Consider the following 69,496-nt stretch of genomic DNA (forward strand, 5'->3'; position numbering starts at 1 on the left):
CCAGTGGATGATCCTGGAGCTGGGGATATGGCTCACGCCTACCTGCTCACGGATGCACTTGCCCAGTTCAGAAGGCAGCTACTGCAAGAGAGACACTTGAAGCGTTTGCAGACACCTGGCAAGAAGGGGCTCATGAGACGGTGCCCTTGCTCTGGATGCAGCTGCTGCTGGAAAGACCTGCCATCTTTAGGGGAGGAGCCGTGGCTCAGTGGCAGAGCATCCACTTGACACGCAGAAGGTCCCGGGTTCAATCCCTGGCATCTCCAGTTTAAAAGGACCAGGCAGAAGGTAATGGGAAACACCTCGGCCTGAGACCCCGCAGAACTGCTCCTAGTCTGAGCAGATAATCACGACCTGGATGGACCGATGTTCTCATTCCGTATGAGGCAGCTTCACGTGTTCTGAGTCCCTTGGGATGCCTGCAGGCCCCACTCCTTGCTCAGCCGGCATCATGGTGAATAAACAGAGCTGACAAAAGCATCCTTGCTGTTTCCTCATCTCTTCACACAAGGGATCTGACCCATCTGGGCCTGCTCTGTTAGTAGGGTTGCCAGGTCTGGGCTGGAACAGCTAGATTTGAGTCCCGCAGTGCTTTAGAGGGCAACAAGGTTTTGTGGGGGTGGGGGTGGGGTATGAGCTTTTGAGTGTGAAAGTTCCCTTCGTCAGATACTCCAGACAATCTGGTCGGAGAAAACTGTGACTGGCCCGAGGTCACCCAGCAGGCTTCATGTGGAGGAGTGGGGAAACCAACCCAGTTCACCAGATTAGAGTCTGCCACTCCTAACCACTACGTCACGCTTGCTCTCTGAGCAAAGTTCCTCCCTCTAAAGGCACAAGATCAGCAGCTGCCTGTCCCCACACATTCTCGGTGGTGGCCCCCACCTTGTGGAACGGCCTGCCCGAGGAGGACAGGATGGCACCCACAGCCACAACTTTCCACAAAATGTGCAGAACAGAAATGTTCAGAAGGTCATTTTTGTAGTGGGGTCAGAACTGTGTTCAGATGGAACCATCTAGAACAGGGTTGCCAGCTCTGGGTTGAGAAATTCCTGGAGATTTGGGGGTGGAGCCTAGGAACAGCAGAGTTTTGGGAGGGGAGTGACCTCCGCAGGGTATGACATAGAGTCCAAAGCAGCCATTTTTTCCAGGGGAATGATCTCTAAAGTCTGGCCATCAGTTGTCCTCTGGGAGATCTCCAGGCTCCAACTAGAGGTTGGCAACCCTAGTCCACCATGACACTTGCCTTTGGGAGCAGGTCTGTAGCCCACTGCAATGATTATTTTTGTTACAATCTATTATTGTCCCAGGTGTATCAGTTGGCTTTGACTGCATCATCTTATGCTTTGTGGCTCCACACACTCCTTTGCTCACACAATACCTTGCCTTTGCCTGTTCTCATGGTTGCTCATGTTGTCTTTCAATTTTTGCACTCCTAGTCCTATTGCATTGTTCATTTGTTGTCTTAGGTTGTATGGTTTTTCTCTTTCTTCACCCTGTAATCTGCCTTGAATTTCAGTGAGAAAGGCAGGCTATAAAATAAGCTAAATAAATCAATCAATCCCATTAGCTCCGCTAGGCACCTGTTCAGGACTTCCACAACCGTTCCTGTAGACATTAAACAGCACGGGGGACAAGACGGTTCCTCGTGGGAACCCTCAGCATAAACGCCACGGGGCCAAGCAGCAGCCCTCTTGCACCACCTTGTGGAAATGGCCAGTCAAGTAAGCGTGGAACCTCAAAAGGCATAGTGGACCCAACCCAACCATTCTCTCCAGGAAGACACTATGGAAAACGTTATTGGAAAATGCCAGCATCCAGGAGACTCAACAGGGATGTGCTACATTGGTCATTCTCCTGATCAGGGTCATCACTCATGGTGACCAAGGCTGTGGCTCAGTGGTAGAGCATCTGCTTGGCATGCAGAAGGTCCCATGTTCAACCCCCGGCATCTCCAGTTAAAGGGACTAGGCAAGGTGATGTGAAAGACCTCCGCCTGAGACCCTGGAGAGCCGCTGCTGGTCTGTGTAGACAATACTGACTTTGATGGACCAGTATAAGGCAGCTTTATGTGTTCATGTGTTCATGTGTTTGAGTTGAAGTGGGTCTAGAAGGATGATTCATCTCCTCCAAGACTGCCTGAAGCTGTGTAGCCATCATCCACTGAGGCACGTTGCACTAAAAGGGAATTGTGTCCACTGGGTCGTAGTCATTTAAGTCTTTGGGATCTAAGGACACCTTCCCCAGGAGGGGTCTTACGGCCACTTCTGTCAAAGTGGTCAACAATACACTCTTCTTCAGGAGGCATTTATAATCTCCTGGGCACACTTGGCCAGCCCAATCTGGCTCAATACAATTACCCATGAATGGCAAGGGTCAAGCATAGATGTGGTGGGCCACACACTTCTAAAAGGGTGGTCCCTTTCCTCTGGCCCCATCCCCTAAAAGTAATCTATGCAACTAGGATGAGACTTAGGGCTGTGCATATCAATAAACCAGAACCGAAAATAAGCTGGGGGAAAAAAGCCATTTTCCATTAGCCTTTCCGCTACATAGAATCAATCCTGCGAAAGTTGGCTAATGGAAAATTTCCATAATAGAAAACAAAGGGGATTTTCTGCAAAGCTCCTATGGGGGCATTTTTGGGGGTAGAGGTCCCAGATTTTCAGGGTAGCTTTCAGGGACTCTCCTTGCATGAACCCCAAAGTTTGGTGAAGATTGGGTCAGGGGGTCCAGTGTTATGGGCTCTGGAGAGGTCGTCTCTTCCCTCCTCCATAGACAAGCATTAGCAAATTAGTGAACAGAGAATCTCTTACCTTCCAATGCTTCTGTATGGAGGCAGGAGGGGGCAACCTCTTCCAGACCGTATAACTTCAGACCCCCTGTCCCAATCTTCGCCAAACTTGGGGGTTCTTGCAAGGAGAGTAACTGCAAGCTACCCTGCAAGTTTGGAGGCTCTACCTCAAAAAATGCTCCCCCCTCCCGGTTGATTTTTTTTGGGAAACCCGAAAATAAACCGAATTCCCATATTTACCTGTATGAGAATTCCGCTTATTTTGGGTTTCCTGAAAAAAAATCAGGCCCAATAACCCGAACCTGAATTTGGCCTTTTTTTTTTTTTTTTGCACACCCCTAATGAGACTGGGGCACTGCAGTGCAAGCTCTGCTCACGTCCTGAGTTCAATCCCGATGGGAGTCAGTTTCAGGTAGCCGGCTCAAGGTTGACTCAGCCTTCCATCCTTCTGAGGTCGGTGAAATGAGTACCCAGCTTGCTGGGGGTAAAGGGAAGATGACTGGGGAAGGCAATGACAAACCACCCCGTAAAAACAAAGTCTGCCTTGGAAACGTCGGGATGTGACGTCACCCCATGGGTCAGGAATGACCTGGCGCTTGCACAAGGGACCTTTACCTTTTTTATTTAATGAGACTGGACTCCAATGGCATCCTGAGATTAGACTGTACTAACCATGGCATCTAAGGAGTAGTGGATGTGAGCAATTTTGTCTGCAAAATGTAACACAAAAGAGTTGCCACAGAGTCCTGCACATCTGGCAGGTCAAAATAAGAATAAGAGCTCCCCCACAACCCAGGAAAGCTCCACTAGATGGCATTGCATTGGGCAGAGAGGTGGCAGAGAAGCATCACCACTTCCCTGCAGTCACTGCCACAGAGTAGGCACCATGTTGGGCGCTCTCTCCCACGTCGTCACGTTTGCTTTGGGTTTTCCTCCACTTGTGCTCTTTCCGCCCAAATATTTCACCACCACAAAGCTTCTTGATAAGCCCAAGGGCATTCTGGCTGGTGCTGAGGAGCAATTGTGTCCACTGCCCGGGTCGTCTCTGCATTCCACAAGGGGGACCGCTGCTGTGGCAGGAGCACCAACTTCGCTGAGTGGAAAGCCCGAGAGACAACAGGAAACCCCTCCAGATCCATCAGCTTCCTAGGGTAGGGTAGAGCCATTATTCTAGCCAGCCCCCCGCCCCTTGTGTAGGCTCCAAGTGTAAACCTCAACAGGTCATGGCTGGTCTATGACAAGGCCAGAATAGAAAGTTCCCTCTTTACCAAACTATGGCCGATAACGCATGGTCTGTTTTAGAATTATTGTCGAAGGCTTTCACGGTCAGAGTTCATCGGTTCTTGTGGGTTATCCGGGCTGTGTGACCGTGGTCTTGGTATTTTCTTTCTTGACGTTTCGCCAGCAGCTGACCATGGTCACACAGCCCGGATATTTTAGAATTGTTTGTCCCTCCTCTGTAGCGCCCCTTTCGATCAGGGGCACGCTGCTGGGGAGAGAGAGAGAGGCGTAGGGTCCAGCAGCGGGTGGAGGTGGCGGCATAGCTCTGCACCCCCCCCCACGCCATCCCACTGCCCCCCCCGGAGGTGAGGGGAGGGGAAGCTGGTGGCGGGGAGGTGGGCGGCAGCAGCAGCATGGCCCCGTGCTCCTCCACCATGCTGCCCCACCAGAGATGAGGGGAAGCTGGCGGCGGGTGGAAGGGGGGAGTTGGGGCACAAGGTCTGGGTGCCGTACAGGTACCTCTGCTGCTGCAGGGTCTGGCCGTGGCTCTCCTCTGGCAGGGAGTCGACCCTGGAAGCTTAATTCTCCGGCAAGCTCTCGCCTTTGTAGCGGGGCTTAAGTCGCAATAATAGAGCAACTCAAAAACTCAGGGAAGCTCCGGGATGGGCCGGGTCGAACACGCAGGTCGGAGATGGCCATGTGTGTTGACATGGCAGATTTGCTGCATGCCCGGGAGTTTCCACGGACAAAACGGCCATGTGTTATTGGCCTTTGTGCTTTGTCCCCAGAGAAAATGAGATCAATCATATGTCACTCTATATCTGTGGTGGTGGATAGCACTGTCAAATCACAGTCAACTTGTGCCGACCCCATAGGGTTTTCAAGGCAAGAGATGGTCGGAGGGGGTTTGCCATTGCCTGCCTCCGCATCGGCTGAGTTAGGAGAGAGCTGTGACTAGCCCAAGGTCACCCAGCAGGCTTCGTATGGACAAGTGGGGAATCGAACTTGGTTCACCAGCTTAGAGTCCGCCACTCTTAACCTCTCCCCCACACTGGCTCCGTCCACATCACACATCATAGCAGCACAATGGCTAGGCTCAGTGCTGTTGAAATGCAGAGGTATCTCCTGGAGCTGAAGTCAATAAATTAAGGTTATGAAACGTAAGAAGAAGAGCCCTGAAGGATCTGACCAGAGGTCCATTTAGTCCAGCGTCCTGTTTCAGGTTGCCAGGTCCCTCTTTGCCACCGGTGGGAGGTTTTTGGGGCAGAGCCTGAGGAGGGTGGGGTTTGGGAAAGGGAGGGGCTTCAATGCCATAGAGTCCCATTGCCAAAGTGGCCATATTCTCCAGGGGAACTGATCTCTATCGGCTGGAGATCAGTTGTAACAGCAGGAGATCTCCAGCTATTACCTGGAGGTTGGCAACCCTACCTTCCAGTGAGGTTGTCGGGCTTAAAATGTGTCCGTGTAGGTGGCCGTGGGGTGTGTGTTCAGTTGTGTTATGGTTTACTGTGAGATTTTACCTAATGTTTTGTGACAAGGGACAAATGTTTAGTGCCCCCCCTCCAATCTGGTCAGCTTCCCAAAGAGGGTTGTCAGCTCTGGGTTGGGAAATTCCTAGACATTTTGGGGGAGGAGGCTAGGGAGAGAGGGGTTTGGGGAGGGGAAGGACCTCAGCGGGGTATAATGCCATATGGCCCCCCCTTCCAAAGCTGCCATTTTTCTAGAGGGGAACGGATCAGTGTGCTCTGGAGGCCGGTTGTAATTCCGGGAGAACTGCAGGCCCCGCATGGAGTGATCAGCCCTGCCCCCCCCCCCGGCTCTTCTTCAGACACTCCCGGCACCTGCTGACCCCCCACCCCCCCGTGCAACAGAACCTTCCATGTGGATTGCGGCCAAGCCCAGAGGAGTGACTCCTACTCAGAGGAGCTGCACAGCCCCTATGCAGTAGAATGGGTGAGCAGGAGTTGCCAACTCCAGCTTGGGAAATCCCTGGAGATTGGGAGGTGGAGCATGGGGAGAGTGGCTCCTGCCTCCTCCACTCCAAGAACTTCCTTGCACAAAAACAAGGTTTTTTGGGGGGGGGGGACTTCAATGCCATAGCGGCCATTTTCTCCAGGGGAACTGACCTCTATCGGCTGGAGATCAGTTGTAACAGCAGGAAATCTCCAGCTGGTACCTGGAGGTCGGCAACCCTATTGGCAACCCCAAGACCAACCCACAGCCTTCAAACTGGAGACATAGATACTGGAAGGCCTCCTCCCAGGTAGGGTTGCCAACCTCCACATATTAGCAGGAGATCTCCTTCTATTACAACTGATCTCCAGTCGATAGAGATCAGTTCCCCTGGAGAAAATGGCCACTTTGGCAATTGGAGTCTATGGCATTGAAGTCCCTCCTCTCTCCAAACCCCGCCCTCCTCAGGCTCCGCCCCAAAAACCTCCCACCAGTGGTGAAGGGGAACTGGCAACCCTACTCCCAGGGCCTTGCCCAGTCAGCCCCCTGGGCAAAACTACCCCCCACAGCGCTGCCAAGAAGCCCTAGGAGGACTCCAGGCCCCAAGCTTACAACTGGGAGAGGGTTGCCATTCCCCCTTGGCCACTGATGGGGGTGTAGGGTTGCCAGATCTAGGTTGGGGAACTCCTGGAGGCTTGGGAATGGAGCCTGGGGAGAACAGGGACCTCGGTGGGGTCACAGAGTCCACCCTCCAAAGCATCCATTTGCTCCAGGGGCAAATGCTCTCTGTAGGCTGGAGGCGAGCTGTAATTCCAGGGGATCCCCAGGTCCCACCTGGAGGCTGGCATCCCTAAACTGGGATGGGGAGAGGGCAGCAGAGGGAGTCTCCCACCACTCAGATCCTAAGGCCCACAGGATGGGATCCAGAAGAATCTAGCCAGGAAACTGTTTTTCCCAAAAATTTGATTCAGCAGTGCAAGAGAAAGGGGGAGCATCGCCGCGCCCAGCCTGAGCGAGACGGCGACAGAAGCTGGCTTCTTGAGCGGCCTTTGGGCACCGCGGGGGATGTTTTGTCTGCAGGGCCTCCGTTTGGCCTCCCGGCCCACCCTCTCAGCAGCACAGCGCTTCTCGCTGCCAGGCTCCTGCCCTCGCCAAAGGAGCATGTGCGCACGCCATGGTAATATCCACCATGCTGATTTTAGTGTGTCAGGTGACCCTACAAGAGGCAAAGGTAACTCTGTGGCTAGGATGCGCGGGGGTGGGTTAGCTTTTCAATGGCTGCGCTGATATTGCCTTCTGTGTCAATCAGAGCCTGCAGGTTCTGTTCTTGGTTGGGGAAGCCCATGGCCCTCAGCTGCTGCAGCTGGGCCTCGTACTGGGCCTCCGGGCCCTGCTGCTCCATGGACTCTTCCTCCTCGTCAGCTTTGGATCCGTCGCTGGCCGACTCCAGGCTCTCGTCGCCTGAGCTGAAGCTTCCCTCGTCCGAGGAGGGGCTTTCTCCCTCGTCCGAGTCCTCCATGCTTTCGGGTTCTACATCCGGGTCAGACAAGGCTTGGAGGAAATTTGGTACCTCCTGCGCGAGCGTCAGAAGGCCCGTTTGCATCTGGAGGAGGGCCTGCAGTGCTCGGGGGTTGCTCAGCAGGGCAGCGGCCTCGGACTTTGCCAGCTTGGGGGGCAGCTGCTGCACCCAGCCTTGAGAAGGGGGGGTCTCGTTGCACAGGAGAGAGTTGCAGTGGGTTAGGAACGTCTGCGTGGGGCCATCGGGGTCGGAAAGCGCGTTGGACATGTTCTCCATGAACTCCAGGTTCTCCGTGAGCTGCTGGACCATATTCTGGATGTTCTCGGACTTGTTGATTCCAGACCTCACCCCAACGCTCAAGACCGGCACGATGAAGCTCTGTCCCAGCCTGCTGCTTGAGCCGCTGATGTCGCCGTTGCCGAAATTGTCCCCACTCCTGATGGGCTGGGGAGCCCAGGGGTTTGGCAGCGGCTCTCGGTTCTCTGTCCTGGCCTGGGGGCTGACCCCTCCGGAGGAGGGCTTGCTCTCCGGCGGGGCGGATGGGCTGCCCTGGAACTGGGATTGCACAGCATTCAGGATGGGCGCTTCGATGTCGTTGTAGAGCTGCTGCAGCGCGCTGTACCCACCTGGGATGCTTTCGAGGTTGCTGAGGGCGCGGTCGTGATTCCGGATGATCTCGTCCATCACCGCCGAGCTGGTGGCCCCGTCGGTCATTTCTCGCATGAAGTCCGAGTTTGTGAGGATGTGGCTGATCTCCGGGTTCTGCTCGGCCAGTTGCTGCATCTGGGGGATGGACAAGATCATCTGCCGGACCTGCTCGGTGTCACCAAACAGGTTCTGCATCACTTCGCTTATCAGCTCCTGCCAGGTCACATCCTGGTCCTGGGCCTCGTTCACAAAGTCAGACATGTCTGCGGCGTTCAGGCCCAGGACATTCATGCCAGTGACCCCAATGAGGAAGCCCAAGAGGAGGGGGTTGTTGTTCAAGGTGGAGGCGTCCAGGCTGAGCTCGACCATCGGAAGCAGGAGGTTCTCCATGGTCTGGGCCACCAGCTCATGGCAGGAGGCCACCAGCTCTTCCGGCTGGTCATTCCCGGGAGGCCGCCTCTGAGACTTGATGAAGAGATGGACTTTGGATCCATCCCTGACCTTGTGTTGCACCAGCGTGTTCTGGTCTTTGAGGATCTCGCCCGCAAAGATCAGGGACAGCTGCTCCGAGGGTGTGTGGAAGCGCTCAGAGAGCTGCTTCTTGAAGTCCTGAATGAGGGTGTTCTCGGAGACATCAAACTGCTCCTTGCGCTTCAGAGTCTTGACTATCACTTTGATGATGCGGGAGCTGGCAGCCTTCTGCCTAGGGGGCTTTCTTTTCTCAGCCATGGCTGCCCAAAGGCCTGCTGTGATGGTCCCGTCTGAAGGAGCAGAGGTCAGAGGAGGAGCAGGGGAGGGGGCCGTCTCCCTCCCCCAGTGGGTTGGTGAGAGGATGCAAGGGGCCACGGGTCTGCTGCCCCTTCCGTCTAAACACTCGCCAAGGCCAGAGTGCACATACCAGGGAGATGGTGCCCTTCTTTTCTCTTTGCTCACGGCCTGGCAGGTTCCTTCATTTTCCTCCTCTCCCCTCTGCTGCTGGCTGGGGGCCGTTCCCCTCCCTGCACCTGCCTGGACTGTGACATCACTGGTGACCTCACAGAGAACCAAGGACCATTGGTGGGAAAGCCCTCTAGGATCCCCCCCTCCCAATCAAACTTGGCCATCCCTCCGTCATCCCTCCAGATCCCAGGGTTGCCAAAATCAAGGTGGAGCCTGGAGTTCTCCTGGAATTACACAACTCATCTCCAAACAACCGAGATCAGGTCCCCTGGAGAAAATGGCAGCACCAGAGGGCCAGCTCTGTGGGATATAGGGTTGCCAGCTCCGGGTAGGGAAATACCTGGAGATTTTTGGGGCGAAGCCTGAGGAGGGTGGGGTTTGGAGAGGGGAGGGACTTTAATGCCATAGAGTCCAATGGCCCAAGCGGCCACTTTCTGCAGGTGAACTGATCTGTATCAGCTGGAGATCAGTTGTAATACCAGGAGATCTCCAGCTAGTATCTGGAGGTTGGCAACCCTAGTGGTATACCATAGATTTCTAGGCATGGGCAGGGAAGGAGGGGAGGGAGACAGGCGGAAGGACGGACAGCTCAATGGTGGCGCTCCAGAGAAGCAACATGCTTTCCAGGGTTCTCCCTGAGGTCCTGTTCCCATTAGGAAGTCCAGCCTCAAAGGCCAGGCAGAGGAGGGCCTTTGCCCGAAATGCAGAGGGAGGGAGCCAGGCCGGCACAGGGTGTCAGACCAGATGCACCATGGGTCAGACTGTAGGCCCAACCCAAGGGTTAATGAGAAAATGAAATAAAGGAATGGAAATGATTTTGCCAATAGATGAAACTCTGAGCTAGGAGTTAATATGCTAAGATAGAAATCACCACCATGAGCTTAATGACCATGAGATAAGACACTTGGGTGAGAGACTCTTTAGAAGTAACTGCAAGAAGACAGGAGATAAGAAGGCATGATGCTCACCTGTCTCCCACAGGACTCCTCTGGGCACTCATTGTCTCACTGACTTGTGGGTGAGGTGGTTGCCTTCGTCAGGGACCGAGCTGGAGGCATGACTTCATTAGCATAGTAAATTGCCCACCCTCAAGGGGACAGTTGCTTCCATTTTCTGATCCTGCATCCTATGAATGAACGTGTTGTGGGCCTAACGTGGTTTTGCATGTGTAAGGTGGGAAGAAAATGGCATTAGAGGAGGAGAAAATGACGTATGAAATGATCGATAGCTTGAAATGTTCGATATATAAACTTATGCTGGACTAAACATAGTTGCTTCTGTCTTTGGACTAAAGGCTGTTATTCAGTTGAATAATAAATCTCTAAACCTTCTCCTCCGTGGTGTATTTATTGGGCCGGGACACCAAGGGAAAGATCCTGTGGGTTTTAAAACTGCTTCTGCCAGCAAGACTCAGCATGGTGAATACGTTTGTATGGAGCTGCCTTATACTGAATCAGCTCCCCCCGTGCCCCCCCGCCCCTGCCCTGCGTGGTCCAGCAAGGTCAGATAGTTACCTGAGTTCTTTGCGTAAAGGATCGGTGATAATTGCAGATGGGACCCGTCTTTAAGATTGCAAGTTCTGGAATTCCATATGTGGCACCTGTATAACTTTACCCCACAGAGCAAATCACAGTTGAATGGCTGGGAGAGGTTCTGGTCATTTATGCAGGGGAAATCTGTGTTTGGTTTGCTGCACAGTTTTCTGTTCTGAATTCTCAAACATCATATGCATCATATGCATGAGGGGTGTTTTTCAGGGGGAGCTTCTGAGTCCCTCCCCCTGAAAACGCAGCCTTGTTGTGCTTTACTTGGAGGGGGCAGGTCAGCTCTTAAAGGGGCTGCATGTGGTTTTGCTGGGTATTCCTCCTCACTTTTCTTCAACAGATCCCTGCCGGGAGCTGCCTTCCAACCTTTGCAGCCTCTCTTCGGTGTCTTCCTGCACATTTCACGAAGGTTTAACTCCCTCTTTTGTGCTTTGCGGGAAGGGGTTGGATGGGAGGGACAGACATGTGGGAGGGAGAAGCCAGAATGGGCGTGGGGAGAGAAACACCAAGTTAAGAGATATGCATGGAAATGAGGGGAATTTGCATTGCTCTTGCCTGGAAGCAGTATTTAAATTTGTTCCAAAACAGGATCCTAGAACTGCAGGGGAAGAACGAGGCCAGAGCGAAGTCAAGTCGGAAGGTTGGTAAAATCATGAATAATGCAAAGGAAGCCTCGAAGCAGTCCAGCAGGGACTGCGAGCTAAATACCCCTGCATAAATGGCCTAAAAGTGGTCATGGAAATATGCCCGGCACAGCTGCCTTCCTGTTCCCCGACATCTGGATGTCTGAGGTCCGGTGCCACGTTGGGACTGGACCTGTATCCACACAGGACTGTTCTGATTGAGAGAAGGCGTGGAGTTGCTCCCCTCTTCCCGGCCTGGAGTCACGGGTGTGGTCTCCCATGCACCTGTGGAAGTGAGCTTGGAGTCACAAATGCTCATGACAGAATAAATTCTGGTTGTCTTTAAGGAGTTCAAGGTGGCATACATCATTCTTCCTCTCCCATTTTAGCCTCACAGCAACCCTGTGAGGTAAGTCAGACTGACAGAAGAAGAAGAAGAGGAGTTGGTTTTTATATGTCGACTTTCTCTACCACTTAAGGAAGAATCAAACCGGCTTACAATCACCTTCCCTTCCCCTCCCCACAACAGACACCCTGTGAGGCAGGTGGGGCTGAGTCTGGAGAGAACTGTGACTAGCCCAAGGTCCCCCAGCAGGCTTCATGTGTAGGAGTGGGGAATAAAACCCAGTTCACCAAATTAGCCTCCACCGCTCCAGACCACCGCTCTTAACCACTACACCATGCTGGCTGGCCTCCAATCACCCAGTTAGCTTTATGGCTGGGGGGAGGGAGGGCTGGAATCCAGGTCTCCCCAACCTCAGTCCCGTATTTCCCCCCCACACACACACACACACTACACTACACCAGCACTTGGCACTCGGTGTTGCTTTAAACAAAGCATCATTAAAAGCCCATAATAACAACAACCATAAATTCAGTGCAAAAAAGAAAAAAAGCAACTGTTGAGGAGCCATCAGTGGATGAATAGTCCTTTAATCGAGTAGATGTGAAGTATCCATTTCCTACACAAAGGGCAGCAGAACATCTGGAGGAAAGAGCATCCTGTTCATTAGAGCGTGCGCAATGACTGATGAGTAGGGTTGCCAACCTCCAGGTAGTAACTGGAGGTCTCCTGCTATTACAACTGATCTCCAGCCAATAGAAATCAGTTCCCCTGGAGAAAGTGGCCGCTTTGGCAATTGAACTCTATGGCGTTGAAGTCCCTCCCCTCCCCAAACCCCACCCTCCCCAGGCTCCAACCCAAAAACCTCCCACTGGTGGCAAAGAGGGACCCGGCAGCCCTACTGATGAGACCCATGAAACATGACGTCCCATCCTGGCCAGCCCCAAATGGGGAAGGGGGCAGAGGAAGTCATCTTGGCAAGCAATAAAGTCTGTTTATGAGGGGCACAACTATTGGGATGAGTGGGTGGGAGAGAGTTCCACAGCCGAGGCAGGGCCACCGCAGTCTGGAAAGCGGGGGTGGGGGGTGGGGGTGGAGTGATTGAGCTCTTCTACTGCAGACCGATGCGGGGGCCACCCTCTGAAACAGAGGGCCGAGGAGAAGCGGCGCCCCAGGAAGGCTGCTGCAGAGCAACTCGGGTGTGCAAAGAGCAGGACCTGCCCGACTTCCAGGTCAGGCCTGGAATTCGGCTGGAATTGCAACTAATCTCCATCTGGAGGGTGGATCTTATGGCGTACCACACCCATTCTGAGCTCATTCCCCACTCCAGACTCCACCCTCCCCAGGCGCACTCCCATCCCCCCCCCCAAATTTCCAGGAATTTCGCAAGCCAGTTGGCAACTCTTGTAAATGGGGCATTCTTATGGGCATGGAAATGAAGCCTGGCCTTTGGAAAGCTGGTCATAGCCTGAGATTTCCAGTCTGTAAGGGAGGGAGAGCCATGTGCACAACACTCTGCAGGTAGGGTTGCCATCCTCCAGGTGGTGCCTGGAGATCTGCTATTAGAACTGAGTTCTAGGTGACAGAGATTAGTTTCCTTGGGAAAAAATGGCCGCTTTGGAAGGTGGGCTCTGTGGCGTTATACCCCATTGAAGAAGAAGAAGAAGAAGAAGAAGAAGAAGAAGAGTTGGTTTCTCTATGCCAACTTTCTCTACCACTTAAGGAAGAATCAAACCGGCTTACAATCACCTTCCCTTCCCCTCCCCACAACAGACACCCTGTGAGGCAGGCAGGACTGAGAGAGCTGCGACTAGCCCTAGGTCACCCAGCTGGCTTCATGTGTAGGAGGGGAAACCAATCCGGTTCACCAGATTAGCTTCCGCCGCTCATCTGGAGGAGTGGGGAATCAAACCTGGTTCTCCAGATCTGAGTCCACCGCTCCAAACCACCGCTCTTAACCACGACTCCTCCCAAGGCCTGAGAAAATGCCAAGACCTCCCCGATCATGATTGTTCAGTGTTAACCCCCTAAAGCTATGCACTAGGCTTGCCAACCTCCAGGTGGGGCCTGGAGATCTCCCAGAATTGCAATGGGAATCTCAGGCATTATACCTGAGCAAAGTTCCCTGCTCTGGTGGGTACTGGCAAAGGCTTCTCACCAAGGTGGCAAAAGGGCTGGGCACAAAGCAGTCCCGCTGAGGTCCTTCCCTTTCTCAAACCCTGCCCAGGCTCCACCCCCAAATCTCCCAGCCTGGAGTTGGCAACCCTACAGCACCCACCACTAGTCCACTGGGAGATTGTCCCTTCAGGTCCAGCTGCCCACCTCTGAGAAACGGCCCCCGTCCTGCTCTGATGTCCTTTGCCACCAAAGGCAGGAGAAACTGAATGAATCACATGAACACACGAAGCTGCCTTCTACTGAACCAGCCCCCCTGGGCCATCAAAGTCAGTCTTGTCTACTCAGACCGGCAGCGGCTCTCCAGGGTCTCAGGCGGAGGTCTTTCACACCCCCTACTTGCCTGGTCCCTTTAACTGGAGATGCTGCCGGGGATTGAACCTGGGACCTTCTCATGCCACGCAGATGCTCTACCATTAAGCCATGGCCCCTCCCCAAGAGGGGAGTCCCTAAGACCACCCCCTCATTGCCAAGACACATGAGCTGCCTTATCCTGAATCAGCCCCTCGGACCATCAGGGTCAGTATTGTCTACTCAGACAGGCAGCGGCTCTCCAGGCTCTCAGGCAGGGGTCTTTCACATCACTTACTTCCCTAGTCCCTTTAACTAGAGGTGCTGGGGATTGAACCAGGGACCTTCTGCATGCCAAGCAGAGGCTCTCCCACTGAGCCACGGCCCCTCCCCATCCACCCCATCCACCCCCATCATTGCCCCCACCTCATCTTTTTTGTAGCGCTGCATGGAGCTTTTGGCCCCTCCGCACTCGGTCCTGCATCCCCCCCCACAGGAAATGAGAGCTGTTGACAAGGCAGGGAAGAGGGGTGGCTCTTCTTTATGATACAGGTGTGGCAGGGTCCCCCTCAATGCATTACAGTCATGTGTGGCCACCACCAACGAGGCTCTGCCTTCACCCCCGCACTGGGACGGCCTCCGTCACCCCCCACAGTTCAGTGGCAGAAGACTCCCCTCCGTGCCAGTTACTCCTGTCCATCGCCCGATTTGGTTTCTGGGGGACTGAGAGGGTGAGGGTTCCCACCGCCTGCTCCAGAGGCGAAAGGGCCAGTCCCCCTACTCAGCAATGGCCGTGCCTTGGCAGGAAGGGGCCCCAGTCCCCTGGCCGCCGCTGGCCGTGTTCTCCAGACCTCGCAACCGCAACATGAACCACGGGACGAGGACGGGCGCTTCTGCCAGGAGCGTCTGCAGGCCCTGCTCCATCTGCACCCAGGCCTGGATGGCGGTGGGGTTGGACATGGCCGCAGTCATCTCCGGGCTCTGCATCTGCTGGGAGAGGCTGCTCACCTGGTCCTTGATGTGCTCCAGCTGCCCCACCTGCCCGTTCTGGGAGGCCAGCAGTGCTTTCTGCATGAGGGAGATCATCACGCGCTTGGTGTACGCGTTGCAGAGGTTCACGATCATCATGGGGATCTCGGCAGGGTCCGGGTTCAGGACGCCCCCCGTCCCAAATGGCTCCGCCCCTGAGCAGGGTGCAAGGCTGGGCACGGAGGGGCTGGGCTCCACAGGGGTGACCCAGACGTTGGAGACGCCGCCCTCATCACTACAAAAGCTGGTGGTGCTGTCAGAGGCCAGGGGACGGGGGGCCACGCAGTCCTGGCTTCCCGGGCAGGGCCCCTGCCCCCTGAGGGTGCCGTGCTCTGGGTACTGGCAAGGGCTTCGCACCAAGGTGGCATATGAGTTGGGCACGAAGCAGTCCTGCACCATGCTCAGCCCCGGCTCCTGCATCTCACTGTTCAGTTGCCTCAAGGGATTGTCCCCGCCAGGGATGTTGCTCTGGAGACTGACCAGGGCTTGGTCCGAACTCTTCCAATCTTGCATCATCTCGGGGTTCCGGGCCAGGTCCATGATCTCCCGCATCTTGTCCAGGATCACTCGCATGATGTCGGCGTTATTCAGGATGTGGCCGATGGACGGGACCTGCTGAGCCAGTTGCTGGATCTCCGGGTTGGCCAGGATCACTTGCCGCACCTTCTGGACTATCATCTCCGATGTGGGCACCGGTGGCCATTCGGCGTTCGCCAGGTTTGCCTCCGGAGTCCCCCAGAAGCCTTGGCAGCTCAGGCTGAACGGGGCAGAGCTGAGGGTGCCATGGGACGGCACCTGGGCGCACACGGGGGTCCTGGGCACGTAAGGCAGCGGAGGGGGGTCTTCCTGGTCTCTCTGCTGGGACCTGATCACCAGGTGGACGGTCATCCCATCATGGATCCCGCACTGCCAGAGGGTGGCTGGATCCTTCAGGATCCTCCCGAAAAACACCAGCACCAGCTGGCTGGCCTCGCAGTGGAAGCGCTTGGCGATATCTTCCTTGAACTGCTGGATGGTGCAGGTCTCGGGCAGCACAAACTGGGCGTTTGCTTTGGGAGACTTTGCCGTGACGCAGATGAACCGGGGGTTGGTGGAGATGACCGGGCAGGTGACGGAGCCCTCTTGGCCTTTGCCCAGAATCTCCATGATGCTCGGAGGTAGAAGGAAGCGGGGAAGGAGTGTTGGTCTCAAAAGCCTTGGATTCGGCTGGTTTTGCTGCCGTAATTGCGCTGACTCCGAGGGGAAAGCGAGCCCCAGATGTGCATCACAGCCCCCCGCCAGGCTCTTCCCTCTCTCCCCTCCCTCCTTCCTTCCTTCCTTTGTTTCTCCTCAGCCAAGAGCTGCTCAGGAGGAGCAGCAAGTGGGGGGGGGTCACTGTGACATCACAGGTGACGTCACTGCCAGCCTTAAAGCTCTCGGTAGGTGGCGAGAGGGGCCCCTTCCCCACTTCCTGTGTAGGAGGGGCTTCCTTCATCCCTTTCCATCTGGATGAAGCTTGCCTTTGGACTTTCTTTGGCGGTGGGGTAATAGGGTTGCCAACTGCCAGGTAGTAGCAGGAGATCTCCTGCTAATTCAACTGACCTCCAGCCGATAGAGATCAGATCACCTGGAGAAAAATGGCCGCTTTGGCCATTGGACTCTATAGCATTGAAGTCCCTCCCCAAACCCCGCCCTCCTCAGGCCCCACCCCAAAAATATCTCCGGTGGCGAAGAGGGACCTGGCAACCCTATGGGGTAAGGGGGCAGGCTGCCTGGGAACACAGAGCCAGCCCAGGAGGGCTGCAATCCCTAGGGTTGCCAACCGCCAGGTTGTAGCTGGAGATCTCCTGCTCTTACAACTGATCTCCAGCCGATAGAAATCGGTTCCCCTGGAGAAAATGGCCACTTTGGCAATTGGACTCTATGGCACTGAAGGCCCTCCCCTCCCCAAACCCCACCCTCCTCAGGCTCTGCCCCAAAAAGCTCCTGCCGGTGGTGAAGAAGGACTTGGCAACCCTAGCAATCCCACCAAAGTGTGACACGACGTGGCTTCATGGCTTGGGACCATCTTCTCCCAGATGTTCTTGCCTGGGAAAGAAGAGCACAGGGAGAGGCCCCTCCTGACTGTCCCACCCAGCAAAGAAGCTCATTTGGTGGGCACATGAATGGGCCTTTTCGGTGGTAGCCCATTATGGCACAGCCTCCTCAGAGAGGTGCGCCTGGCCTCCTCACTTCTGACCATCAGGAGGCAGCTGAAGATGGCAAAATGGCAAATGAGATTCAATGTGAGTAAGTGTCAAGTGATGCATATTGGGACAAAAAATCCCAACTTCACATATACACTGATGGGATCTGTGCAGCGACAGACCAAGAAAGGGATCTTGGGGTGGTAGTGAAGTGCCTGGTTGTTTTATAGAGTCCAATGATAGACAACAAGGAGGAGGTTAAGTTAAAAGCAACAGCTCTTTATTTAGCTAAACACAGACCTGGGGTGAAATAACCACAGATAAGATGCAGGGTTACTCACCAGAGAACAAAGGAAAGTCAGTATCAGTTATGAATTTTGACAAGCAGATTGATACATAAAAGCACCAATACACGTTAGGTGTCTACTCCGCTCTAATTAGCATAGCCTATAGCTATTGCCCAAAGGCGTTCACTGAGCGAATGCTTGATCTCGTGAGTTAGGAAGTAGAAAACACATTCCTAAGGATGGAGGTAATTCAGAGACAGCTTTCTCTACTGGTGACTGGCAGTACCAGGCACAGAGAGCATGATTTGTTGGTTCATGGCTCCCGGATGCCAATTTCCCCAAAGCTTCCATGTGTGTACATATGAGTACATGGTATTTTATACCAGCCCTTATATCTAGGCATTACAGTAGTGGATAGCTCAATGAAGATGTCAACCCAGTGTGCAGCTGCTGTAAAAAAGGCAAATTCCATGCTGTCTATAATTAGACGAGGAATAGAGATATCATACTGCTGCTATCATACTGCCCTTGTACAAATCTATGGTGAGACCACACTTGGAATACTGTATACAGTTCTGGTTACCACACCTAAAAAAGGATATTACAGAGCTTGAGAAAGTGCAGAAAAGAGCAACCAAAATGATTAGGGGACTAGAGCAACTGTCCTATGGGGAGCGGTTAAGACGCTTAGAGCTGTTTAGCTTGAAAAGAAGGAGGCTGAGGGGAGACATGATAGAGGTCTATAAAATTATGCATGGTTTGGAGACAGTGGACAGGGAGAGGTTTTTCTCCCTCTCCCATAATACTAGAACACGGGGTCATCTGCTAAAGCTGGAGGGCGAGAGATTCAAAACAGATAAAAGGAAGTATTTCTTCACACAACACATAGTTAAATTGTGGAACTCCCTGCCCCAGGATGTGGTGATGGCTGCCAGCTTGGAGGGCTTTAAGAGGGGAGTGGACATATTCATGGAGGAGAGGGGTATTCATGGCTACTAGTCAAAATGGATACTAGTCATGATGCATACCTGTTCTCTCTAGTATCAGAGGAGCAGGCCTGTTATATGAGGTGCTGTGGAACACAGGCAGGATGGTGCTGCTGCAGTCGTCTTGTTTAGAGGCTTCCTAGAGGCACCTGGTTGGCCGCTGTGTGAACAGACTGCTGGACTTGATGGGCCTGGGTCTGATCCAGCAGGGCCTTTCTTATGTTCTTAAGATTGTTTGATTTAGGGGCTGCATTTGATTAAAGCGGACCTAAACTGTGATTTTTAAAATGTTGGTTGTATATCTTGTATGTACTTTGTTTTATGTATTTTATTTATGAGGTTCATAAGGAAGAAAGGTGGCTAATGTTTTACATAAATGTATAAATAAATAATAGGCGGGTTCAGATGGCCGTACTCTGTACACCATTGTTGCAACTATCCTAGGATACCCCGGCCGAAGTGAGGCTTCTATTACATGATGCCTTGGCCCAGGGATCAGATGTGAGTCTGCGCTGTTTTTCTATTGGTCTTCTAATTTACTTGTTTATGCTCTTTGCACTCTTGGTTCATCGAATGCCCCATTCTTTCCATGTCTCCAAAGAAAGGAGAACTGCAGGTGGCACAGCGCCTCTGCGCCTAACCACACCTCCACTGTTCTCCCACCCTTCCTACAAGGACCTCAAGGTGGGGTAGGGTTGCCAGGTTCCTCTTCGCCACCGGTGGGAGGTTTTTGGGGCGGAGCCTGAGAAGGGCGGGGTTTCGGGAAGGGAGGGACTTCAATGCCATAGAGTCCAATTGCCAAAGCGGCCATTTTCTCCAGGTGAACGGATCTCTATCGGCTGGAGATCAGATGCAATAGCAGGAGATCTCCAGCTAGTACCTGGAGATTGGCAACCCTAGGGTGGGGGACAGGACCCTTCCTCCCATTTTGTCCACACCACAACCCTATGGAGTAGGCAGAGTGACCTGCCTGGGTTTATGCAGTGGCAAATTTGAACCTGGGTATCCCAGGTCTTAGTCCAACACTCAAGCCACTGGTCGTGCTTTCAATCCACTGTCCGTGCCCGCTGCAACTGCATTTTCCTGGGGCGTCTTCCAGACTGCGGCCCTCAGCTGTATTTTCCTCTCCTCTGGGGCGCTTCTGCTGATAGCACCGTTGGGGCGGCCATTCCACACGTCCTGTTTTTATGCTGAACCTCCCCCGTGTGTGTTGTACTTTGGGTTAAAAGTCTGTTTAGTATTTTGCAGGGGGTGGTTGCTCGATTCACCAGGGGTGGTGGGAGAAAAGAATATCAGCCTTAAAAAACAGTACTCCTAGAAAGCAAGGTTGGTAAGGAAAGGCACCTGCTTAGGCCATCTCTTCCGCCACCCTGCCCAATTACAAATGTGTATGTTCCCCCCTCCCCTAGCTAATGAAGCCTCTTAAAGATGTTGCTAATTTTACTTTGGAATTTCAGAGACAGAGAGAGATGTCCCTTAGAGGAGGGCACAGAGGAGGGCAGGGAGCTGTCCCTGTTGGCAGCAGAGGGTAGGACTTGCAATAATGGGCATTACCGGTGGAAAGGCACCCGCTGGATATTAGGATTTTTTTTTTTTTTACAGTAAGGTCTTTTGTGCATGGCTGTTTCCCTCATCGTCACCCCTCCAATGACTTTGGGTCTTTGTTTTGATTATGCATGCCGTTTCCAACAGTCAGAGGTTACTGCGCTCTCCCCCTGTGTTTCCCTGCGTTTTGCCTGCATTTTCAAATTTGAGATAAAACAGGTCCCTGAAAACATGGGCAAAATGCAGGGAAATGCAGAGGGAGAACGAGGCAGCCTCTGATGGTTGGAAACGGCATGAATAATCAACACAAAGACCTGAAGTCGTTGGAGGGGTGACTGCGAGGGAAACAGCCGTGCATAAAAGACCTAAGGGTAGTTCAGCAGTGGAATCGGCTACCTAGGGAGGTGGTGAGCTCCCCCCTCACTGGCAGTCCTTAAGCAGAGGCTGGACAAGCACTTGTCAGGGATGCTCTAGGCTGATCCTGCATTGAGCAGGGGGTTGGACTAGATGGCCTCTATGGCCCCTTCTGACTCTATGAGTCTTATGTGCTGTTGTTGTACATTGTGGTTTGCATTTTCTTTATGATATTGAAATGAAGAGCTGTTTGGCTGCCCAGGGGTCATGCAGGTATAACAGAGAAAGAACAGAAGGGAAAAAATGGCTCAGCTTCTAGACTATTAATTACATTGCAAAAGGGGGAGGGGGGACGCTGGCATACAAATAAAAAACAAATGTCCGCCCTTTCTGGGCAGGATGGGTGGCGCTCCACAAAGTGGCAGAGACTTGCCAGAACAGCACGAGATGGTTAACACAGCTGTGTGGAAACGGGGTGGGGGGGATGGTAACCTAACGTCATGAAAATGGAACACCGAGGCAGTCGGGAAGATGCCTGGGCAGAATAGCAAAATCCACTTCCAAGTGATAGCTAAAGTGCACTGAAAGTGGCTTGAAAATGTACAGTTCAGGGTGTGGGGGAAAGGGCCCTGGGACCGCAGCCCCTCCTTGTTTGCTTCCAGCACCGAGTGGCCCCTGCTCCTCTGTGCATTCTCCTTGACCACCATAGTGCCCTCTCCAGTGCCTTCCACGGCCACCTCCCCATTCCTGTCCTCAGAGGGTAGCCTTGTCTCATGACCGACTCCTTTTGCTAAGCATTTTCTGGATCAGACCAGACTTCCCGCTCTTGTCTTCCATTCTCACCGGGCTCTTCTCTACACAAACTTCACAGTTCATTCCTTGGCCCCCTCATCACCCTTCTCTGTCCTTCACAGTACTCCTGCATCGTGTACAGCACCTGGCACATTGTTGGCACAAGGGAAATGTTAAACAGAAGCAAGAGTTATCTACCCAATCTAGAAGTAGAAGAGTTGGTTTTTATATGCCAACTTTCTCTGCCACTTAAGGGAGAATCAAACCAGCTTACAAGCACCTTCCTGTCCCCACAACAGACACCCTGTGAGGTAGGTGGGGCTGAGGGAGCTCTAAGAGAGCTGTGACTAGCCCAAGGTCACCCAGCTGGCTTCGTCTTCATTGGACACAGCCTTCCCTAGAGGATGGTTTTGGATCCTTTTGGCCTATCAAACACTTAGATGCACAAGTCCAATGGAAAGATGTCTTCCCTTCCAGGGATCTCCTTCTTACCCTATAACATCCACTCACAGGATCCCGCGTTTGCCAGGCATCTGTCCTTTAGGTAAGTGACTTGCTAAAATGTTGGTGGAACTTCTCAGTCGCTGTTCTCAGAATCTCCTTGGTTTTCACTCCATAAACAATGGGGTTCAGCATGGGGGGGACCAGTACGTATAAGTTGGCCAGGAGGATATGAATATAGCCTGGAATGTTGTGGCCAAAGCGGTGGGCAAAGAATGAGAAAAACGCAGGAGTGTAGAACATCAGGATGACGCAGAGGTGGGACCCGCAGGTGCTGAGGGCCTTGTGCCTCGCGTCCTTGGAAGGGAGCCGGAAGACAGCTCTCAGGATCAAAGCATACGACGCCACTATCAGCAAGGCATCGAGGCCAATGGCCAAAAGGGCCACCATGAAGCCATACCAGATGTTGACAGTGATATCCGAGCAAGCCAAACGGGCAATGCCCATGTGCTCACAGTAGGTGTGGGGGAGGACATTGTGCTGGCAAAATGTCAGCCGCTTGACCAGGAAGATGACAGGGAAAATTATACAGAAGCTTCTAGCAATGGCAGCCAGCCCAATTTTCATAATGACAGGAGTGGTGAGCATCGTTGTGTACCTCAGCGGGTCGCAGATGGCGATGTACCGATCAAAGGCCATGGCCATTAGGATGGCTGACTCGGCGATGAAGATGACGTGGATGAAGAACATCTGGGCTAGGCATCCCTCAAAGGAGATCTCCCCAGCCCTGAACCAGAATATGGCCAACATCTTTGGCACGGTGGTGGTAGAGAGCAACAAGTCTGCAGTGGCCAGCATGGAAAGGAAGAGGTACATGGGCTGGTGGAGGCTACGCTCGGTCAGGATGACCAGCAGCAAGGAGCCGTTCCCAAGAAGGGCGACCACGTACATCAGGCAGAAGGGGATGGAGATCCAGATGTGAGACGCCTCCATACCCGGGATGCCAGCCAAGATGTACGTGTCAGGAGGGAAGGAGCTGTGATTGGCTTTCGGCATCCTGGCACTTCTGGGTTCCTTTCTTCCAGCGAGGGTGTGTATAGAAGGAGCTTAGAAGAAAAGACAGAACAAGAACAGTCTACATTAGGACTAGAGCAAGTAATATATATATATATATATATATATATATATATATATATATATATATATATATATATATAATAATAATTTTATTAAAGAAAAAAAAAATTCAAAATCAGACACAACATACTTGCAAAACATATATCCAACCTTCCGAAAGGAGTCGTTTATTACCTATCTTCTATTTCTGCTGGAATAATATAAATATCAGCCACTAAATATCCCAATGTTAAGATTTTTTGGTCTCTCTATACTATGGCATAACTTGTTTCACTGCACACCAACATCTAGCCTCCTACTTCCAGCTGTCTTTCTTAACATTGTGTTAAATATAACTACATGCTGAGTTTTTTGTTTATACTTTATAATCCTTTCCCATAATTGTACAATTAATCAGCATAAACATTACTGATACCCATTTCTGATAAAATATCTATATATTCTAACCACAGTGTTCTTACTTTTTCACCTAATTCTTCTGCTACTTCATATTAAGGTTATATTTGCACATAATCATAGTAGAGTTTCCACTTCTTCTGCCACTCCCCTGCAGGTCTTTTATTCAGCAAATAAGTCAACTTTGCCATCACAGCATATTCAGTCATTTTCTCTCTCCATCTTTCTATCGCTGGGGTTTCTTCTTGTTTCCACATTGAAGCCAAAACTGCAAGTAAATATTTTCAAGAAAATTTGTTTTTCTTGCATCAAATACTGTTGCGAAATGCTTACGTTCTCTTGACTCATTTTTGTGCAGCCCTTCCCAGTTATGGATGTGAGGCTTTGATAAAGATAAGGACGTTGTAAACGTCAGTTCTGAATATTGTTCCTTTTCTGCCAAGCAGTACCTGAAGAGGGAGGTCTGTGACCTGGATCGCTCACAGAGGTGTGTGGTTGGGGGAGGTGTTGGCGAAATTGGGGCTCTAGCTCTAGAGAAAGGGAGGCAGTGGCTTCCACTAGATGACGCTGGTGGTCCCTTCCAATTCTATTATTATGTTATTGTAACGTTCTAGCGTTGGCCACATAATGCAAATGCATAATCCCAGTGCCGCCATACTGGAGCAGTCCAAGGTGAATCCATTGAGGGCAACATTCTATTTTCTACAAAGACCATCCAGGAGCTTCCAGGCATCTCACAATCATGGGTCCAAAGCCTCTTCCTTGTTGCTCTTAGCAACTTGTAGACACACTTTCTCTGAACGTGGCGGCTCCGTTTAGCTATCATGACTAAAAGATGTTCCTTCCTGGACTTCTCCATGAATTTGTCTAACCCTCCTCTGAAAGCCATCTATGTTAGTGGCCCTCAGTACATCTGGTGGTGGTGGCTTCCACAGAGTAATTACCCATTGTGTGTTTCCTTTTGTGTACCCTGGTATTGTTGCCAACTCCAGGTAGAGCCTGGAGTTCTCCTGAAGTTACAACTGATCTCCAGAGATCAGTTTCCCTAGGCAAAAACTATGTTTTTCTGCTGAGCATAGATGGCTGACCTACAGAAGCTTATGCAGCAAAAGAAGAGCTACGTTCCAGTCCAGGAGCACCTTCAACACCAACAAGATTTTCAGTGGTAGGAGCTTCCGAGAGTCAAAGTACTTATGAAGGAAGCTTTAGTCTGGAGAACAGAAGGTTAAGGGGTGACATGATAGCCATGTTTAAATATTTGAAGGGATGCCATGTTAATGAGGGAACTAGCTTGTTCTCAGTTGCTTCAGAGACTAGAACACAGAGTAATAGATTTAAACTAAGAGAAAAGCGATTCCATCTAAACATTAGGAAGAACTTTCTGACGGTGAGGGCGGTTCAACGGTGGAATGCGCTGCCTCGGGGGGGTGGAGTCCCCATCTTTGGAGGTCTTGAAGCAGAGGCTGGATGGCCATCTGTCAGGAGCGCTTTGATTGTGGGATCCTGCATGGCAGGGGGTTGGACTGGATGGCCCTTGTGGTCTCTTCCAACCTTGTGTGATTTTGTGATTTGTGACTCTTGAAAACTCATACCCTGAAAATCGTTTTGGTCTCTCAGGTGCTCCTGGCCTGGAATGCAGCTCTTCTTTTGCAAACCAACACGGCCACCCTTGGAAACTCTCTTATGCAGCAGTCCTTTCTTACGGGGCCAGAATCCTTGTGGTCATTTGGAATGCCGGGTATTCCCTTACCTGACAAATGCCCTTTCCTTGGCTCCTCTTCCAACAGAACCACAATCAGGCAGTCACATGCAAAGGTGAAAGGGGGCTCTGTCTCCCTCCATGCAAGAGAAGGGTGCCTAGAAAAGCTTTGGTGGGGTTTCGCTGTCCCTTTCTTTAGCTCCTTCCGACACTCCAGCTTGTTCTCTCAAGCTTTACAACTGAACAAGCTGCTAATGTCCTTTGCACTCTGTCTTTGGAAGGTCTGATCCAGCTTTGCAAAGCACTCACCTGCCTTCAGCCCCAGCAAGTCTCCGTAGTGAGGGAGGGCATGGTCTGGGATTCTGCAGTCAATGGAGGGCTGAGCCCTTTCCAGAGACCTGAAGGGGCAGAGACATTTATGCTGCCTACCTTCAGGCTGGCCCTGGGGGAGTCAGGAGCCAGGGGCTGGGCAGCTCTGGCAAGTGGCCTCCTCCTTGGGCTCAGGTGTGTGTGGGGGAGCTTACCCTTTGACCTTCTCTTTAGGTGCACCAGAAGTGCTCCCCAGAGACCAACTGCAGCGTTTTTTCTCTGCGCTTCCTCATGATGGCATTTTCTGCTTGTTGTCTTGCTACGGTTTCCTCCTCAAAAGCAGGGAAGGGTAGTGAAGACACCCCAGACACAAATGGAAAAAGAGTGGAGAAAAACCACTGCAGTTCAGCACCCAAACCTCCATGTGTAAAGACCAGGGTTGCCAACCTCAAACTGCTGATCAGATGGCAGCACAAAAGAGCTCCAGACCTCAGGAGGGGCTGGCCATTAAAGGTCACAAATTCTACGTAGGCTTTGAAAGGCATCTGTGAACAAGGTGTGTGGAGTTGCCTAGAGTTGCCACCCTCCAGGTACTAAACAAGGATACCTATGCTGAAATAGTAAAGGCTATAGAGAACACACAGCACGAGGCTCTATTATAGTAAACAATATCATCAAAAATGATAGCTTATTTTTAATATATAAATTGGCATCACATTCATGCCAATAAACTGCAATTCCTAACTGGAAAAAACACGAAACCTAAACAAACTGAACAAGAAAGCGATCATAAACAAAGAAGTGTATGCTATTCAATAGTATGCTATTCAGTAGAAGATGCACAAAAAAGATGCACAAAGTTCCAAGCGTAATGAATTTCGAAACGCAGTATTCTGCAAATGCCAAAAAATTGCAAATGCCAAAAAATTGCAAATGCCAAAAAAAATCCCACATAAATATTAATCAGGAAAATCCTGAGTAGCTCATGAAATAACGATGTAAGAAGGCAAGGACGTGGGGTCGATCCTGCGCACGTTTCAAATCTGTTCCTTCTTCAGCAGACCTTTGAAGACAGTACTGCAGCTTACCACTCTGCATCATGGGGCTATTTACAAGTTATTAATGTTCCTTCCACCAATTTTCACTCCACCATGAGTCAGAAGTGACTTGATAGCACTTCACACAAAATGTGGTGTCATCCGCACATCTCAAATTGTTAATGTTCCATCCACCAGTTTTCACTCCTCCTTCATCTAAATCTAATCCAGCTTTCCTTTTATGTTCTGCGGATAGATTGAACAGACAGGGAGATAAAATACACCCTTGTCTGGCACCTTTGTCAATTGGAAACCATTCTGTTCCTCCATATTCTGTCCTAACAGTAGAAAAGAGCAGAAAAGCAGGATATAAATATTGTAAATAAATTAAATTAGTTTACTCCAAGTTCCTCCTTTTGATTGGAAACATGTGGGAGAACGGGGGAGGCAAGTTGTTCAAACTTTGCCTGATCCAGTTGCTTGGTTGGAGGTTCGATGCTCAGGTTCTGCATTGTAGAGAACGTTCCAAAATGCCAGCACAAGCAGGGTTCGCCTGTTAGAATCATAGAGTTCATGCCCAGAAGATGGCCAAGATGCCCTCCCTCTCATCATCTGCTTAAGGTCACAGAATCAGCAATGCTGACAGATGGCCATCTAACCTCTTCTTAAAAACCTGCAGGGAAGGAGAGTTACCACCTCCTGAGGAAGCCTGTTCCACTGAGGAACTGCTCTGACTGTTAGAAAATTCATCCTAATGTCTAGTCAGAAACTCTTTTGATTTAATTTCAACCCATTGGTTCTGGTCCGACCTTCTGGGGCAACAGAAAACGACTCAGCCCCATCCGCTATATGACAGCCCTTCAAGTACTTGAAGATGGTTATCATATTCCCTCTCAGTCTTCTCCTCTCCAGGATAAACATACCCAGCTCCTTCAACCTTTCCTCATAGAACCTGGTCTCCAGACCCCTCACCATCTTTGTTGCCCTCCTCTGGACACGTTCCAGCTTGTCTATATCCTTCTTAAATTGCGGTGCCCCAAACTGAACACAGTACTCTAGGTGAGGTCTAACCAGAGCACTTTGCGTGATCTGGACACTATACTTCTGTTGATACAGCCCAAGACCACATTTGCCTTTTTAGCTACCGCATCACACTGCTGACTCATGTTCAGTGTTTGGTCTACTAAGACCCCAAGATCCTTTTCGCACACACTACTGCTGAGAGAAGTCTCCCCCATTCTATAATTATGCATTTGATTTTTCCTACCTAAATGCAGAACTTTACATTTATCTTTGTTGAAGTGCATTTTATTAGTTTTAACCCTGTTCTCCAGCCTGTATCCTGCCTCTGTCTTCTACTGTATTTGCTACCCCTCCCAATTTAGTATCATCTGCAAATTGAATAAGCATCCCCTCTATTCCTTCATCCAAATCGTTTATAAAGATATTGAAAAACACAGGGCCCAAGACTGATCCCTGAGGCACTCCACTAGTCACTTTTCTCCAAGTGGATGAGGAACCATTAACAAGCACTCTTTGGGTGTGATATGTCAACCAGTTGCAGATCCACCTAACAGAAATAGGTTCTAAACCACATTTCCCCAATTTGTCAACAGTAATATTATGGGGAACCTTATCAAAAGCCTTACTGAAATCAAGATAAACTATGTCTACATCTATTCCGCTGATCCAGCCAGGTAGTAACTTTCTCTAAAAAGGAAATAAGATTAGTCTGATATGACTTGTTCTTGAGAAACCCATGCTGGCTCTTAGTAATCAGATCCATCCTTTCTAAATGCTCAAGAACTGACTGTTTAATGATCAAAAACATTTCCCGGTATAGAAGTCAAGCTGATGGGTCAGTAGTTACCCGGATCCTCCTTTTCCCCTTCTTGAAGATGGGGACAACATTTGCCAGCCTCCAATCTTCTGGCACCTCACCTATTCTCCAAGACTTCTCAAAGAAGTCTCTCCTCTGGTATTGCCCCCAATACTCCAGGAATTTCCCAAGCCACCGTTGGCAACCCTGCCCATAACCTGCAAATGAATCCAACAAAGGACATCTTTTGAAATACGTAAAGCCTTTTAATCTGAAATCATGAAATCCATTCTTGTGCGAAGCCCCAGCTGCAGCGCAGGAGCCAGGAAGTACCTCCCGTCCACCGCCGCCTCCACTTCCTGCCTTCTCCAACTCAGAGCTTGTACGTCCGCTGTTGCTTGGAGGAGGGTTGTGCCGAAGAGCCCCGCAAGCTGCTAAGGGGTTTGGCACCAGCCGCCCAATCTGTACCCACCAGAGCCTGCAGGATCCTCTGGGCAGAGAAGCCCTGATGCCCCGCCCGAGAGGCAGGTGGGGCCACCTCACAGAGGGATGTGTTGGAGTGGGCTCTCCGCACGGGCCGCTCGGCTCTGTGGGGTCCTTTGGCCGGCTCGTCGGCAGCAAGAGCTTGCAGCCGCTGCTGAATTTCTAGCAGCCCCTGGACCTCCTTTGGACTCCAATTTGCCCAGAAGACGTCTGTGTTCTGCATCTGCTGCAGGAGCGCTGGGATGTGTGCGGCAGCCTGCTCTCGGACATTCCTGGGCACCACGGCCCTCTTTCGGATCATCTTGGCCACCAGCTCTGGGGCATGGCTGAGCCCCTGCCCGGCGGCGTTCCTGCCAGGACTGTTGGTGATGCTCTCCATAAGGTGCCGGATGATTTGATGGAGCAGGTTCTTCACAGCGGTGGAGACCAGCTGCCCGGCTTCTTCCTTCACCCCACTGCTTTCTCCGTGGCTTTGATCACTGCTGCCAGCAGTGGTGTTCTGGGCACCCTGCCTTGGTGGCCGAATATTGGTAGGAAGCGACCGCTCTTTAGCAGACAGCTTTTCACAGTGATGGACGGGGGGTTGGCCGACAGCAAAGCCGGCCAACAGCTTCTTTGGAAGGCCCTTGGGCAGGAGACCCGGCACCTCAACGAAAGGGCCCTGCAGGGAGCCATTGTTATCCCCGCTAGGGAAACCCGAGGCCTGAGGTGGAGGCTTGATGATTTCCCGCACAGCCGCTGGGTTCCTGGCCAGCTCCACCACCAGCTTCATGCCCTCTGGAGAGCCAAAGACGTGGCTGATCTCGGGGGCTTTCTGCATCACCTGCTGCACCTGGGGGTTGTCGGTGGCCAACTCCTTCATCAGGTCAGGGCTGGAGAGTTTGCTCTGGATGAAGGGGTTCTCCAGGAGCTGGAGCATCAGATCGGGGTTGGACATGAGCTGGGTCTGGAACTCGGCGAAATTGGCAGTGTTGAGCCCCAGGCTGGCCGTCAGCTCCCGGAGGCTGTCACTGGCAAAAGTGCTGCTCGGAGGGGACTTCTGATCTAAGGTGGGGTGGGTCAGAACTGCAGTGGCTTGCCGGGATTGGGGCACCCGGTGGGACCGGAGGACCACGAAGATGGTGGCATCGTCATCCAGGTGTATCCTGTGCTGGCCGAGGGTCTTGTGGTCTTTTAAGATCCTTCCGGTGTACACCAGCACAACTCGGTCAGGAGAAGAGGAAAAATGCCTGCCCACGTGTTCCTTTAACTCTCTGACAAGCATGTCCTGGTGGACTAGGAATTCTTCCTTCTGCCATGGGGCCTTCACCATGATGCGGACAACTTGAGGCTCGGCGGTGGCCCCGAGGTCCACTCCTGGGATTTTCTGGCTTTCTACCATGATGCTGCCAGGCATCAATTCTTCCTTCTGCAAACAACCAAAGGCTCTTGCTGGAGAAAAGCTCAGGCAAGATCCTTCCTCGCGGCTCAGTTAAAGTTGCTTCTCATCCCAGCCCAAAGGAGCTCTGGCTTCTTCACTCAGTCACCAGGCAAGCTCTGGATTCCCTCTTCTCCCCACCCTTCCCTGACCCTTCCCAGATGCTCCAACAACCTTCTGATGCAGAACCAGTGCTTTATGACCTCACTGCTGAGGTCGCTTGCTGCAGCTGCTCAGAGCTCCGCAGACTCAGCCTCCCCAACATGCTGGAATCCATCATGGCGGCATGGACGACCTTTGCCTTCAAAATGATGAATCAGCAGAAGGGGCATCCTTATGTCCAGCCCACAAACAGACTACACATTATTGTAATCTGCTGATCAGACGTTCCGTGAGACTTAAATCTTGTCATTTTGACTGCAAATGCAACCAGCTACTAATGATTCACGGCCTGTTCCGAGGTAGGTTTGCTGGCCCACTGTGACGTCACCGCCTCCGGGGGCTATTTTACACACGACACAGCAGCAGACAGGTGTGCCACTTGACAGAGATGCTCAGCCACATTCTGATGACTTTTGCAGTCTTACTAGGATTGCTAGGTCCCTCTTCGCCATTGGTGGAAGGTTTTTGGGGCAGAGCCTGAGGAGGGTGGGGTTTGGGGAGGGGAGGGACTTAAATGTCATAGAGTCCAATGGCCAAAGCAGCCATTTTCTCCAGGGGAACTGATCTCTAAGTCTTACATGTACACTCATAAGCCATAAAATGTGAAGCAGCCCTGATCTGGCCACCTAGATCTAGTAACATTGAGTCTAGACGACTGCAGTGCATTCTCTGTATGGGTCTCCCCTTAAAATCAACTTGGAACCACCAGTTAGTGCAGAATGTCACAGCTGGGTTATATCAGGAACTAGGCGGTGCGTATACATTACTCCCATTCTGCAGTCGCTCCATTGGCTGCCCATTATTGGGTTCAGGTCAAGGTATATGCATAGAAAGCCCTGCATGACCTTCGACCCTCGTATCTGCTAGATCGCCCCTCCTCCTATTCCCCACCACAACAACTTTGTTCATCTGAGTAGGGCTTTCTATACCGGCAACCTTGCAAATGGGCAAAATGAACCGCTGCCCATCAACCCACCTTCTCTGTTGCAGCCCCACCTTGTGCAATGGTCTGCCTGAGGCGTTCAGGAGGGCATCTACTTTTCTGGCTTTGTGCAAAGTATGCAAAACTGCATGATTCAGGGGGGCTTTTTTACACAGGCAAGAAGACTATACTGTAATGAACTTTTTTACAGAAAGATGTTTTGGTAATGGGACAGGGACTGAGATCTGTGCAACAATGTCTAGTATGGACTGTCTGTTGCCATATGACCCTATGATGTCATTTCTGCACTGTTTAATGTGTCATGCTAATGCTTATGCCAGCGTGGTGCAGTGGTTAAGAGTGGTGGACACTAATCTGGTGAACCGGGTTGGTTTCCCCACTCCTGCACATGAAGCCTGCTGGGTGACCTTGGGCCAGTCACAGTTCTCTCCGAACTCTCTCAGTCCCACCTACCACACAAGGTATCTGTTGTGGGGAGAGGAAGGAGATTGTAAACTGGTTTGATTCTCCCTAAAAGGTAGAGAAAGTTGACTTATAATAACCAACTCCTCTTCTTCTTCGTTTCAGCTCTGTTTTCAGATTCTGCAATCCAAACCTCAAATGTGTTGTTTACTAGATGTCTCATTTCTGTTGATTTAAATTGTCTTGCAATGTGTAATCCTTCTTGAGTCTCAGTGAGAAAGGTGGACTATAAATGACTTAAATAAATGAACAATTCTCTTATAAATGAGTCAAAGGATCTCAAAATTATTATCTGGGAGGCAACCAGATAGTGTGAACAGTGTGGCAAGGACAAGAAGAACATTATGAAACACTAAAGGCATTACATTGTGATCAAAGAGCTCAAAACAGATTTATTATAATGAGAAATCAGAATGTACATGGAGTTTATAGGGGAAAGTAAAAACTTTCTACAAGTAGGAAAGCACATTTAGAAGAAGGCAAAAATTGCTAAAGTTTTGTTGTTGTTGTTCAAGCCATTTCAGAATAGCCTCAGCCGCCCTCTTTGGAGGAGAGGGCAGCCGATGAGAAATCAAGGGTCTTGTCTAAACCACAACCAGCTTCTCCATCCTGAACTTGCTCTTTGGCACCCGCAGGCCCCTCCCTAGGGTGCAGTAAAGGACCCCAAGAAAGGAAATAGCCAATCAGACGAGGGGGGGTATTAGGGTTGCCAAGCCCCTCTTCGCCACCGAAGGGAGGTTTTGGGGGCGGAGCCTGAGGAAGGTGGGGTTTGGGGAGGGGAGGGACTTCAATGCCATAGAGTCCAATGGCCAAAGCAGCCATTTTCTCCAGGGGGACTGATCTCTATTGGCTGGAGATCAGTTGTAATAGCAGGAGATCTCCAGCTAGTACCTGGAGGTGCTGAATGCTGAGGCGTAGGAGGGAAACTTTTGAATACAGCGCCTGGCAGTCACTCAGCCACTGAGAATTACCCGTCTTTCTCTCTCTCCTTCTCTCGTACATGCACTCCATGCCACAGGCAGGAATGAAGAAAATTCCCCTGGACAACTTTAACCTTATACAGGTAGCATACCAATTAAATGAGGACAGCTTTGGAGGCCTCAGCTATAAAGTGACAGACAAAATGTCCAATTCACATCTTGTTCAACAACAAGAAGCAGCATTGAGAGGACGATGGACGTATTAGACCTTCAGAACTAGGGAGCTGGTCAAGTTAGCTGACCCAGATATAACATCTGGCTGGTGAAAGGGGCAGTCCGTCACAAGGGCTGTTCTGTGGTACAATTCCTAACATGGATGTGCATTCAGGAAATAATAATCCCTTTTATCGGTTTAATATAACGGATCACTGAAAATTATATTTGTACTCTCCAAAAATCTTAGATAATGACAATTTTTTACACAAGACGGGAAAAAGTAAGAGGAGCAGGAGGAGAAACTTAGTTGATAATCTAAGGGACAGGGTCATTTTCCAACCAAGGTTTTCACAGTTTTCTGCTAAAAAGGATAGTCCCGGGGGCCATTTATGCTTGGTAATTAGCAGCGTATTCCAAGCTGAATTGCCTCACATATTTGTTTGAGTTTTTCACAGTGAACCGTTGTTCAGGAAGTGACTGCGAAGCCGGCGCATACCAGCTTCACATATCTTAAGAGTCCCTTTAACGCAACCTTTTATGTTTGCTCCGCCCCCACACCTAAGAATCCCCTGAAGGAATCATGCAAAACGACAGCCGCACGATAGCTGTGCAAACAGTCGTTGGCTAACGGAAGGAACAAAGGAGCAGGCGAGTGGTGGGGGGTGGAATTTATTCTTTTGTGTCGGGACCGTGAATAGTCATTTTAAAGGTCTCATTTTTAAAAAGAGCTTTGAGCGAGCTTCAAAATTGACCCTGCATAAATGGCCGCAGTCATTTTTTTGTACATGTCACTTCCACTTTCCACCACTCTTTGCATTCTCCCCACTGACTTGGGAAGGGCTTTAGTGGTTATCTAAGCTTTCCGATCCTGATTGCTTTCTATTCTGTCTGCCTGCACAGGGACAAATGTCTTGCTTGGCATGCTCTGAGGACCGGTGCTGCGGACTGGGGCAGGGGGGGGGGAATAGGGATGGAAGGCAGGCCACACTCGATCCTTCTCTCCAAATACACAACAGAATTAACTCCTTCAGGGGAAAGGGTTGGAAAATGTTGCTTGTATGCTCTGGAAGGCAGGTTGGGTGCTGAAGAGTAGACTGGGGAAGTGGGGAAACAGAAGCAAATTATTATTTCCCACAAAAGGCATTTGTTGGTTTGCAGTTACTGTTTTCTTACACTGTAAGCCACTTGGAGTCCACTGGCACCCAAAATAAATAAATAAATAAATTAAATAAATAAATAAATAAAGGGGTTCGGTGCTGCCAAAAAACCAAGGCTGCATTTCAATGTCTTCCGGTCCACATGTTCAGCAGTGAATCATCAGACGATAACCAGCTGCATGTCACAGCTGGCGACACCTTCCTCCAGTTGCAATCTCATTGTCTGATTTGCGTTTCCTTTCCTAATTCAGTCCAATGTAGCATTTTCATGGAAAGGATAAACCTGGAGGGGAGGGGGAAATCACGACTGCCTGATCTTCCAAATTGAAAAAACAACCTGCATATAGAAAGCAGAGGTGGCTAGAACTCTCCTTCCTGACACGCTAGTTTTCTATGTGAACAGAATTCTGTGTACAGAACAGTATGCAGTCCCATGATACCCCACTACTAGGTGCCGCCCGTCCTGGTGGGGTCCAGGAACACGAGGAAGACTTTTGTGAAACTTCTAAAAGTTTGACAGTACAAAGAAAAGGAGCTGACCTTTGCAGAGGGAAGAATGTGTGTGTAACAAGGGCCTGCCGGTGGGACCTGAGCAGGGGGTCAGAAAAACATTTGCAGCTAGAAGGGAAGTATTTCATGGGCTTCTGCCGATGTCTGGGACTCCTCTCCAGCACCCAGCAAGGCTGTGGAATTCAGCTACGTGGAGACCAGCACGTAGGCCTTTGAGTGAGCCGCAGGTTGAGCGTTCCCCTGGAATGGCCCAGGCATCTGCTGTCCCACCTCTCTATTAGGCCCCGGTAATGGAAACGGGGTGAGTCTTCCTGTCACCCTCATGAACAAGAGGAGAGACCACGGAGGCTGCTGTTCTTACCCCCCCCCTTTCCACTTCCATTCATGAACATCACAACGCAGACATTTCAAAATGCTCATGGATTGCACATGGAATCCATGGAAACAGCGGGCTGGAGTGGAAAAAGCTCTCCAGGATGTTTAATAGTTGCTTCAGTAGCGAAGCACACAGTTGACAACTACGCAGGTCACCTCGCAATATAAGGCTGACTTGACCATCTGGAGCTGGAAGATGGTGGCGTGTCAGAGAGCCTGGTCGCATCAAAAGGAACAGCCAGTGTGCCAACAGAGCAAGTGGAGTGACCCTTTGTGGGCATTGGCCCTTCCGGGCACCGCTGGACTGGAGGTGGTGGTGCCAGGCAGGGAGCTGGTTAAGGAGAGTGTTGAACCTGTAGGGTCCTCCTCAGAGGCCCTGGCTCTCGAGAACCTGGAGTCACAAACAGTTTTCAAAGCAACCCTGGACATGGAGGAGGAGAAGGATAACCCTGTGATTCCAGGGTGCTCTGAAGTCCCATTCCCCAGGAGTCCACCTTCCCCTCATCAGAAGGAAGATTTCATCCCAGAGGCTCCCCACGTGAGGGTCTCTGCTCAGGTGCACCATGTCCCTCCCGCCTTTGAGAACATGTGGGTGACTCGCTCCCGAATCTGCCTCGTTCTCACCCCATAGACAATGGGGTTGAGCATGGGGGGCACAATCACATAGAAGTTGGCCAACAGGATATGGATGCAGCTGGGGACGTTGTGGATGAAGCGGTGGGTGAGGAAGGAGAAGAAGGCGGGAAAGTAGAACATCATGATGACGCACAGGTGGGAGCCACAGGTGCGGAGAGCCTTGAGGCGGGCCTCCTTGGACGGGAGCCGGAAGACGGCCCGAAGGATGACCACGTAGGAAATGGCGATGAGCACCAGGTCCAGCCCAGAGGACAGGAGGGTTGTTGTGAAGCCGTACCAGATGTTGATGGTGATGTCTGCGCATGCCAGTCGAGCGATGCCCATGTGCTCGCAGTAGGTGTGGTGCATGGTGCTGTGGCCGCAATAGGGCAGCCTCTTGAGGAGGAAGATGGTTGGGAACATGATGCACACGCCCCTCACCAGCACTGCCACCGCCACCTTCCCGATCATGGAGGGTGTCAGGATGGTCATGTAGCGCAGGGGGTCGCAGATGGCCACGTAGCGGTCAAAGGCCATGGCCAGCAGGATTGAAGACTCGGCGATGAAGCTGAAATGCGTGAAGAACATCTGGGCAATGCAGCCATCAAAGGAGACCTTCCTGGATCCAAACCAGAAGATGGTCAGCATTTCGGGCACCGTGGCCGTGGACAACATGAGGTCAGCCACAGAGAGCATGGCCAGGAAGAGGCACATGGGCTGGCGGAGGGTGTGGTCTGTGGCAATGAGAAAGAGGAGGAAGAAATTCCCAGCCACCGCCAGGACATACATCAGGCAGAAAGGGACAGAGATCCAAATGTGAGACTCCTCCATGCCCGGGATGCCGGTCAGGACGAAGGTGATGGGGTCAAAGTTGCTGTGGTTGAGAGCCATCTGAGGACGCTGGGATCTCTCTGCCTGCAGGCCTTGGGCTCCTGAGGAGAGAAAACAAAACAGACCCCAGAATAAGTCATTTTCTGGCCTATCACAGAGAACCAGTCTGGGAGGGGGGCTCCACATTTCCTTAAGATCTGGGGTAACAGTATGATTCTTGGCAACAGAATGGAACAGTCATTCATCCAAGACTGGTTGTAACATCTACCAAAGCAATCATTTGGAATAATCAGGAGGGCCCACATACTGACATGGAGACCAAATTTGCCTTTTTTACAGCGAGCCAAACATTACAATCATAGAGTTGGAAGGGACCACCAGGGTCATCTTGTCCCACCCCCTGCACAATGCAGGAAATTAACAACTACCTCCCCCACACACACCCAGTGACCCCTACACCATGCCCAGGAGATGGCCAAAGGGTTGCCAACTGCCAGGTATTAGCAGGAGATCTCCTGCTAATTCAACTGATCTCCAGCCGATAGAGATGAGTCACCTGGAGAAAAATGGCCGCTTTGGCAATTGAACTCTAGGGCATTGAAGTCCCTCCCCTCCCCAAACCCCGCCCTCCTCAGGCTCCGCCCCAAAAACCTCCCGCTGGTGGCGAAGAGGGACCTGGCAACCCTAGATGGACAAGATGCCCTCCCTCTCATGAACTACTGGCCAGTCTTGTCCTAGAAAAAGGAATCTCATCCCCCCCCCCCAACAGAAGAAGAAGAAGAAGAAGAAGAAGAAGAAGAAGAAGAAGAAGAAGAAGAAGAAGAAGAAGAAGAAGAAGGTTTTTATATGCCAACTTTCTCTACCACTTAAGGAAGAATCAAACTGGCTTACAATCACCTTCCCTTCCCCTCCCCACAACAGACACCCTGTGAGGCAGGTAGGGCTGAGAGAGTGTGACTAGCCTAAGGTCACCCAGCTGGCTTATTGTGGAGAAGTGGGGAAAGCAACCCGGTTCTCCAGATTAGCCTCTGCTGCTCATGTGGAGGAGTGGGGAATCAAACCCGGTTCTCCAGATCAGAGTCCACCTCTCCAAACCACTACACCATGGTAGCTTCTGCCCCTGACCTCAAAGACCATCTCTCCCCATTAATGGCCACTCTGCCATGAATAAGGTTGCCAACAGATTTGGGGGTGGAGCCTGGGGAGGGCAGGTATCGCAGCAGGGTATAATGCCACAGAGTTTGCCTGCCAAAGCAGCCATTTCCTCCAGGGGAACGGAACACAGGAGACCGGTTGTAATTCCGAGAGATCTGGAGGTTGGCAACCCGAGCCGTTAGGCCCTGCAGGCAACGCTGCACAGAGAGAAAGAGCCTGCTTTTTGACATGGCTTTGACACTGGAGGAGGGCAGGGAAATGTGTCACGGAGGTATTTAGGCAGTTAATGTTCTGTACAGCTTTAAGAATGATTAACTAAATAATTAATTTTGGTGCTTCAGGCGGTCCTAGCCATGTCCCAGGAAAATACCCAGGCCACACACTCTGCACGCCCTCCCCTGCCCCCACTTCCGTTGCCAAAAGATGTGCAGAATGAAGCCGGACTGGCAACCTCGAGGAGCCCCAGAAGTCCCTTAGGAGGAGCAATGAAAAGGAGGGACTCACGATGTGGGGAAGAGGACCAAGACGTGGTTCCCTCCAGTGAGGATCACACTTCCATCATGAGATATCATAAATGAGCCTGTTTTCATTGTCCCCCATAATTCATTGGCGCCTGCCATGGAACCGGGAGGAGTTCCAGGGTTGCCAGGTCCCTCTTTGTCACCAGCGGGAGGTTTTGGGGGCAGAGCCTGAGGAAGAGCGGGGTTTGGGGAGGGGAGGGACTTCAATGCCATAGAGTCCAATTGCCAAAGTGGCCCTTTTCTCCAGGTGATCAGCTGTAATAGCAGGAGATCTCCAGCCACCACCTGGAGGTTAGGTAACAAAAATTCACCGATACTGTAAATAAAAGTACTTGCAAAATAACAGTCACAGGCTCACACAAAGTATCAAAAATGCAATATAATGGTGAAATACAAAACAAGCTCAAAAAGTACTAGTGACAATGATACTTCTTTCTCACCCGTGAAGGACTTTACGGTTTATACTTATCCTGGAGTTTGCTATTGAATTGTCTGTATTACCAGAACGTGATCCTAGCATCAGCTACTGCTAGGCTGTTATAATGAGGCTGTTGTTGATATATGTTTGTTTGTATATGGTCATTGTGCATTGTTGTGTATCATTGTCACTAGTACTTTTTGCACTTGTTTTGTATTTCACCATTATATTGCATTTTTGATACTTTGTGTGAGCCTGTGACTTATTTTGCAAGTACCACCTGGAGGTTGGCAATCCTAGTTCCAGGGCAGTTTAAAGGGGCTGTGGCTCAGTGGAAGAGCCTCTGCTTGGCATGCAGAAAGTCCCAGGTTCAGTTCTCAGTGTCTTGAGTTTAAAAAGGATCAGGTGGCAGGTGATGTGAAGGGCCTCCACCTGAGACCCCAAAGAGCAGCTGCCAGTGAGTGGATGGCGCCTGGGGGGCCTGGTTCAGTCTCAGGCAGCTTCTTGTGTGTGTGTGTGTGTGTGTGTGTGGGTCGAAGCGTTTGGACCTCTGCCAAAGCGGCATGAAAGAGGCTCAGCCTGGCCTCATCAGCACCTGCGGGCGGTCCAAGTGCTTCACTGATCATCATTCGACAAGATGAAGCGGGCAAGGGGAGCCGCAAGGCCGTCTTGCACGTGAGGCGCAGCTCCCCGAACTGTATTTCGGCTGCCCCTGCATGGAAGTCCCTGCTGCAACTGATGCAGAAGAGGCGGAAAGAGCCCCTCAAGTGACTGGGAGACAAGATACCACCATGAGTCAGAGCGGAAAGCACCAGCTGGGACACCAGCCTTGGTCAGGAGAAGCCCCTTCTGCTGACCAAGAGGGGCTCCGGGTTTTTCCTTCTTTAAAAAAGATAAAATGGAAACACGAACAAATGACGGAGACCCCCCTTCCCCACCAATGAGACACGGGAGGGGGATTGGGGGTGTGTGCACAGCATGGAAACAACTCTGAGAATCTTGTTTTGATGTCAGCAGATTAAGACATGATCTTAATCTTGAGAGATTAATTTTGAGAGAAGTGGAGAGGAGAAAGATTGCTTAACACCCATTAATGTTTTTGCTGCCCTGATATCCCGATAAAGCTTGACCTCGTCAGACCTCACCAGCTGAGCAGGCTCAGTATTTGGAAGGGAGCCCACCAAGGAAGGCTCTGCAGAGGAAAGCAATGGCAAACCGCTTCTGCTTAATCACTTGCCTGGCAAAACCTATGGGGTCGCCATAAGTCGGCTGTGACTAGATGGCACTTGACACACACACAAAGCCTGGCAAGCAGAGATGTAGCAGGCAAAGTTTTCCCTGTTGTCTCACCTCCATGACAGGACAAACTTCACTGGTTCCATTTCTGCCTGCCAGGCCCAAGAGCTGGGAGGCGCTGGGAACGATTGCATCCAAGAGCAGAGCAGGAAAGGGTGGCACACAACCGTCGCTGCTCTGGGTAAAACCCCCAAAATCCACCCAAGAGGCTGTCAGGGGCTTTATGGCATGTGTTTGCCCCCACACTTCACAACCCTCCTTGCAACCCATCCACACCAGGGCCAAAAAATGGGGACGACCCCTCAAAGAACACACCCACACCCCATTCTAAAGCCACTTGCTTTTGAAGTGCTGGTTTCCAGATCTAGGATAGCCATTTAAGAGATCAGCTGGGGGGGGGGGGATCTGAACAGAAGACCCTCAAATGCCCTTTAATTCTGGCTGACTCACCGGGACGGTCCTGCAGTAGGAAAGGAAGAGACGGCTCTGCCAGCCAGCAGGAAGCCGCCACACTGGCAAGGATGGGTTGAGATGGCTGGACCGCTGGCAGAGAGAGGGCACAGCGGGTATCCCTCTGCTCTTAACCCTTCCAAGCAGGGAAGAGCTGCAAGGGGGTTGTTCTGAGGCCTCTGGGACTTCCTGGTACCTGGGCACATAGGGGGGTGGGTGGGCAGGCCCATTAAAGATTAACAGGCCATCGCTCGGCTTGACTGAGCAACTTCCTCCCCCCCCTCCACATTCCGGGACATTCTGAAATCTCCCTGGCAACGTCAGCCTTGCCCTGAACCCACTGGCACCGCCCATTAGTGGTCAGAAGGGTTGCCAACCTCCAGGTGGAGCCTGGAGATCTCCCAGATTTATAACTGCTCTCCCAGCAACAGGGATCAGTTCCTCTGGAGGAAATGGCTTCTTTGGACGGTGGGATCTATGGCATTATGCTCCGTTGAGGTCCCTTCCCAAACTCTGCCTTCCGCCAGGCTCCAACTCAGATCTCCAGGAATAGAATAGAATCATAGAGTTGGAAGGGACCACCAGGGTCATCTAGTCCAACCCCCTGCAAAATGCAGGAAATTCACAAATACCTCCCCCCCACACACCCCAGTGACCCCTACTCCATGCCCAGAAGGTGGCCAAGGTGCCCTCACTCTCATCATCTGCCTATGGTCACAGAATCAGCATTGCTGACAGATGGCCATCTAGCCTCTTCTTAAAAACCTCCAGGGAAGGAGAGCTCACCACCTCCCGAGGAAACCTGTTCCACTGAGGAACCGCTCTGACTGTCAGAAAGTTCTTCCTAACATCTCTAGACAGAAACTCTTTGGATTTAATTTCAATCCGTTGTTTCTGGTCTGACCTTCTGGGGCAACAGAAAACAACTCAGCACCCTCCTCTCTTTGACAGCCCTTCAAGTACTTGAAGATGGTTCTTGTATCCCCTCAGTCTTCTCTCCAGGCTAAGGAGTTGCCCAACCCAGCTCTTCAGTCCCTCCCAAAACTGCTTGTGTACCTGAGACCCACAGGACAAAAAGAAACATGATGAGCAGGGTCATGCTTTATTGGCCCATAAAGGGGGCTGCAAGCTTTCAGGTCAAGTAGAACTCTTTGACAGGCAGAATGCATAGGCAGACAGGAGCAAGCTAGGGTTGCCAGGCATGGCTTGGCAGCTGGCCACCAGCAGGAGATGGTGGGGCAGGGACATGAGGGGAAGTTGCCGACTTTGGCTAGGGTTGCCAACCTCCAGGGAGGAGAGCCTAGTGCTGTGCTCCCCCCCCCCCTGCCCTGAACGAGAGTAGGGTTGCCAGGTCCCTCTTTGCCGCAGGCAGGAGATTTTTTGGGCAGAGCCTAAGAAGGGCAGGGTTTGGGGAGGGGATGGACTTCAATGCCATAGAGTCCAACTGCCAAAGTCACCATTTTCTCCAGGTGAACGAATCTCTGTCGCCTGGAGATCAGTTGTAATAGCAGGAGATCTCCAGCTAGTACCTGCAGGTTGGCAACCCTAAATGAGAGGCAGACATTCCTATGGATCAGACAAAAACAGGGGATGCTCTTGGGGAATGCACTGAGGTGGGGTGGATGCTAAATTGCTCCCTCCCCCTGATGATCCCACCCTGCTTCTACAGCTTATCCCTTCCCTACCCTGGTTATTTCACAATCAGAAGGCTGTAATTTTGTAGGGTTAAAAGCATGCCGGGAAGGGGGAGTTTCATGGGACAGGGGGCTCACAAGGAGAGGATTAATCTGATCCGTCATTCCCAGACACAAATTGCACGCGCACACACACACATACATACACACGCAAACATGTACTCATGCACCCATACACTAACATGTTTACCCAGATGAGCTTTGGAATGCAGAACGTGGTATCAGCACCTGCAAGATGCCTGCACCATAACCTGCAAATTTGGCCTCCCATTGGGAAGAAAGGCAGGGTATAAATGAAGTACGTAAGTATATAAACACATAAACCCCCCCCCCATTCTCCAGAATAGTCTTATTCACTTTAATGTGGCGACTCTGGAGTAAACTGGACTGCAGGCTCAACCTGCACTGAGAGTGATCAGTGTGATTTCCTAGTCTGTAAAAACATCCGAGCCACCCGCTCCCGGATCTGCTTGGTTTTCACCCCGTAGACTATGGGGTTTAACATGGGGGGCACGATGGCAAAGAGGTTAGCCAGCAGGATGTGAACCGGGCGGGGAATGCTATTCACAGCAAATCTGTAAGCGAAGATGGAGAAAAAGGCCGGGACATAAAACATCAAGATGACGCAGAGGTGAGAGCCGCAGGTGCCGAGAGCTTTGGCCCGGGCATCTTTGGATGGGAGCCGAAAGACGGCCCGGAGGATCAAAACGTAGGAGACGGCAATAAAAACGGTATCTGCTCCCGTGGTTAAAAGAGCTACCGTGAGGCCGTACCAAATGTTGAGCGTAATGTCTGCACAGGCCAGCCGGACAATTCCCATGTGCTCACAGAACGTGTGGGAAATGACATTGGGGCCACAGAAGGGCAGCCTCAGTAGGAGGAAGGTCAGAGAAGCCATCAGGCAGAATGCGCGAACGGCTGCCGCCACTGCAATCTTTGCTATCCGTGAGGGGGTCAGCACGGTGCTGTATTGCAATGGACAGCATATGGCAATGTACCGGTCAAATGCCATAGCTAGCAAGATGGCTGACTCAGCTACAAAAAGGAAGTGTATGATGAACATCTGGGTGACGCAGGCCTCAAAGACAATCTCCTTGGCATTGAACCAGAAGATGCTGAGGGTTTTGGGCATGGTGGTGGTGCAGAGCACCAGATCTGAAGTAGCCAACATGGCCAGGAAGAGGAACATGGGCTGGTGAAGGCTGCGCTCCTTGATGATGATGAAGAGGAGGAGTCCATTCCCTAGGAGCGCAAGGATGTACATGGAGCAGAACGGGACAGAGAGCCAGGTATGTGCATCCTCCATGCCTTGCACACCAACCAGGATGCATTTGACTATTGTGAAGCTTGTGTGGTTGGCAGCTGCCATGGTGGGAAAAGGATCCTCCCCAGGAGCTTGGCCAGATAGCCCTGTGAAAATAGGAAGAAAGGAAGCGTCATGGACAAAATATAGGTTCATAGATTCATGGAGTTGGAAGGAATCACCAGGGTCATCTAGTTCAACCTCCTGCACAATGCAGGAAATTCACAAATACCTCCCCCCCACCCCCAGTGACCCCTATTCCATGCCCAGAAGATGGCCAAGATGCCCTCCCTCTCATGATCTGCCTAAGGTCACAGAATCAGCATTGCTGACAGATGGCCATCTAGCCTCTTCTTAAAAATCTCCAGGGAAGGAGCCCTTACCATCTCCCGAGGAAGCCTGTTCCACTGAGGAACTGCTCTAACTGTTAGAAAATTCTTCCTAATGTCTAGACAGAAACTCCTTTGATTTAATTTCAACCGGTTGGTTCTGATCCGGCCTTCTGGGGCAACAACAGAAAACAACTCCTCTCTATGACAGCCCTTCAAGTACTTGTTTAATGTAAGTCCACATTCTTTGTCCTCTTCCATATCTGGCATACTGTTTTTGTGCTGGATAAAATCTGTGTGCATCAATGGCAGGTACAGCCGTCAGGGGGATCTTCCCAAATGATAGCTTGGAACCCCACCGCTGAGTATAAAAGACTCACCGAGCTTCTGCCTTGTATGCTTCTTTTTGTGCAGAGAAGAGAGATCTATCCAGCAATGCCAGAGCAGCGGGCAATGGAGATATTTGTCCTTTCTTGCTCAGCATCCCAGGAGGGGTCTTGGAGCCAGGATACCTGAGGGACACAGATGGTCAAAGCCAAAGGATAAAGATAATAGCAGCATTGTGTTCAGACTGGAGTTTCAAGGCTGGGTCTCCAGTGCTCAAACTAAAACCACCATGCTGTGACTACAACGTTGCTAGACACTCTCCTCACTTCCCTGAGCTTTGAAAAGTTCCCTGTATAGCACGTCAAGGCTTGATTCCCTTTGGAGGAGAGAACATTGGAGACACTGTGGGTCTTTGTAATATTTGCTTTATTTACAGGTAGGCAAGCAGAACGTAGGTGGAGCAAAGGCACGCAGTTCTTCCACAGCAGGCAGCAATTCCGCTGACCCTGCATCCGATTCACAGTCAGGGGCTGCTCAAGCAGACCTGTGGGGGCCACCAAGTGCAGCAGCACTACCTCCTTCGGTCTTTTCCGAGCCCTCCAACCTGAGATCTTTTCACTACGGATGCCAGGGATCATACCTAGGAAATTTTACATGTCAAGCAGGTGCTCCTCTGCTGAGCCAAGGCCTGGAAGGGCCAGTCATTAGACAGAAAGGTCAACCATAGTGTGGCTTGAGGAAGTAGGAAGCCTGCTTGGATGTAGACTTCCCCCAACAATTCTGCACTCTTGTAAAGATATTAGATTGAGGGAAAGGCACTCTCCATGTGTACAGGGAAGCTAATTCCCATATATGTCATTATAATATTATAACTGCTTCCCTCCCCTGCTGTATTCTGGCATTCAAAACATGATTTGGGACTGTGCCCTGATTTAAATGAGTGATGCACAAGGTTGTATATTTTCCATTCTTTTAGTCTCCGCTCGTGTCCAAGGAATCCAGATTCTTCCTGATTGAGTTCTTTGTTCAAATTCAAATTCATCTGCTTCACAAAATTTACATTGACAGGTTTAGCATCCTTTTAACATCCTTCTTTCACACACATACATGGACACCACATGAAGCTGCCTTCTACCAAGTCAGGCTGTTGGGTCTATCAGGGTCAGCAGCATCTGCTCTGGCTGGCAACAGCTGGGTCTCAGGCATCTTCATGGTCTTTCTTATCTGTTAATAATCAGAGTCGATGAATCGTGATTGTGGTTACAGAAGAGTCAGATCACAGCACACAACAAAATCAAAGACAAAGCCTTTTGGCTTAATCAAACAAAATCCTTTACTTATCTAACAGGATGGGATACATGTGGAGTAAAGCAAATAATTCTTTCTTTCGACATGACTAGTTCCCTACAAACATGTTAGTTTGCACTAACAGGTAGCTACAGGCTTAGAATCCATCTTTGCTCTTAAGAGCAGAGAGGCCTTCCACCTGGTCAGTGTAAAATCCAAAACGTGACTGAGTAACTGCTGCCTCTTCTAAACAAAGGACAGCAATCAAACTCAATTGCAGTAGGTACATGACCTTTGGCGTGGAACCTATGGCGATCTTGCTGACCAACAGAATACTGACATCTGTCATTGCATTATCACCTTGAGACTAACTAAACTGTTGATACAAACACATTAACCCTTTAACTATCTTCAGAAATGGAACTCGCATTGAATCCCCAACATTATCACCTACTGCCCAATCCTTTTAGGTGGAGATGCTAGGGATTGAACTCCAGGCCTTCTGCATGCCAACTAAAAACTCACCTGCTGTTTATCATTGGTAACTTGTGCTATTATTTTCAGAATTTAGCATTTTTCCAGCTGACAGTATGTTCTTCTTGAGTGTATTGCATCAAGTGTTGCATAAGCAATGATTAAATCCTTTGGAAAAAATTTTTGTGTGCGCACGTACTGCTCTCATTACAGAAAAAGGTTATGTGGGGATTAATTCCTATCACTTCCTGTTGAAGTTTCAGCCAATATTCTGGGTCACCAACATAATGAAGAAATGGACACAGCCAGCAGACCTGCACATTAGAAGAGGCGCAATGTTTAACTCTCGGGCTCCTAGCAACGGTTATTTAGTCCCCCGTCTGTATTGTAGGGGCTTCTAGCATGTCCACCCCCCTCTTGTAGGAGCCATGGGCCACTCTCATCAACTGTGGGCTTAGAGGCCTCAGGTTTTCTAGGAGTTCCCCTGCTTTGCCAGGGTCTCTGTCCATTGTGCCCTCCCTGGGCCCTCAGGGTGACTTCTTTATAGGGTTGCCAACCTCCTGCTGTTACAACTGATCTCCAGCCACCAGAGATCAGTTCATCTGGAGAAAATTACTGTTTTGGCAACAGGACTCTATAGCATTGAAGTCCCTCCCCTCCCCAAACTCCCCTTCCTCAGGTTCCGCCCCCAAAACCTCCCGCCGGTGGCAAAGAGGGACCTGGCAACCCTACTTAGCGTCTATACTCCTTCATAGGGCCTTTGTGCTTAATGGTCTCTGGGTAGGGTTGCCAACCTCCAGGAAATCTCCTGCTGTTACAATTGATCTCCAGCCAGTAGAGATCAGATCACCTGGAGAAAATGGCCGTTTGGGCAATTGGACTCTATGGCATTGAAGCCCCTCCCCAAACCCCTCCCTCCTCAGGCGCCACCCCAAAAACATCCTGCCAGTGGCAAAGAGGTACCCGGCAACCTTATCTCTGAGGGTTGCCTGGCTTACTATGCACCATTCAAAGGGCTAGTTCTTACCTTGAAAGCCCCAAAAGGCTTGGGGTGCTTCCAGGACTGCCTCCTCCCATACTGGCCAGATGTCCAGCTGAGATCTTCCTTTCAAGCCCACATGCAGGGGAGGTAGGGCTTTGCAGGTCCCTCTTCACTACCGGCGGGAGCCTGAGGAGGGCGGGGTTGGGGGAGGGGAGGGCCTTTAATGCCATAGAGTCCAATGGCCAAAGCTGCCATTTTTCTCCAGGTGAACTGATCTCTATCAGCTGGAGATTAGTTGTAGTAGCAGGAGATCTCCAGCTAGTACCTGGAGGTTGGCGACACTAAGAGGTGGTGGGTAGCAAGCAGAATCAGGGCTTTTTGGGTGGTGATGCCTTGCCTTTGGAACGCCTCCTCCCCCTTGAGATTCACCTAGTGCCTCTTTAGACACCAGCAGATAACACTTCTTCACACCTAGGCTTTGAATGAAGGGGTCCATCTGTTTTAGCTTGTTGAATGGCTTGATGGTAACCTGGGGTTTCCAACCTCCAGGCGGGGCCAGGATTTCCCCCCAGAATTTCAACTGATCTCCAGACTACAGAGTAAATGTCAGCTTCTTAGGGTGGACTTAATGGAATTACATTCCTCATGAACTCCCCCCCCCACACACACACACACCTTTCCCAATTTCCATCCTCTCCAGCTCCTCTCCCAAATCTCTAGGAATTACCCAAGCCACAGTTAGCAACCCAATTTTTCTGGTGACTTTTTTATTTAGAGACATAAATACATATATACAAAATACAGTTCTCTTTGTCTGAATAATTGATAACATTGATTCAGCAAGACACATGTGCTATAAAGAATATCCTGATGTATAATTCAGTGAGACAAGCAGCATATAAATGAAATTTATGAATACACTCTAAGCTGCTTAATGTTTTATGTTTTTTATTCTCTGGTGGGGTTTTTTTAATGCTGGGGCTTTATTAGCAATGTGTGATGTTTTGTTTATTTATTTAAAGCATTTATTAGCTGCCTTTCTACTTCCTTACAGGAATTCAAGGCAGTTTAACAACAACAAAACACAATAAAATAAGCTAAAAAAAATTTTTTTTAAGTAGATGAAAATGAATAATTTAAAACTGCCGGTAGGCAGAAGAAGTGAAACTAATCAATGCCATCATGAATAAAACTGCCTTCAGCTGCTTCCCAAAGGTGAAAAGTGAGGGGGGCCAGGTGTACCTGGCTGGGAATGCTGTTCCACAATTGTGGGGCCCTCTCTCATGTACCCTCCAGGTGAGCTTCTTTGTTAAAATGCTCGTGACATGTTTTCACCGGTATAGCAGGCCCTGGCCTGGAAACGTTACAGAGAGGCTGAGGCGTGGGTGACGGGCAACAGGAAAGGAGAAGGAGGGAAGAAGCGGAGGCGTTCTTCTCCTGAGGGAGTGGAGAAGCTCTGAAGAAGAAGCTCCTGCGAAGAAAAGCCTGTGGAGAAGAGAAAAGGCATTTGGCAGAAGAGCGGCCATCTTCTGGGGTGAGACTTCGATCCTGAGTGCTGGTGGGGCTTCTCCTGCTGTGACTGGGCAGATATGGGGCTTCCCAGAGCTTGCAAAGAACAGAGACCCTCTCCAAGGGTGTGACAATTCAGAGCCCAGAGACCAAAGAGACTTCCTTCTCTTTTCACCCTGACTTTGGGACTGCTCAGTCTATTTTATTATTCATACTCTCACCTCAATGTCTGGGGTTATACCCCTCCGGATGGAACTTGGTGAGCCCTGTCTTTTTAAAAACTGTAATGTTCTGCCTTATTGTATTAATATTCAATCACAATAAAACAGTTGGAAGCTGAAGAATCAAAGCAGGTTATTTTATTGGCCAATATAACAAAATGCTGGTGAAAATTGCCTAAAGCACAGAGCAATTTCCACACACATCAAAGGATTGCAAGCATGGATATAGACTTTGATAATGGGTGGTTACAGAAACGTAATACACACGTAACACTGAACTGTTCAATAAACCTCTTGGACTTATAAGCAATTATTTGCATATCCAATAGAAAATGTTCTTCAAGGCGTTGCCTAATGGTTAATGAGGAGGCACAGCTTCACATTCCAAGATGACATGTCTTGTCTTAAATCAAAGCTCTAGGCTTAATTAAGGAACCTGCCTGTACTAAGAGGGAATGACCTCACCTAGTCAGCTGCCTGCAAACTGCTTGCTGGGTCACTCTGACCCAGGCTTCTCAGCAATGAATGTAGCTTGACCAAAGTACATGTTACCCATAATGCAAAGTGATTCTAGATCTGTACATAAGAATCTATATATGTGTGTGTGTGTTATGCTATGTGAATATGCATATATGTGACAGCATATATGTTTTCTCTATAAACTAAGTTAATTAGGGCACTACAAAACCCTCATGCTTGATCCATATCAACCCACTGGAAGCTTGGTCAGACCAAGTTGGCTCCGATGACACGACCCCTACCTCAAAAGGGCCCCAACTATGGGGCCCTAACAAAACCAGTCAAAGAAAAGATAGAAAAATGGGAGAAAGCACAGAGCCGTGCGTCTGAGGAAAGGTGAATAGCCAAACCTGAAAAATCGTCAGTTTTTCAGGAAGTGCGTATTCGGCTACAGGGAGATCCCCAGGTTTGGCGTTCAGTGAACCCGAAAATTACTAAAACAGCAATTTTGAGTTTATTTTTGGTTCAAGTTTATTGATATGCACAACCCTATTGACCGTCTTCTGACCAATGCTTTTAAACATGGTACGTCTAGTTGCCAGATATGTTTGCAACAAAATTCACAGCATTTCGAAAAAGCTTCAGTTTTTACTGTTCACAGAGCTCAGCATTTCCTTAAACCAGAGGTTCCCAAACTTTTTGAATCATGGAGCACTTTTTAGGAGAGAAATCCATCACGGAGCACTGATTTTCAACTAGCACCTATATACTAAACCAAATGACAGTAGTATTTTTCTTTCCAATCTCTTCATGGAGCACTAGGAGTTGTTTCACAGAGCACAGTCTGGGAACATCTGTCTTAAACCAAATTCTAATATGATTTGTGCTTTATCGTCCAATGCATACCACCAATGCTGGTTACAGGACAAGGCCATTGCAGGTGAGTTGCAGTACCTGAAGCTGAGTTCACCCTCACTGTGAAAAGAGTTTTCTAGGCACATGGCAGCCAAGACAGTGTGCGTGTGTGGGAGAGGGTGTGTGTGTGATTTCCGTGTTAGAAAATGTGCCCTCTTCCTTGTAGCCTAGGAGATGCCTTCAGAAGGGAATGAGGAGTTTTGCTCCTCTTAATGAGGTCTCATCAGAAGACTCATAGTCAAGGATTGGGGGAAGATGGTGCCTCTCAACCACGGAGTGCCCAACTGCAGTGCTCTCCCCACCCTCAATGAAAGGCAGATAGGGGATGCTGTTGGGGACCCCAGTGGGGTGAGGTCGATGCATATTGCTCCCTCCCCTGATGACCCTATCCTCCTTCTAGAGCTTATTCCCATCCTAGTTATTTCATAATCGTAGGCCTGTAATTTTGTAGGGGTAAAAGGAGGTTTGCCTTGACCTGGATGGCCCAGGCTAGCTCGATCCTCAAATCTCAGAAGCCAAGCAGTGTTGGCCCTGGCTAGTACTTGTATGGGAGACCACCAAGGAATGCCAGGGTTGTTGTGCAGAGGCAGGCGATGGCAAACCACCTCTGTTAGTCTCTTGCCTGGAAAACCCTACTGGATTGCCATAAGTCAGCTGATACTTCATGGCATTTTACACACACACAAAAGGAGGTTCAGGGAAGTCAGCATGGTATCGTCCAATCTTGTCAGATTTCAGAAGCTAAGCAGGGTGGGCACTTGGAGGGGAGACCACCAAGGAAGGCACTGGCAAACCACCTCTGATTTGCTGGGGTTCCCATAAGTCAGCTGTGACTTGACAGCACTTTACACACACACAAAAGGAGGTTCAAGGGAAAGGGGTCTGGCAAGGAAAAGGTTAGGCTTGCCATATCTTCTCAGGAACAAATTTCACACACCCACAAACACACACACAACATCCAGAGGAACCTTGCAATGCAGAAGGTGGCATCAGGATTTTGTAACATGTGTCTCCAGTAAAATTTGGGCTCCCATTGAGAAGAAAAGCACGGTATAAAGTTTCATTCACCTCAGTGGGGCTACTCTGGAAGAAACTGAACTGCAGGCTCATCCTGTGCTGAGTGCATTCAGCGCTGTTTCCGAGCCTGCAAAAACACCAGTGCCATGCGCTCCCGGATCTGCTTGGTTTTCACCCCATAGATGATGGGGTTTAACATGGGGGGCACGATGGCATAGATGTTAGCCAGCAGGATGTGAACGGCACGAGGCATGCTATTCACAAAAAACCTGTAGACAAAGAATGAGAAAAAGGTGGGGATATAAAACATCAAGATGACAATTACGTGAGAGCCGCAGGTGCCGAGAGCTTTGGCCCGGGCATCTTTGGACGGGAGCCGAAAGACGGCCCGGAGGATCAAAACATAGGAAACGGCAATTAAAACGGTATCTGTTCCTGTGGTTAAAAAAGCCACAGTGAGGCCGTACCAGTTGTCGACGGAGATGTCTGCGCAGGCCAGCCGGGCGATTCCTATGTGCTCACAGAACGTGTGGGAAAGGACGTTGGGGCCACAGAAGGGCAGCCTCAGCAGGAGGATGAGCAGAGAAACCATGAGGCAAAAGGCTCGAACAGCTGCTGCCACGACAAACTTTGCTATCCGTGTGGGTGTCAGCACAGTGTTGTATTGCAACGGGTTGCAGATGGCGACATACCGGTCGTATGCCATAGCTAGCAAGATGGCCGACTCAGCAACAAAAATGTAGTGGATGAGAAACATCTGGGTGACGCAGGCCTCAAAGGCGATCTCCTTGGCATCGAACCAGAAGATGCTGAGGGTCTTGGGCATGGTGGTGGTGCAGAACACCAGATCCATACCGGCCAGCACAGCAAGCAAGAGGAACATGGGCTGGTGAAGGCTGCGCTCCTTGACAATGATGAAGAGGAGGAGGCCGTTGCCCACAACGGCAATGATGTACATGGAGCAGAAGGGGATAGAGAGCCAGATGTGCGCATCCTCCAGGCCTTCAACACCAACCAGAATGCATTTGACTATTCTGAAGCTTGTGTGATTGGCAGCTGCCATGGTGGGAAAAGGATCCTCCCTCGGAGCTTGACCAGATAGCCCTGTGAAAAGAGGAAGGAAGGAATGGCCGTGATGAAAACATGGGGTGAACTGAACCTCCATTTAGTTCCTCTCTTGCTCCGTGGGTAACATTACTTTCCTGCACAACTCTGTTCACTCTAATGGGAGCACAGCAGGAGAGATGGTTCTTCAGATATGTAGCACCACGTGAAATTCTGCTTCATAGGATTAATTCACCCTTCATAAATTGTCACTCATAACATAATTCTTGCATCAAATATCTGTGCATAAGGACTTTGCAACTACTGGAGAAAGTGGCTGAACACAGACGTTTGGACACTCAGAGAAAGAACTGCCTACTGACACACGTTAAACAATTTTTATTTAAAACTATACAGTACAATGCTTCATGAGATAAATACAACTAAAAACGTTGAGGGTTGAGGAAACTTAGTAAATATAGGTAGAATGATCAAGTTATCTGATGATGTGTGGGTTAGGTTTATGGGGTCGGTTGAGTAGAATAATATTATTGGGTGCCTTAAGTCCAAAAATTTGTTGACAAGAAACAGATCAAAAGCATTTTTCTTCAAGTATTAACAGGGAAGGGAAGGCACCACGGCAGAGCCCCAATGTCATCATTTCTTGGAAGCTAAGCAGAGTCGGTATTTGGAAGGGAGACCAAGGAAAACGCTGCAGAGGAAAGCAACGGCAAACCACCTCGGCTTAATCACGTGCCTAGAAAGCCCCTTGCTGGGGGTCGCCATCCATGGGTTGCGACTTGATGACGTCTACATACACAAGTATTAACAATGATTTCTGTGGGACTATGAAGAATATGATGTAAAAGTTAGACAGTGAACCTTTAGAAGAGCCGGTGGAACAAGATCTAAGCCTCACTCTTCGGGACAATGCTAACCCAGAATCTTATTGCACCTGAGTCTTGGTATCAATTAAATGTCAAATGTCTTCTCCTGACAGCACATAAGCATCCTTTTAAGTCTCTGGAGCAGTCTAAGATGTTGACTAAACAACAAGGTGTGTTAATCACACAATAGGAAGCATCCATGACATAACGATGACTGAACATTGGACAAGTTAACTAAGCACAGAGACGCTGCCCCACAAGTAGGATTCTTCTTTCCTAACTAAAGTCCTCGGAACTGTTCTGGGGGAAAGCTGTACCTGTTGAACTGGACCTGCTTTGGAGGACTTGTGGAATGCAGGGATTAAGGCAGAAGTTCTGAGCCCAGAGGCTTCAGTGTTACTCTCAGATTAGCTGCAAGATGTTGTCTGAGCCTCCACAACCTTTTTCTTTCAGTCTTGGCCCTCCTGACTCCCAGTAAGGGTGTCAGACTTGCAATAAAAGACCCTGTAAATGCCAAGAGACAGCTTGCATAGACTGCTGAAAACCCCATGCGCACACCTCCTCCTTCAATGAAGCAAGACTTCATAGAGATGGGAGACACTAACTACCCCGATGCCAGTTAGGAGCCAGATAAACGCTGCTAAGCATTCTGCCTATTGTTTTTGGGAAATCCTAGAGAACAAGGGATGTGACGCAGGACTGGAGATGGGCAAATATCCCAATCTTCAAAGAGAACCAGAAAAATTATAGACTGATTGGTCTGACTTAGATGCCAGGGAAAATACAGGCATGGATTCTAAAGTGGTCCATCTGAGAGCATCTTAAAACCATACAGTGCTTAGGAGCAGCCCAAGAAGAAATCCTGCTAGGCTCATCTGATCTCTGTTTTGGGGCAAGGAACTCGCTTGCTCACTCATGGGAATGCTGCAGAAATAATGATTTCAACAAACACTTGATCAAGTTCCCAAAAACATTTTGTTTGGCAAATCAGAGACTGGATGATAGGGCTAGCATCCTCTCAGAGTCAGGAGAAATAACAATTCTACTCTATTCTGCACATGTCAGACCTCTTCTGGAGCACCAAGTCCAGTTCTTAGTGCCACACTTTAAGCTGCAGAGAAATAGTAACAGGCTCAGAGAAGACGGGGGAGTTGGTAGGGGCCTGGACATTTTAAATGTTATTTATGTATTCCCTGCTTTTCTCCTCAATGGGGACCCAAAGTAGTTAACAACATCCTTACACCCTTCTCTATTTTACCCTTATAATAACATCCCTGCAAGGGAGGTTAGGCTGTGCACATATCTGACCCAAAGTCACCCAGTGAGCATCAGTGACAGAGTGGGGATTCAAACCAGCACCAGAGACTCTAAGCCGTGCACCACACTGACTCTCTAGTCCTGTAAGGAAAGGCAAAAGGAACAGGAAAAGTTCAGCCTTAAAAAAAAAGGAGAATTTGGGAAGAGCTGGCTGCGTTCTTTAATTGCCTTAAGGTCTGTCACAGAGAAGAAGAAGAAGAAGAAGAGTTGGTTTTAATATGCTGACTTTCTCTACCACTCAAGGAAGAATCAAACCAGCTTACAATCACCTTCCCTCCCCCTCCCCACAACAGACACCCTGGGAGGGTGGGGTGTGAGAGCTCTAAAGAACTGTGGCTAGCCCCATGTCACCCAGCTGGCTTTATGTGTAGGAGTGGGAAAACAAATCACCAAATGAAAAAGGACAAAGGCTTGTTTTCTGCTACCCTGGAGGACAAGACAAGATCTAGTGGACTTCAGTTATAGCAGGTCAGATTTTAGCTGAAACCTCCTAATGCAAAAAGCAGGCCAGCAATGTAAGCTGTTACTGGAAGGGGGGAAGGGGCTTTTCCTGGCTGGAGGTCTTCTAGAAGAAGCAAAGTTGTCATCTGTCCCACATGCTCCAGCTTCGGATTTCCTGTCTTGAGCCCAGGGTTGGGCTCCTGGACTTTTAAGGCCCTTGCAACTCTATGCATTTCTGGAAGCACCCCTCAGGTCCAAATGCAGGGATTAAGAACCCAAAAGGTGAAGAAAAAAATAAACACCCAAGGTCAAAGGTTATACAATCTAAAGATGATGTAAGTACAAAAGATATATATATATATATATATATATATATATATATATATATATATATATATATATATATATATATATATATATATATATATATATATATATTCAGGATAAAATCTAATACCACATATAACACATATAAGGCCCTGCAAAACCCTACCAAAGTGACGTACTCATATAACACAAGAAAACATAAAATCACACAGTTTGACCATACACGTTTCGGCCACACAGCCTTCTTCAGTGGTCTAAGCAATCAACATTCCAGACTCAAAAATATACATAAATATATTAAAAAAAAACTTTATGACTATATGTGCATTGTTTTCTGAAAAAAATAAAGATATAGAAATATAAAATAAAACAATTATATTGTATGTATCAATTATATTAAAAAAAATTAACAAGTAAGACTTTACACTTACTGCAAGATAACACTTAAAATATATAACTGCAAAACTTCTTCCTCTGCTTTAGGCTTCCATCCACAAGGGAAACTAACCCTTGTGTGTGTGTTTCTCTCTTAAATGAGGGGATGTACTATTGCAGCCAAAAACAGTAGAGGGGTTTTTACCAATTAACAAGGGCAGAGTTTGGGGAAGGAAGGGAGCTCAGCAAGGATGTAATTCCTCCTTCCAAATCAGCCATTTCCTCCAGGAGAATGCACCCGTGTAGTCCAGAGACAAGTTTTAATTCCAAAGAACTCCAGGCTCTGCCAGGAGGTTGGCAACGCTAGTACACTGGCCTCCTCTATAGGGACTCTCCCCTAGCCATCCTAGACTGTGCCCCACTTTATGCCCTCCCAATTGTGCTTCTTTAATGTAAGTCCATGTCCTTTGTCCTCTTCCTAATCTGGCATACTGCTTTTATGCAGTATAAAATCTGTGTGCATCAATGGCAGCTACAGCTGTCAGGGGGATCATAGAATCCTAGAGTTGGAAGGGACCACCAGGGTCATCTAGTCCAACCCCCTGCACAATGCAGGAAAGTCACAACTACCTCCCACACACACACCCCAGTGACCCCCTTTTCCATGCCCAGAAGATGGCCAAGATCTTCCCAATTGATAGCTTGGAACCCCACCCCTGAATTTAAAAGACTCACCGATCTTGTGCCTCGTGTGCTTCTGTCTGTGCAGAGAAGAGAGATCTGTCCAGCCATGCCAGGGCAGCGGGCAATGGAGATATTTGTCTTTTCTTGCTCAGCATCCCAGGAGGGGCCTTGGAGCCAGGATACCTGAGGGACACAGATGGTCAAAGCCAAAGGAAAAAATAATAGCAGCAACATATTCATCATGGACTTTCAGGGCTGGGTCTCCAGTGCCCAAAGTAGATCCACAATTTTGTGACTACAGTTGTTGTGACTACAGTGTTGCTAGACACTCTACTCACTTTCCTGAGTTTTGAACAAAGTCTGAGTTCCTCCTGCCGAATCCCTTTAGGTGGAAATGCCAGCGATTGAATTGCAGGCCTTCTGCATGCGAAGCAGATGCTCACTTGGGGAGGGGCTGTGGCTCAGTGGTAGAGCATCTGCTTGGCATGCAGAAAATCCCAGGCTCAATCTCCAGCATCTCCAGTTAAAGGGACCAGGCAAGTAGGTGATGTGAAAGACCTCTGCCTGAGACCCTGGAGAGTAGACAATACCGACTTTGATGGATCAAGGATCTGATTCAGTAGAAGGCAGCTTCATGTGTTCATGAACAGATCTCTCATGTGTTCACTACACCTTTGCAACTTATTATTTTCACTATTATTTTCAGTATCTAGCATTTTACCAATTGATTATAAGTTCTCTTTGTATGTATTGCATAAAGTGTTGCATAAGGAATTATTAAATCCTTTGGAAAAAATGTGTGTGATTAAACACTGTGCTCATCAGAGGAAAAAGGTTGCACTAGGGAGGGAGGAATTAACTCCTACGACTACCTGATGAAACATCAGCCAGTATATCTGAGTAGGGTTGCCAGGTCCATCTTCGCCACTGGCAAGAGGTTTTCGGGGCAGAGCCTGAGGAGGGCGGGGTTTGGGGAGGGGAGGGACTTCAATGCCAAAGAGTCCAATGGCCAAAGCAGCCATTTTCTCCAGGAGTACTGATCTCTATTGGCTGGCGATCAGTTGTAACAGTGGGAGATTGCCAGCTAGTACCTGGAAGTTGGCAACCCTATATCTGAGTCATCAACATAACAGAGGAATGGACAGCCAGCAGACCTGTAGGTTAGGAGCCAAGCTATTTTTACCTTCAGACTCTGAACAACACGTATTTAGTTCTCCACCTATATGGCAGGGGTACTACTTTGGGCCAGTCCCAATTTTCAGTAGGTGTGAGGGTCCTCTCCTATCCTGAGGATCCAATTACGGCCTCTTGTTGAGCAGCCATTAGGAAGGTGGCTGGAGAATCTCTTGCGCTCTGCCCTGCTCTCTGCAGTGTGCTTTTGCTATGGATTCATATTTTGTCCTGTTATGTGGCCATTTAAAAAGATCTTTTAATTGATTAATTGAAATCCTGGGTAAAATGAAATGGTTTGACATCTCCGAAAAGAGAGTAGGGTAGGTACCAGGTGAGCCTCAAAGGGAAGGTTAGGTGGCCCCACTGAAAAAGTACAAACTGTTGCTGGTTGCATAGATTCACACCGTTTGTAAAACTATTGGTTTTGCCCTGTACCCCTCTGCCCTGCCTGCGCAGACACCGCAGAGGGGCTTGACAACCCACCGCCCCTCTTCCTGGGAGTCCCGGGAAGAGGGGCGGGGGTCTTTAAACCCCTCTGCCCTGCCTGCGCAGACAGCGCAGAGGGGCTTGACAACCCACCGCCCGCCTTCCCGGGAGTCCTGGGAAGAAAGGGGGGTCTTTAAACCCCTCTGCCCTGCCTGTGCAGACAGCGCAGAGGGGCTTGGCAACCCACCGCCCCTCTTCCCGGGAGTCCCGGGAAGAGGGTCTTTAAACCCCTCTGCCCTGCCTGCGCAGACAGCGCAGAGGGGCTTGGCAACCCACCGCTCCTCTTCCCGGGAGTCCCGGGAAGAAAGGGGGGTCTTTAAACCCCTCTGCCCTGCCTGTGCAGACAGCGCAGAGGGGCTTGGCAACCCACCGCCCCTCTTCCCGGGAGTCCCGGGAAGAGGGTCTTTAAACCCCTCTGCCCTGCCTGCGCAGACAGCGCAGAGGGGCTTGGCAACCCACCGCCCCTCTTCCCGGGAGACCCGGGAAGAAAGGGGGGTCTTTAAACCCCTCTGCCCCCCCGTGCCTTCACGGGGCTTCCATGAAGGCGTGCTGGGGGCTCTTTAAACAGATCTGCGCCTTCCAGCTGGAAGGTACATATCTGTTTAAAGAGCCCCGAGCACGCCTTCATGGAAGCCCCGTGAAGGCCCACGGGGGGGGGCTCTTTAAAGACCCCTGCCCCCTTCCCGACTCTTTGAAGTGGTAGGTGCCGCTTGGGCAGGCAGCGCCCAGCACATCAAAGACCCGGCCAAATTTTTCCCCAACTCCGGATCTCCCGCCGAATTTCACGGATCCAAAGCGGGGGAGTTCAGACTTCGGCACGGCCCGAATTTAAAAGGGCTGAATTTTGCCGAAGCCGAACTTTACCCCAAAATTTTTTTCAACAGCCCTATTTACCTCAAAAACCCTATGATGAGACAATCCAAAATGAAAAAAGATATAGTGTTGGAAGATGGGACCCCCAGGTCGGATGGCATTCAGTCAGCTACTGAGGAAGAGCAAAGTATGAGTAGCGCTGTTCTTAATGACGCGATTGGACTAAAGCTGAAAGGACGTTCAGTGGTTGACGTGAATGGTTGCAAAAGGAAAGTCCAAAGCTGTTCAATGCATATAGTAGGAACATGGAATGTGAGACGCATGAATCAAGGTAAGCTTGGAATTGTAAAACAAAAAATAGACATTCATGCTAGGAAGTTGAAGGCAGCAGGAAAAGAGGAAGACCCACCAAGAGATGGATTGACTCTATAAAGGAAGCCACAGCCCTCATTTTGCAAAACCTGAGCAAGGCTGTCAAAGATAGGACATTTTGGGGCACTTTGATTCATAGGGTCCCCACGATTTCGAAGCAACTTGATGGCACTTAACTCACACACACACAATTGATTTTGAGGGAAGACCAATGTACTGTGCATTGCAGCAGTCTGGATGTTACCATGGCATGGATCCAGGTGGCCAAATCAGTTATGTTGAGGTAAGCCTTGCAATATGCCAGTCAATAATACAGAAAGAAGTACGCACATAGTTCATAAGCACAGGTCTGGGCCCAGGGGCTGTCTCTTCCCAGGGAATGGAAAGCCCTCCAGGCAGCCTTGAGACCCAGCACTCCCCTTGGCTTATGAATTAATCCCTGGTTGGCAAGGCTGACAACGCTGCCAGTCCTTGCTCAGATGAGGCTCTCCTGGGAGGGGCTTAGAGTTCACATAACAAATCAGCTGTTGTTCCCAATGTTGGGATTTTCCTGTCTGCCCTATTGGTTGAGGGTCCCTCGTCTACGGCATACCTCAAGGGTTTCCCCCATAAATACTCCCATCAGCTGAGGAAGTCCCCAGGTCCTTCATTCAGAGTTGGTCCTTGTTCAAGGGACTCAAGATGGAGGCATAGGTCTCACACACATCCCTTTCTCAGAGCTCCCTGGAATGCCAGGGAGACCCAGCCTACAGCAGTAAGAATATCTGCATAGTTCCAGGTAAGAGAGCAGCCTTCTGAATCGGAAAAGAGTCCACAAGAGTGGGCAGATCAAATGACAGAAAGTTTAAAATATTGTCGAAGGCTTTCACGGTCAGAGTTCATTGGTTCTTGTAGGTTATCCGGGCTGTGTGACTGTGGTCTTGGTATTTTCTTTCCTGACGTTTTGTCAGCAGCTGTGGCAGGCATTTTCAGAGGAGTCACACTGATGGACAGTGTCTCTCAGTGTCAAGTGTGTAGGAAGAGTAATATATAGTCAGAAAGGGGTTGGGTTGAGCTGAATCATTGTCCTGCAAAAAGTATCAAACGTAATGTGCTAATCATTGTCCTGTAAATATCAAGATAATGTGCTAATGAGGGTGTGGTATGTTAATATGGAACCATTGTATCCTGAAGTGATCTGTTAATGTGTGAAATCCGAAACTAATAGCCATGCAGAGTAGCTTTGGATTTCACACATTAACAGATCACTTCAGGATACAATGGTTCCACATCTGTTAATGTGTGAAATCCAAAGCTAATAGCCATGCAGATTAGCTTGTGGTTGGTTCTCACAGTTGTGGTTGGTTCTCAAAAAAAGCGGGAAAATAAAGAGCTGAATTCGGCAAGTTCGGGGCGATCGCCGAATAAATTCGGCAAATTCGGGGGCTCCGAATCAGCAGCATAACCGTCAGTTAGTAATCAACTAGCAGCATTCTCCTGCGGCCAATGGTGGCCAAGCCGGGTCTTCTGGCCAATCAGTCGTGGTTGAGTACGTGAGCCCAGCTGCTGTGCGGCCCAGGGAGAGAAAGAGAGAGTGTCTGTTTGTGTGTGAGAGAGATCCCCGTGGGGGGGGGGTGTGCTTGTGCACATTTGCGCCTTTCCACGGCTCAGGGGGGGCATGTTTGGAGGTAGAGGTCCCAAACCTTCGGTGTAGCTAGAGGAGACCCTTCTTGCAAGAACCCCCAAGTTTTGTGAAGATTGGGTCAGGGGGTCCCGAGTTATGGGGCCTGGAAGGGGTCCCCCCATCTGCCCATTGGAATAAAGCCATTACAAACACATTCGCGGCTTTCTGTGGCTCCGGGGGGGGTATTTTTGGAGGTAGAGGTCCCACACTTTCAGTGTAGCTTGAGGGGCCCCTTCTTGCAAGAGCCGCCAAGTTTTGTGAAGATTGAGTCAGGGGGTCCCGAATTATGGGGCCCAGAAGAAGTCCCCCCACCCATCTGCCCATTGGAATACAGCCTTTAAAAACACATTCACGTTGAACCGTACCATTACCCCAGCCCGGGGGTCTGACTAAAAGGCAATTAATCCTGAGTTATGGAATCCCCCCCTGCATCCACCCATTGGAATGAATGGGAACAGGCAATCCTTAATGTGCATCTAGAAAGCGGCAAATCCAAGGCAAAACCTCCCGAGCATAAATGGCCAGAGAGTATGTGTGTGTGAGTCTGCTAGAATCATATTGGATTACTCCTGAGTCCTGACTCCCAGTCCCTGCTCCTGATGGAAGAGAAGAAGACATCCCCCACAGTAAGACCCATTTGGGGGCTTTTCTCTATAATTCTCTATATATTTTTTCCTGTGTGTGTGTATGTGTGTGAGGGGGGAGATTCTGTGTGTGTGTGAGAGAGAGGGGGGGGAAGCCAAAGGGGGGTGGGTTTACCTGTTCTGCTGGGGGGTGGGCTTGATTGCCTTTGTGTGGGACTGTGGTTTCTACTGTTTTCACCGGTTGCCAACTTCGTGTGGAGTTAACTGTGGGTCAGTGAAGTCTCTCTCTGGCTGGTTCCTATTGTTTCCAATGGGCTGTGCAGCCGCTCCTGTTGTTTCGAATAGGCTAGCCTGTCATTCTAGCCTGTCATTCCTTTTAGTACATCCCCTGTAATGTATTTCAGTGGAGTCAATGCAATTCAACTGACATTCCCCTCTCCCATTATCTTCAATGGGCTGGGCAGCCTCTCCCATTGCTTCCAATGGGCTGACTTGTCATTCGTTTTAGTACATCCCTTTTAATGGCTTTATTCCAATGGGCAGATGGGGGAAACCCCTTCCGGGCCCCATAACTCAGGGGCCCCTGACCCAATCTTCACAAAACTTGGGGGTTCTTGCAAGAAGGGTCCCCTCAAGCTACATTGAAAGTTTGGGACCTCTACCTTCAAACATGCCCCCCCCCCAGAGCTGCGGAAAGGCGCGAATGTGTTTTTAATGGCTTTATTCGGCTGAATTTCAAGTATCCGAATCGGGGGAGTTCGGACTTTGGCATTTCCTGATTCAAAACAGGCTGAATTTTGCCGAATCTGAATTTTACCGAATTTCCCCCCCAACAGCACCTTTTTTGAAGGTGGCACTTCCTTCCATCGTTTATTTGTTTGTTTGTTTGTTTGTTTTGGCATTCCACAGAGGATATTGAGTCATCATGGCCTCCTTCACACCTGCCAACAACAGCAACCCAGTGTTTGGCCTGAGTGGCTTCCCAGGGCTGGAGAGGGTTCACCACTGGATTAGCATCCCCATCTTTTCCGCTTACCTGGCTGCCATGCTGGGTAACTGCACCATTCTGTACATCATCTGGACAGAGCCCAGTCTGCACCAGCCCATGTATTACTTCCTGGCCATGCTGGCTACCACCGACCTGGGACTCTGCCTCACCACAGTGCCCACCGTCATGGGAGTCCTCTGGTTCCAGCTAAGGAAGATCAGCGTACACCTCTGCATTTCTCAAGGCTTCATCTTCCACTCCTTCTCCTTCATGGAGTCGGCTGTGCTCTTTGCCATGGCAATAGACCGCTTCCTAGCCATCTGCTTCCCTCTGAGATACACACTTCTGCTGACCACCAACAGAGTGGCTGCAGTTGGGCTGATCCTTCTGCTGAGAAGCACCGTGCTCCTAATTCCCCTCATGCCTTTTGTTCTACAGTTCCGCTACTGTCCGGGTGCAACCCTTTCTCACTCCTACTGTTTACATCAGGATATTATCCGCTTGGCATGTGCCAACACAAGCTTCAACAGCCGTTATGCTCTCATCCTCATCTTCCTCACCATGGGCTCTGATCTGCTCTTCATCCTCATCTCCTACAGCCTTATCCTGAAGGCAGTCCTGGGTATGACTTCTGGGAACGAAGGCCACCACAAGGCCCTGGGCACATGCGTCTCCCATGTCTGCGCTGTCCTGGCTTTCTATGTTCCAGTGCTTGGGCTGTCCATCGTGCACCGGTTTGGCCAGCATGCCTCTCCCCTTCTCCATGTCATCATGGGCAACTTCTACATTCTTCTACCACCCTTGATGAACCCCATCATTTACTGCATCAAAACAAAGCAAATCTACAGCAGGATCCTCAGAATAGTCTCATTCAAGATCCCCTAAGAATCAACATCACAAATGTGTTGGCAAAATCAAGGTGGGATTGCTATTAAATGCTTTAAGTCAGCCACCTTTGATGACAGTCAAGAAAAATCTGCAGACTCAAAATATAGTAGCTTGAATGTTAATTACTATTCTGGATTACTCTAGTCAAGCCTGATTGAAATACAGGCATATGCTTAAGAAGCCCTAAGTGTCTAGGCACCTTTCCTGTATCAGATCAATCATGTCCTGTAAAGAGGTGTACCTCAACAATGTTTTCAGTTCATTTTGTGTACAGTAAACATGTAAAAAAATTACTGGAGAATCCTTTATTCCATTTAATCTTTTTAATTGAAACATAACTATTTGTATCTTTAACATTAACTATGTTAAAATAATATTGTTAATCCAGCTGCTAAACTTGATCCTTGAACCCCAAAGAAGTCCAATTTGCTTAGTATAAAGAATCCTAAATTTAGCTTGTTATAGGCCTAGCTGTTATGGTCAAAAAGAATCTTTTGTAAACAGATGCAGCCTGACCATGTGGACCACAGGAGCTAGAGATGTGATGAAGGCCAGGTAGGGTTGTCAGGCCCCTCTTTGCCACCGGTGGGAGGTTTTTGGGGCAGAGTCTGAGGACTGCGGGGTTTGAGAAGGGGAGGGACTTCAATGCCATGAAGTCCAATTGCCAAAGCGGACATTTTCTCCAGGTGAACGGATCTCTGTTGCCTGGAGGTCAGTTGTAATAGCAGGAGATTTCCAGCTAGTACCTGGAGATTGGTAACCCTAGGCATACCCCGATTTGGATAAAAAAGAACTACCTCTATTCGTGACCCCGATTTGGATATAAAAGAACTACCTCTATTCGTGATAGTCTTGTCCACATGGATCTATATCCATCATGAGATTCCAGCATGCCTACCAGCAATTTCCGTTGTGGGCACTGCATTTATTGCTCGCTGATGTTACCCGTTAAAGAACTTACACGTCCATCTATGGGGTTTAGATTCCATATCAAAACCTTCAATAATTGTGACTCACGTAATCTGATTTACGCCATTTGGTGTTCTTGCCAACTTTGGTACATTGGTAAAACCACTAGACCAATCAAATACAGAGTGGGCGAGAACACCGCTCTTGTATGCAATAAAGTCATCGACGCTCCCATGGTGCAACATTATATTGACAAAGGACATAATGGTGATGATATGACATTCTTTATTATTTGGAGCTTGGAAAAACAGAAATTTAAACGTGTAGATGTAGATAAGATATTACTCCGCCAAGAGGCTAAGTTCATACTCATTTTTAATACGCTACATCTACATGACTTAAACACTTCTTGGGATTTAGCATGTTATATTTAAGATCCCAGATTTAAAAAATAAATAAATTTAGAGCTAAGTCTCCTTTAAACACACAGGCTAGATAAGCCACAGGTGTACTTAATGTACTGCAGCCTACATAGTTTCTCCCTCATTTGTAGATTAAGAAAGACTCATTCATAACATGCGAACAGGCTACTTAGCAGTCCATGTGTGAGTATATAATATTTAAGGTTATTATAACTATTTTGTTGTTATTATTATATTATAGAGGTATATGTAACAGTTTGGATTTATCTATGAGCCTTGGTGCTTACTTATAAATGTGGGTTATTATTATACGTATAACACCAAGAGATAAGTAATAATTGATTATTGCATATTGTATTGCTATATTTTTTAGTGTTCCTGAGGAAGATTTCCTAAATATCGAAACAGGCGAATACCGGATCCCTGTTGATATGATAATCTGGATACATTGATCTGCAGGAAACACGTACGCTGATCTATAAAGAATCACGCAGTCATTCCACGCAAATCATGAGTTACTAATACTCACATAAGATGGAGAATTCACAACTTTGACTTCGATTCTGTGCTCTTTGGCTCTTATGGGGTATAGATTTGGACATTCCCCATTTGGACTTTGGTTCATTGTTATTGTTCACTTACTGTATTATGTGTTATTGTACTTTAGTTGTTTGATTGTATAGTATATTCTGCACATTGGTAACTTATTAGATTGCATAACTATTTGGCGTTCTGCTGTTTCTTTATTTTAACCTCCAGGTAGCGGCAGAAGATCTCCTGCTATTACAACTGATCTCCAGCCAATAGAGATCAGTTCCCCTGGAGAAAATGGCCGCTTTGGCCATGGGATTCTATGGCATTGAAGTCCCTCCCCTCCCCAAACCCCGCCCTCCTCAGGCCCTGCCACAAAAGCCTCCTGCCGGAGGCAAAGAGGGACCTGGCAACCCTAGTTCCTCACAATGTTATATGGCATTCACATTTTTACAGGAAACAGAGTAGGCATTCAAACATAAGGATGATGATGATGATTATTATTATTATTATTATCAATTGCTACATTTCTATGGCCTTACAAAATGTGGGAGAGTCCCTCCCATCCTTTTGGGACTGACAGGGCAAACACGGCCAGCTGAGTACCCAAAATAGGTTCCCCTTCAGGCTTTTGAATCTTCCTTGGCTCCAAGGGGAGCAGCCATGCTGCAGAGACAGTTTCTTATGGGCCCTGGAGGTCTCTGGCCACTCAGGGTGTCCCGCCAGTCTCGTAATTTGCTGCTCCCATGAGACCCTCAAGACCCACCAGCTGCCTGCCCCAGAGCGGCAATCCCCAAAATGCTCTTTGGCACATGAGGGAAGGGAGTGGCGAGCTCCTGCCGCTGAGTGAAGAGACCACTGGTAATCATCAGAACCTCCACCAGGGCCAGGAGAGAAATCTACTAAGGTTGTTCTTTGCACAGGTAGGAGATGGACTCTGCACTGATGCCCCCTCCTAGGATTAAGGCGGCCGACACCCCACAAAGGGCTGCTGCCCTGCCTCCTCACTCCCGCCTGGTAAGTCTGGCGAAGCGAAACGGACTCTGCTCCACCTGCCTTCTTCTGTGCCTGTGCTGGGACTCGGAACCCTTTCCCATTTTAATATCTTTTGTCCCTATTAATCTAGTGAGAATTTTTTTTAATTGTAAAAGAGCGTGAAGAATAATTTTTAAAAAACTCTTTGAATTAGTTGTAACTATCCCTCCGTTCCACCCAGCTGAAACTATTTTAGCATTTTCTGGCATGATGCCCTTGGTGTGTGAGAAGGGTGGTTATTCCAGAAGAGTCAGTGGGGGGGGGGGGAGAGGGAGAACCAGAAAGGAAGAGTCTTTGCCACTTCCTGTCAGTACTGGATCTTCTGGGGATTGTTAGAAATTTGCTGCTGGGCTGATGAGTTAAAAAGGACAGTGTCTCTTTACTGCTCATCTCTCCCATGACGCTTTCCAGTCACAGTTTCTCTGCCTCTTCCATGTCTCTGGACCTCTGTTTTGGATTTTGACAGGAGTTTGGCTCCTGACCCTTTCCTCAGAGCCAGCGTGGTGTAGTGGCTAAGAGCGATGGTTTGGAGCGGTGGACTCTGATCTGGAGCACCGGGTTTGACTCCCCCACTCCTCCACATGAGCGGCGGAGGCTAACCTGGAGAACTGGATTTGTTTCCCCGCTCCTACATACGAAGCCAGCTGGGTGACCTTGGGCTAGTCACAGCTCTCTCAGCCCCACCTCCCTCACGGGGTGTCTGTTGTGGGGAGGGGAAAGGAAGGTGATTGTAAGCTGGTTTGATTCTCCCTTAAGTGGCGGAGGAAAGACCTTGGGCCAGTCACAGTTCTCTCTGAACTCTCCCAGCCCCACCTCCCTCGCAGGGTGTCTGTTGTGGGGAAGGAAAGGCAATTGAAAGCTGGTTTGATTCTCCTTAAAAGGTAGAGAAAGACAGCATATAAAAACCAACTCTTCTTCTTCTTCAGACCAACATGGCTATCCTCTGAAACTGTTTATCTCCCTATGACAAGTAAGCCTGAGTGTGGCCAAAGGGCAAATCTTTGGAAACAGCCAAGGGCTTTTGGCTCGCTCCTCTGGTCCTGAGTAAACCAGTCCAGGAGACCAAGACCAGCACAGGATTTGGATTGTGTTGTATATTTTGGGGGGTGGCTGTCTGTCTGAATTGTACTTTTGAGTTTGTCTGTAAGCTGCTTTGAGGAGGAAAAGGAAACAGAAATTCATAGCTAAATAAAAATGTTTCATGGGAAGCCCCATGGAGCAGCTGGACTGGACTTAATCTGGACCTACCCCAGTCAAAAGCTCCACTCAGTGGCCTCTAAAGAAGGCCTTGAAGGGCCCATCAGCACCCCTGAGGAGGGGCAGCTGCCAGGGCTCTGAGCTTCTGGTGGGGCCCACGGCCACTGACTTCTCTCTCCCACTTGCCTGTCCTGCCATCTTCCTGTGTGCCCTTCTCCCCCTTCTGCTTGGCGCTCTACCACCCATGCTCCCTGCCACGTGCACTGCCCAGCACCATTGGGGAAGGACATCTGGGTGATGCAGAGGGTTGGCATTTTTAAACAGTGCTTGTAGGGAGAGTGTTAGAAAAGCTAACACTCAGTATGAGCTTAGCCTAGCAAGAGATGCTAAACACAACAAAAATGGTTCTTTGGTTATGTTCAGAGTAAGAAAAAGAACAAGGACATGGTAGGCTTTCTGTGGGGGCAAGAAAATGAATTTTAACAGGTGATGAAGAGAGGGCAGAACTGCTGAAGCCCTACTTTTCCTCAGTCCTCTCTTGTGAAGGAAATGGTGCTCAACAAAAACAGAACAGATGATGAGGGAAGGGAGTTGCAGACTTGGATGGGCATAGAGGTAGTACATAAACACCTAGTTTATTTAAATGAAATTAAGTCCTCAGGGCCAGATGAATTGCATCCAAGAGTACCGAAAGAACTCACAGATGTAATTTCTGAGCCCCTGTCCATCACTTTTGAGAATTTTTCGGGAACAGGTGAGGTGCCAGAAGATTAGAGGCAGGAAAATGTTCCATTTTCAAGAACGGGAAAAAGGAGAATCCTGGGTAACTACTGACCCATCACCTTGATGTCCATACCTGGTATGGTTTTAGAACAAATCATCAAAAAGTCAATCTTTGAGCATTTAGAAAAGATGGCTGTAATTACTAAGAGCTGGAATTTGTTCCTCAAGAACAAGTTATGTCAGACAAACCTTATCTCCTTTATTGAGAGAATTACTACTTTGCTGGTTCAGGGGAATGCTGTGGACATAGCTAATCTTGATTTCAGTAAGGCTTTTAATAAGGTTTCACATGATAATCTTGTTGACAAGTAGGTAAAATGTGCTTTGGATCCTATTACTGTTAGGTAACTGGTTGACAGACCGCACCCAAAGAGTGCTAGTTAATGGTTCCTCATCCTCCTGGAGAGGAGCCTCAGGGATCTGTCCTGGACCCTGTGTTGTTCAACATCTTTATAAATGATTTGGATGAATAAATAGAGAGGATTCTTACTAAATTTGCAAATGATACTAAATTGGGAGGGGTAGCAAATATGGTAGAAGACAGAGCCAGAATACAGGATGGTCTTGACAGGCGGGGAAACTGGGCTAAAACTAACAACATGAATTTCAAAAGAGATAAATATAAAATTCTACATTTAGGTAAGAAAAACCAATGTATAATTACAGGATGGGGGAGACTTGTCATGGTAGTAGTCCATGTGAGAAGGATCTAGGGGTCTTAGTAGATCATACACTGAACATGAGTCAGCAGTGTGATGCTGTAGCTAAGAAGGCAGATGTGATTTTGGGTTGTATCCACAGAAGTATAATGTCCAGATCATGTGACGTGATGGTATCGCTTTACTTTGCTCTGGTTAGACTTCACCTAGAGTATTGTGTTTAGTTTTGGGCACCACAATTTAAGAAGGATGTAGACAAGTTGGAATGTGTCCACAGGAGGGCAACAAAAATGGGGAGGGGTCTGGAGACCAAGTCGTATGGGGAAGGTTGAAGGAGCTGGGTATGTTTAGCCTGGAGAGGAGAAGACTGAGAGGGGGGTTATGATAACCACCTTCAAGTACTTGAAGGGCTGTCATGGAAAGGATGGAGTAAGTTGTTCTCTGTTGCCCCAGAAGGTTGGACCAGAACCAATGGGTTGAAATTAAATCAATAGAGTTTTCGGCTAAACATTAGGAAAAACTTTCTAACAGAGCGGTTCCTCAGTGAAACAGGCTTCCTTGGCAGGTGGTGCTCCTTCCCTGGAGGTTTTGAAGCAAAGGCTAGATGGCCATCTGTCAGCAATGCTGATTCTATGACCTTAGGCAGATCGTGAGAGGGAGGGCAGGAAGGGAACAGCCAGGGCTCATCTCTTATGGTCCGTTTTATGCCCCGGGTTACACCATTTTGGGGTCAGGAAGCGATTTTCCTCCAGGCCAGATTGGCCCAGGGATGCCGAAGACTTTTGCCTTCCTCGGGGCACAGAGAGGGGCCAACGTTGGAGTGAGGGGAGGATGTAGCATGAATTTCCTGCATTGTGCATGGGGTTGGACTAGATGACCCTGGTGGTCCCTTCCAGCTCCATGTTTCTATGTTTTGGCAGTGACAGTGATGATACTGCCCAGTACAGGTTGCTCGGAGCCATTGCAGAAGGGGGATGTGGGAGAGTGTGCAAGCAGAAGAAGGACACTTAGGCAGGTACCAGTGGTGACCTGGTGGACAGAGGAGGGAAGGGGGCCTGGGGCACTCTCTACCCAGAGTCCTCCAACTGGTCCTGGCCACAGAGGATGCTGGTACACAAAGTAGTTCACACTCTTTGTCTGTGCATGTTGTGCTCTGCTTTTCAGGAGGTGTGATCTTCAGAGACGCTGGGCTGCAGAAGGGGGCTCTGCTGCTCGGCGGCAACTGAGTAATGGCCTCAGCCAACCTGACACCCTCCAACCCCTCCACATTCCTGCTGCAAGGCATTCCGGGCCTCGAGGCATACCAGAAGTGGTTCTCGGTGCCCGTGTGCACCATCTACGTGGTGGTCATTGCCGGGAACTGCACCATCCTCCTGGTCATTGCGACTGAACCGGCCCTGCACCGGCCCATGTGCTATTTCCTCTGC

The 69,496-nt window shown here is 49.6% G+C and overlaps 9 protein-coding genes across 9 annotated transcripts in view; 2 read left to right on the forward strand and 7 right to left on the reverse strand.

Annotated features, from left to right (window-relative positions):
• Positions 1-7,208: 7,208 nt before the first annotated feature.
• On the reverse strand, positions 7,209-8,861 carry LOC130485538 (ubiquilin-1-like). Its single transcript, XM_056858754.1, has one exon. It carries the CDS (start codon positions 8,859-8,861, stop codon positions 7,209-7,211), a length of 1,653 nt encoding a protein of 550 aa, XP_056714732.1.
• A 5,963-nt stretch (positions 8,862-14,824) lies between these two features.
• On the reverse strand, positions 14,825-16,222 carry LOC130485564 (ubiquilin-3-like). Its single transcript, XM_056858779.1, has one exon. It carries the CDS (start codon positions 16,220-16,222, stop codon positions 14,825-14,827), a length of 1,398 nt encoding a protein of 465 aa, XP_056714757.1.
• Positions 16,223-21,745: 5,523 nt separating this feature from the next.
• LOC130485565 (olfactory receptor 52B2-like) lies at positions 21,746-22,705 on the reverse strand. Its single transcript, XM_056858781.1, has one exon. It carries the CDS (start codon positions 22,700-22,702, stop codon positions 21,746-21,748), a length of 957 nt encoding a protein of 318 aa, XP_056714759.1. The 5' UTR covers positions 22,703-22,705.
• Positions 22,706-28,416: 5,711 nt separating this feature from the next.
• LOC130485023 (ubiquilin-1-like) lies at positions 28,417-29,907 on the reverse strand. The gene has a single exon (XM_056858137.1). It carries the CDS (start codon positions 29,905-29,907, stop codon positions 28,417-28,419), a length of 1,491 nt encoding a protein of 496 aa, XP_056714115.1.
• A 5,333-nt stretch (positions 29,908-35,240) lies between these two features.
• Positions 35,241-36,194, reverse strand: LOC130485566 (olfactory receptor 52B2-like). The gene has a single exon (XM_056858782.1). It carries the CDS (start codon positions 36,192-36,194, stop codon positions 35,241-35,243), a length of 954 nt encoding a protein of 317 aa, XP_056714760.1.
• Positions 36,195-42,083: 5,889 nt separating this feature from the next.
• Positions 42,084-43,037, reverse strand: LOC130485024 (olfactory receptor 52B2-like). The gene has a single exon (XM_056858138.1). The coding sequence runs from the start codon at positions 43,035-43,037 to the stop codon at positions 42,084-42,086; it is 954 nt and encodes a 317-aa protein (XP_056714116.1).
• Positions 43,038-50,600: 7,563 nt separating this feature from the next.
• On the reverse strand, positions 50,601-51,554 carry LOC130485567 (olfactory receptor 52B2-like). Its single transcript, XM_056858783.1, has one exon. It carries the CDS (start codon positions 51,552-51,554, stop codon positions 50,601-50,603), a length of 954 nt encoding a protein of 317 aa, XP_056714761.1.
• Positions 51,555-61,582: 10,028 nt separating this feature from the next.
• On the forward strand, positions 61,583-62,530 carry LOC130485568 (olfactory receptor 51V1-like). The gene has a single exon (XM_056858784.1). It carries the CDS (start codon positions 61,583-61,585, stop codon positions 62,528-62,530), a length of 948 nt encoding a protein of 315 aa, XP_056714762.1.
• A 6,768-nt stretch (positions 62,531-69,298) lies between these two features.
• LOC130485569 (olfactory receptor 52P1-like) overlaps positions 69,299-69,496 on the forward strand; it is a 966-nt gene continuing 768 nt past the window's right edge. The window contains exon 1 of the mRNA XM_056858785.1: positions 69,299-69,496. This exon is cut by the window's right edge and continues 768 nt beyond it. Coding sequence (XP_056714763.1) covers positions 69,299-69,496 — 198 coding nt within the window.

The sequence above is a fragment of the Euleptes europaea genome, chromosome 12 (genome assembly GCF_029931775.1).
Source record: "Euleptes europaea isolate rEulEur1 chromosome 12, rEulEur1.hap1, whole genome shotgun sequence".
Taxonomy (NCBI): domain Eukaryota; kingdom Metazoa; phylum Chordata; class Lepidosauria; order Squamata; family Sphaerodactylidae; genus Euleptes; species Euleptes europaea.

What these genes read in the sequence shown, in the direction of transcription:
- LOC130485538 (XM_056858754.1), bottom strand. Translation starts at nt 8,861, where the DNA reads ATGGCTGAGAAAAGAAAGCCCCCTAGGCAGAAGGCTGCCAGCTCCCGC.
- LOC130485564 (XM_056858779.1), bottom strand. Translation starts at nt 16,222, where the DNA reads ATGGAGATTCTGGGCAAAGGCCAAGAGGGCTCCGTCACCTGCCCGGTC.
- LOC130485565 (XM_056858781.1), bottom strand. Translation starts at nt 22,702, where the DNA reads ATGCCGAAAGCCAATCACAGCTCCTTCCCTCCTGACACGTACATCTTG.
- LOC130485023 (XM_056858137.1), bottom strand. Translation starts at nt 29,907, where the DNA reads ATGGTAGAAAGCCAGAAAATCCCAGGAGTGGACCTCGGGGCCACCGCC.
- LOC130485566 (XM_056858782.1), bottom strand. Translation starts at nt 36,194, where the DNA reads ATGGCTCTCAACCACAGCAACTTTGACCCCATCACCTTCGTCCTGACC.
- LOC130485024 (XM_056858138.1), bottom strand. Translation starts at nt 43,037, where the DNA reads ATGGCAGCTGCCAACCACACAAGCTTCACAATAGTCAAATGCATCCTG.
- LOC130485567 (XM_056858783.1), bottom strand. Translation starts at nt 51,554, where the DNA reads ATGGCAGCTGCCAATCACACAAGCTTCAGAATAGTCAAATGCATTCTG.
- LOC130485568 (XM_056858784.1), top strand. Translation starts at nt 61,583, where the DNA reads ATGGCCTCCTTCACACCTGCCAACAACAGCAACCCAGTGTTTGGCCTG.